At 42.9% G+C, this 52,215-nt stretch overlaps 1 protein-coding gene across 1 annotated transcript; it reads left to right on the top strand.

The window, feature by feature from the left end:
* The first annotated feature begins 4,201 nt into the window (after nt 1–4,201).
* On the top strand, nt 4,202–47,669 carry NCKAP1L (NCK associated protein 1 like). Its single transcript, XM_036915349.2, has 31 exons — nt 4,202–4,369; nt 5,378–5,488; nt 6,160–6,252; nt 15,194–15,250; nt 15,721–15,863; nt 16,779–16,869; nt 16,960–17,097; nt 17,902–17,950; nt 18,049–18,205; nt 22,472–22,528; nt 23,258–23,354; nt 23,834–23,943; nt 24,106–24,238; nt 24,639–24,720; nt 24,898–24,956; nt 25,177–25,322; nt 26,303–26,435; nt 26,708–26,827; nt 28,981–29,126; nt 29,433–29,564; nt 32,401–32,619; nt 34,164–34,294; nt 36,910–37,007; nt 37,133–37,226; nt 37,368–37,450; nt 37,751–37,831; nt 40,292–40,385; nt 41,274–41,390; nt 41,730–41,839; nt 43,655–43,744; nt 47,142–47,669. The coding sequence occupies exons 1-31, from the start codon at nt 4,268–4,270 to the stop codon at nt 47,271–47,273; spliced, it is 3,405 nt and encodes a 1,134-aa protein (XP_036771244.1). The 5' UTR covers nt 4,202–4,267; the 3' UTR covers nt 47,274–47,669.
* Nucleotides 47,670–52,215: the final 4,546 nt, after the last annotated feature.

The raw sequence follows: 52,215 nt of genomic DNA on the forward strand, positions 1-52,215 counted from the left end.
ACAACAACTTAGAGATAATAAAAATTAAGATACAGCAATATTTTGATACAGGTAACAAAAATTATAATAATCCTCAAGCCAGAGGAGGTTCCCAATCCACAAAGACCTTAGGGGTGATAAGACACATGTTTTAATGACACCAACATGGGCATATCTTGTACATCAGGTAGGATGCATGCAAGACAGTGGTCCTGTGATAGGACTGTAGCAGGAAGGGGGTCCCTTCCAGGTCTAGTATACTATACTTTACTCCTTTCTCCGTGGAGGTTACTGAAGGGTCTATATGTAGTGCTACTGGAGGTGCATGCACTGGACATAATGATAAAATAAAACTCTCCAGTAAGATACTCCTACCTTCCGGCCGTTTAGGATATACTACTGTGACCTTTGGTGGCCACTCTGCTGTTATTACAGGAATACACAGGAGGTCAGCTTCCAGGCCTTGTCCCCAAGGTGTCAGGAGAGCCAGCCATCGTTGGTCCATGTGTCGAAAGGTCCAAGGCCATGTCCACTCAGTGGAGTCTCCGGGGTTCAGTGCAGTTGGTGCTGGCAGCAAGATGTTATTCTGGTGGTCGAACCTTGGCTTCAGTGATTCTTCCTTGGTTTGTACTTGCAGTTGTATAGGGGAGGCAGCAGTATGTGTTGACATGTCTACGGGGCTCAGGGCTCCCTTTCGGGGTCTCTCATTCAAACTCCATAGCACGGTCCATAAGCAGACTGACCATCCCCACAGACTATTGGTATCTGACTTCAGTCCGGATTTTAATAAGCCATTGTGCCTCTCTATCATACCTGCTGTGGTAGGATTGTATGGCACTTGAAACTTCCACTTGATTCCCAGCTGTTGCACCCATTCTTGCAGTGTATGTCCAGTAAAATGGGTGCCCTGATCACTCTCAATTACCTGTGGTTGGCCATAGGCAGCAAAGAGATGCTCCAGGCCTCTTTTAGTCGTCTGCTGGTCTGCACAATGGGTAGGAAAAGCAACCAGAAGTCCAGTAGCTGTGTCCACACAAGTCATCGCATACCGATATCCTTCTGACACAGGTAGAGGCCCAATATAGTCTATCTGCCACCTGATGAGGGGTATAGGCCCCTCAGCTATTGTCCCATGCTGCTGTGGAACTTGGTGTAAGTCCCTTTTGGAGCACACGACACACTCCTGCCAGGCTCTACTAACTTCTTTGAAGGTCAAAGGCAAGTCCCACCGATGGGCTACAGCTCACATTGTCTTTTGCCCTGCATGCAACAAACACTGATGTAGCCATTGGGCTACATGGGAGGCAGGCTTTCCTTCTAACCAACGTATCTGGGCCAATTTATCTGCTTCATCATTTCCTGGGGATGCCAGTGACAAATGATCTGTCACATGGTATACTGCAATTATTTTAGTCTGACCACAGGCCCATAAGTCTTGCCACAATTCTTGCCCCCAAAGGGTCAGTGACCAACCAGCCAGTTGGCATGGCACCAGGTTGGTAGCCATAGGGTCAAGCCCCAATTGACAGCCCAGCTGTCAGAGCAGACAACTATAGGGGAGGGCTCCTGTCTGATCGCACGCCACACAGCCCGCAACTCTGCCCATTGGCTGCTCTTCCCCTCACCATCTTCCATCCATTTTGTCTCAGTCTTAGGATGGAAAGCTATGGCCCCCCATTTTGGGGGCTGCCCATGGCTGGAGCCATCTATGTAACATGCATCTTTGGATATAAGGGCTCTTCCCTCCTGATAGGGACTCTCTGCTACTAATGGTTCAAAAGCAAGTTCTTCCTGCTTTTCACTAATATATGTCACCGGGCCCAACAAGCATTGAAGTTCAACATATGTCTGCCATCTAACAGGAGAGGATGGTAGATCACCCAGATTGAGCCACACAGTACGAAGTGCAGCCATAAGCCAATCAAGGAGGGAGTGACTCCCTGGGGTCTGATGTGCATTTTGTAATTGTTGCCTCAAGGCAGGCTGCACTGTCAGGGAAGACAGCTTTCCCATCTCTGATCCCGACAGAACAATTCCAACCACCCCTAAGTCCCACCAGACACAGGAGCCAAGCTGATATTGACTCCGAGGGCTTCTGTTCTGCCTAAATGGGGAGCCCAAATCTACCAGCTCAGCCTGAGTATAGGGGAGGACCATAGAGTGCTCCACGACCTGGGGAGGGGGCTGCTCCTCTCCTTGGGGAACTTTCAGCTTCTGGGTCTTTATTTTCTTTACAACCACTTGGCATGCTTTCAATACAGGAGGCACCAGTGGCTCTGGCATCACCCCTTCATCCTTCCCCAGCTCCTCCATTTCTGGGGCTGATGGCACCTTTCTCTCCCCTTCCCGGAGTGCGTCCTCTGCTCCAACCTTTACCTTTTCTTCTGTGCCTTGCAGAAATGCTACCTCAGTCTCTTACCTTCACCTCAATGCTTTGCAGCTGACGTTCTCGTGCCACCTCTGCCTGTGCTTCCCTCAGGAGTTCGTCCTTTTCCTTGATGGCCTTTTCCTCCTTCAGAGCACCTGGCAGCGCTGCTGTCTCATCTCCAATGGCACCTTGCTGCTGGCGATCTCGTGCTGCCTCCTCTCGTATCAAAGCCATCTCTTTCCTCAGGGCATCCACAGAGTTTTGCAGCTCACATTCTTGTGCCACCTCCTCTTGCATCAATGCCATTTCCCTCCTCAGGGAATCCACAGAAGTTTGCAGCTAGCATTCTCGTGCCCCCATTTCTTGGGTCTCTTCTGTAGACCTTTTTAAGACTGTGAGAAGCAGCCAACCCACAGTTCCCCCTGCCTCACGGGCACTCTGCTTCTCAAAGGATCTGCTTACTATACCAAGGGGCACCCCTACTGACTGAGGTGTCACCTCCATTTGCCTCCAGTCCTGGGGTGGGGCCCAGTCCTCTAGGAGGCAAGCCACCTTAGACCACATACCCATTGGGGGATGATCCACTGTTTCCCCATTCACAGGGGCAGCCCGCTGAAGCACCCCTCCCATAAGGGCAGCCTGTTGTTTTCCTTGGTCAACAGTGAACCCTACTGACTTGCACCAATTGTCTTGCCAATGGGTTTCAGCCCTGGACAAGTTCGCTATGGATTCAGTGTGACCAAAGAAATAGACAGCAAAACGTTCTTTGGGGTGAAAGGGTTTATTACCCGGCTTATTCTCCCAGCGGAAGGTCGAGAACTAGCATCTCTGCCTCCACCCAGGGCACTGGGACGAGCTCTCTATATAGCACAATAGCTTATTGTCTGAAGGTGTGGCAGTGGTAGCCTAGCAACAGGCCAGTTCCATCATCAGGTGGTTTAATTCAGTGAGGATCCTGGCCATAGGAACCCCAACTTCCTCACACCCTCTCAGGGTACTTATAAATGCAGACTTCTAGGCCCCACTGCAGACCTACCAATCCTGAATCTCAGGGGATAAGGTTGGTCTGTTTCATAAGCACCTTTGAGAACCATTGTCCTGGAGCAGTTAAACTTGAGAGTTCATTGGAATCACCTGGAAGGTTTGTTCAACCAGTGCTGAACCTACCCCAGAGTTCTGGATTCAGTAGGTCTGGGTGGGACCTGAGAGTCTTCATTCTGACAGTTTCCAGGTGATGCTGATGTGACCACACTTTGAGAATCACTATACTAGAGCATTGTGAGGGATATAAAGAAATATTAAATACAATCTCTACAATTAAGGAGCTTAGGTTGGGGGAGATAAGACATACTTAAAAATATTACAAGGAATACAATGCTATATACAATATTTGACATTGGATGAGGTAATTAGGAGGAGTTACGATTTAATCTGGGCCCTAAAAGATGGGTGGGCCTAAGGTTCAGGAGAAGATAGCCTAGGCATTGTTGATGGGGATATAAAAGAGGGAAAGCATAGAGGTGTATGGGACTGGGGTGATCGATCTTTGTCTGATGTGGAGTTTTATATAGGATACTAGTGGAGGGGTAAGGCCAAAAAGATTGGTGCCAGACTGAACAGCTTTGAAAGCCTATCCGTCTCCCCCGCCTCCACCCACTTCACAGTCTTACCAAAAATGCTGCACAGCTAGAATGAGGAAGTCTCCACTGCTGAGTGTGCAAGAGGAAGCACAAGAAGACACTGAGGGCCTGTGAGCTGTAATGACTGCTTTCACCCATGAGCCAATTGTAGAGGCAACAGGAAGATCAGCGCACCAACCAGGCTGGGTCCCTCCGCCTAGAGGGTGTCACCACCCAAGCTGAAAGTGTTTGTGGAGATCAGGCACTGCTGTCCGGATGCTCTGCTCTCTTGGTGGCCGTCATGTCTTTGACCTCTGCTTACCAGCACAAATTAGCAGAGAAGCTCACTATCCTGAATGATCGAGGGCAGGGGGTTCTCATCCGAATGTATAACATCAAGAAGGTAAGCATAAATACCTGGACTAGTATGAATTATTCCAGCAATAGTAGGGCAGGTCCACTAGTTAGGCTCCCTTCTCTTTCTACTGGTTTAATTGGCCTTCAGTCACTTGGACTGTATAGGCCAGCCAGTGCTGGCAGGCAGAGGGAGGCTTGTTTTCAGGGCTTCCCCTTTCTCAAAATGATTCTTGTTTCTGAGAGTGTCTGCTTTCTGCTGGTATGGGGGTAGGGGTGGGGTGGTAAATAATTGTCTAGGGTCTAGAATTCTGGGTTTTACTGTTTTTTGCTGATCTGAAGATATCCAAAGTTGGAAAAAGACTTTTCCATGGAAGTACTTACCTAGAAGGAAGAAAGATGATATTTAGATTAAAACAAAGGGTAGGTGCCTTATGAGGTACTTAGAGCAGGAGACAGTTCATGCTGTGGTTTTGTATGCAGCTGTTTAGGAGAGGTACTGTGGAGCTGGGGGAGGCTGGTGGCAGGAGCTGGGCTAGGCCCTGGGCCTAGGGAAATAGAGATAATGATTGGTAGGAGTGGGGAGTTTCTGGGAGAAAATAGGGGACTTGGGAGAGGGCACATATTTGCATTTTGTTGCAAAACAAATCACCAGGAACAAGGTTTTTCTATTCCTGTGTCTCCTATAAATGCCCTTTGGGATGAGATACTTATATAATAGACGTAATTGTGACACTGAGTCTTCTACAGAGTCTAACTCCTGAGCAGCTCTTTCTCTCGCTACTTCCGGCTTCAGATGAGAGGTGTGGAGTTTCCTCTTTGTTATGGGGCCAAGCAGACATTAAACTTTTCTTGGCAAGCCAAGATGCAGGTTGTTTAGCTCTACTGATAGTTTTCTTAATGTCCTGGAACTTGTTCTGGACCTACTCTTAGGCTCTTATAATTAATTCCCAGATACTCTTCCCCTAAGAGATTGTGTGAGAATGAATCCTGCAGGAAGAGATATGTTTGAGGGGCAGGGAAAAGGGTTGAAATATTGTGTGCTTTATTTGTGCAGACTTGTTCAGACCCCAAGTCCAAGCCACCTTTCTTACTGGAAAAGTCCATGGAATCATCTCTCAAGTATATCAACAAGAAATTTCCCAGTATAGATGTCCGAAACAGCACGGTGAGAATGCAGTCCATCTTCTCTCCTTTCTCTAAAAATAGCTCTGTACTTGGACTGCTCAGACTCTTTTCTTTTGACTGCTTCTCTTTGAACTTGGTGGGGGCTGGAGTAGTCTTCTAGTTTTCCTGGTTTCAACCCACAGGGCTTCAGGTTGTTGTAGTCTTGAGAATTCTGAGATAAGTTGGGATTCTCCCAGGATAAGCTTGAGCAAAGCATTGTGCCTTTCTCCACTGCAAGATTCAGGAGAACACTTTGTTCTCATACAGGACGACTGCTCTATTAACCCAGCAGGGTATATATATTTTATTGTTGTTCCTGTTTCCCACTTTGTGTTTCCTTGCATCCAGTGCATAATTCTCCCTTATTAAATGTTAGCTCTAGATTTCTTACTATCTTACTTGTAGCATCTTCTCATTCTGCTTCCTTTGACTTTGATAAAAAAGCAGACCTCTTTGGCTAAGAGGGGCCTTGGAATTTCCTCTCATTTAGTACTCTATATCTAGTCAGGATCACATGCAACCATCCTACCTAGAGAATCTCTTCTGTTTAAAGACCTTTAGAATGTGGGAGATTTTCCAGCTTTCTTTGAAAGTATATTTCAATCTTCTTTAAGAATGTTTTGGGTATAAATTGTCTTATTTCATGTTTTAAAATTTTTGTTTTTCTCTCAGCAACATTTAGGACCAGTACATAGGGAAAAAACTGAGATAATTAGATTCCTCACCAACTACTACCAGTCATTTGTGGATGTCATGGAATTTCGGGTGAGCTATCCCTAGCGCAGGTCCCTAACGCAGGCATTGTCCTTCAGAGGCTATTCCTTCTTTAGTAGATGTCCATTTATGTTGCTTACTACTCTTTCTTGAAAAAAATAAGAGAGATGTACTGATATGGAATGATATCTAAGTTATATTGTTAAGTGAAAGCAAGTTGCAGAATACTGTATGTTACAAGTATATTTTTATTTTAAAAGATAAGCTTATATATACATAGTGTGTGTGTGTGTGTGTGTGTGTGTGTGTGTATGTGTGTGTGTGTGTATAAAGGATAAAGGATTTGGAACACTATGCATTAAATTGTTAAAAATAACTGTCTTTGAAGGTGGACTGTGATTGTCTTTATTAAATTATACATTTTTGTATTTTTTGAGTTAAGAATTTTTAAGTATTATTCCCCAATATTTTATTACAAACCTACTGGAAAATCCCAAAAGTAGTACAATAAATATCATTCTGTTCTTCTCTTGGATTTCTTTGTTGCTTGTACTTTGCCATGGTTGTGTATCTTTATTTTTTCAAACCATTTTAGTTGCAGACATTACAACATTTCCCATCCTAAGTACTTTAGCATACTTCTGCTAAGAACAAGAACATTTTCTACATAACCTTAATTAAATTATCATGTTCAGGAAAAGTAACACTGCTACAATGTTATTAGTTAATTTATAGCCCATATTTACATTCCTTTAGTTTGTCTCAAGGATCATACCCTGAATGTAGTTGTCATGTCTCAGTAGCCTTCAATCTAGAATAGTTTCCAGAATTTTTTTTTTGTGTGTGTCTTTTATGGCATGGACTTTTCAAAAAGTCCAGACTAGTTATTTTTCAGAATATCCATCAATTTGGATTTATCTGATTGTTAACAGTGTTTGGTAGCAATACTACATGGATGATATTTTATTTGAGTTCTAATAATGATGAGCATGTACTATTTTTGTAAATGTAAACAAACTAAAAAATTTGGTACAATGTTTCTGAAAAGCAAATTGATAACATGTTTCAGAAGTCTTAAAAATACAGACTTTTAAATGAGCAATTCTACTTCTAGAAAGTTATCTTAAGGAAACAGAAACTCAGAGATACAGGTATAAGAATATATTTTGTTGTATTACTTAATGATAGTGACAACTTGATAATTGATATATCCAAAAAATAGAGGTTTGGTTAAAAGCTCAGAGTATATGTCTATAAATGAATATTCAGCTGTTAAAGACGATAATATGTATTTACATTAATTGGTATGGGAAAATGTTCACGTTTTTTAGTGTAAAAGCAAATTACAAAACACCTTAAGACATAAGATGTCCCTAAAATATATATTTACATAGATAAATATGCATATAAAGAAGACTTGAACTCCTGATTGGTGGGATTATGAGTAGTTTTAAAAACTAATTAAAATTATCTTTGTGTTTTCTGATTTTCCTGCAATGTGCATGTATGACGTGTTAAAGAAATAACACAAATTTTAGCCATATAAGCAATCCAGGTTTGTGATGGTATTATAGTATTTCTTTTTTTTTTTAGATAATTATTTTTTATTGAAGGGTGGTTGACACACAATATTACATTAGTTTCAGGTGTACAACACAGTGATTCAACATTTATATACATGATTATTCTAGCTACCAGCTATCACCATACAAAGTTGTTACAATATTTTGACTATATTCCTTATGCTATATATTACATCCCAGTTACTTATTTACTTTACAATTGGAAGTGTGTACTTTTTTTTTTTTTGAGAGGGCATCTCTCATATTTATTGATCAAATGGTTGTTAACAACAATAAAATTCTGTATAGGGGAGTCAATGCTCGATGCACAATCATTAATCCACCCCAAGCCTAATTTTCATCAGTCTCCAATCTTCTGAGGCATAATGAACAAGTTCTTACATGGAGAACAAATTCTTACACAGTGAATAAGTTACATGGTGAACATTACAAGGGCAGTCATCACAGAAACTTTCGGTCTTGCTCATGCATTATGAACTATAAACAGTCAGTTCAAATATGAATATTCGTTTGATTTTTATACTTGATTTATATGTGGATACCACATTTCTCTCTTTATTATTATTATTTTTAATAAAATGCTGAAGTGGTAGGTAGATACAAGATAAAGGTAGAAAACATAGTTTAGTGTTGTAAGAGAACAAATGTAGATGATCAGGTGTGTGCCTGTAGACTATGTGTTAATCCAAGCTAGACAAGGGCAATAAAACATCCACGGATGCAAAATATTTCTCTCAGAACAGGAGGGGGTGAGGTTCTAAGCCTCACCTCTGTTGATCCCCAATTTCTCACCTGATGGCCCCCCTGCGACTGTGCCTGTCTTAGGTTGTTCCTCCCTTGAGGAATCTTACCCGTCTCTGGCTAACCAGTCATCTTCCAGGGCCATACAGGGAAATGTAAAGTTGGTAAGTGAGAGAGAAGCCTTATTGTTTGAAGAGGTTAACTTTTTTACTTCTTTGCATATTTATGCCCTGTGGCTTCTATGCCCAGCATTTGTCTTGAGGTGTCTTTACCACTTGGAAGAATTATGATACTCGGTAAATTCGATATGAGGCAAGAATTCTATTTAAGGGTTGTAATTAGGAAGGAAGAAGAAAACCTATAGAAGTAGCAGGTGGAAGAAAACATGGGAAGATTGATTATTTCTTTGACATATCTTCTTGTAGAGTAACTTCAGCATGTATAGGTTTTAAACTACTAATTAAATTGCGTGCACACATTAACATAATAGGAGTACAGTTACATAACCAAAGCATACCTGTAATTACCAGCCATCTCCAGTGAAACCAAGAAAACCAGTTAGGCACCTTAGGCATTTGTGAAAACTTATCTATGATATGGTGGATATTGTCCAACTGAACTTGAACAGTCTGAGAGAAATCAGACAAATTAAAACAACCCATACCTGGGGACTGTTCACATCCCATATGTTCTTTTAACAGTAAATAGTCTGTAGTTGTAAGATTTTGGAGTGCTACAATTTGCACTTCTCCTAATTCATGGTTGAGTTCCAACAGTATAGATCCAGTCAAATTTGTTGTTTTACTGTATGCACAGGCCAGCTTAGATATCTCCTTCTTCATTCCCATGGCAAGTCCAGGAACTGGTGGGATGAGTGCATCTACACCTGTAGCAGTGCGTGGATCTTTGTTGGGGTTTTTTGATGATCATCTTCTGGCATGAGTCTTCCAAAGAGTGCTGATGTTGGAAGTTCTTTTTCATATCATGTCTTAGTTCATTTTTGGGGTAGCCAAATTGGGCTTTGATCCTCTGTATAAACACAAACAGACCCTTTGCCTACACTTTGATATGCCCTTTATACCATTGTGTTGAACTCACTGGAGGTCACCACACAGGAACTGCTTTTTTTTTTTTGTTATCATTAATCTACACTTACATGACGACGAATATTATGTTTACTAGGCTCTCCCCTATACTAGGTCCCTCCTATAAACCCCTTTACAGTCACTGTCCATCAGCATAGCAAAATGTTGTAGAATCACTACTTGTCTTCTCTGTGTTGTACAGCCCTCCCCTTTCTTCCACCCCCCCATGCATGCTAATCTTAATACCCCCTTCTTCTTCCCCACCCCTTATCCCTCCCTACCCACCCATCCTCCCCAGTCCTGTTCCCTTTGGTACCTGTTAGTCCATTCTTGAGTTCTGTGATTCTGCTGCTGTTTTGTTCCTTCAGTTTTTCCTTTGTTCTTATACTCCACAGATGAGTGAAATCATTTGGTATTTTTCTTTCTCTGCTTGGCTTGTTTCACTGAGCATAATACCCTCCAGCTCTATCCATGTTGCTGCAAATGGTAGGATTTGCCCTTTTCTTATGGCTGAGTAGTATTCCATTGTGTATATGTACCACATCTTCTTTATCCATTCATCTATCAATGGACATTTAGGTCACTTCCAATTCTTGGCTATTGTAAATAGTGCTGCAATAAACATAGGGGTGCATTGGTCTTTCTCAAACTTGATTGCTGCATTCTTAGGGTAAATTCCTAGGAGCGCAATTCCTGGGTCAAATGGTAAGTCTGTTTTGAGCATTTTGATGAACCTCCATACTGCTTTCCACAATGGTTGAACTAATTTACATTCCCACCAGCAGTGTAGGAGGGTTCCCCTTTCTCCACAGCCTCGCCAACATTTGTTGTTGTTTGTCTTTTGGATGGCAGCCATCCTTACTGGTGTGAGGTGATATCTCATTGTAGTTTTAATTTGCATTTCTCTTATAATTAGCGATGTGGAGCATCTTTTCATGTGTCTGTTGGCCATCTGTATTTCTTTTTTGGAGAACTGTCTGTTCAGTTCCTCTGCCCATTTTTTAATTGGGTTATTTGTTTTTTGTTTGTTGAGGCGTGTGAGCTCCTTATATATTCTGGACGTCAAGCCTTTATCGGATGTGTCATTTTCAAATATATTCTCCCATACTGTAGGGTTCCTTTTTGTTCTATTGATGGTGTCTTTTGCTGTACAGAAGCTTTTCAGCTTAATATAGTCCCACTTATTCATTTTTGCTGTTGTTTTCCTTGCCTGGGGAGATATGTTCAAGAAGAGGTCACTCATGTTTATGTCTAAGAGGTTTTTGCCTATGTTTTTTTCCAGGAGTTTAATGGTTTCATGACTTACATTCAGGTCTTTGATCCATTTTGAGTTTACTTTTGTATATGGGGTTAGACAATGGTCCAGTTTCATTCTCCTACATGTAGCTGTCCAGTTTTCCCAGCACCATCTGTTGAAGAGACTGTCATTTTGCCATTGTATGTCCATGACTCCTTTATCAAATATTAATTGACCATATATGTCTGGGTTAATGTCTGGATTCTCTAGTCTGTTCCATTGGTCTGTGGCTCTGTTCTTGTGCCAGTACCAAATTGTCTTGATTACTATGGCTTTATAGTAGAGCTTGAAGTTGGGGAGTGAGATCCCCCCTACTTTATTCTTCTTTCTCAGGATTGCTTTGGCTATTCAGGGTCTTTGGTGTTTCCATAAGAATTTTTGAATTATTTGTTCCAGTTCACTGAAGAATGTTGCTGGTAGTTTCATAGGGATTGCATCAAATCTGTATATTGCTTTGGGCAGGATGGCCATTTTGACGATATTAATTCTTCCTAGCCACGAGCATGGGATGAGTTTCCATCTGTTAGTGTCCCCTTTAATTTCTCTTAAGAGTGACTTGTAGTTTTCAGAGTATAAGTCTTTCACTTCTTTGGTTAGGTTTATTCCTAGGTATTTTATTTTTTTTGATGCAATTGTGAATGGAGTTGTTTTCCTGATTTCTCTTTCTGTTGGTTCATTGTTAGAGTATAGGAAAGCCACAGATTTCTGTGTGTTGATTTTGTATCCTGAAACTTTGCTGTATTCCGATATCAGTTCTAGTAGTTTTGGGGTGTAGTCTTTAGGGTTTGTTATATACAGTATCATGTCATCTGCAAATAGTGACAGTTTAACTTCTTCTTTACCAATCTGGATTCCTTATATTTTTTTGTTTTGTCTGATTGCTGTGGCTAGGACCTCCAGTACTATGTTAAATAACAGTGGAGAGAGTGGGCATCCCTGTCTAGTTCCCAATCTCAAAGGAAAAGCTTTCAGCTTCTCACTGTTCAATATAATGTTGGCTGTGGGCTTATCATAAATGGCCTTTATTATGTTGAGGTACTTGCCCTCTATTCCCATTTTGCTGAGAGTTTTTATCATGAATGGATGTTGAACTTTGTCAAATGCCTTTTCAGCATCTATGGAGATGATCATGTGGTTTTTGTCTTCTTTCTTTTTGTTGATGTGGTGGATGATGTTAATGGACTTTCGAATGTTGTACCATCCTTGCATCCCTGGGATGAATCCCACTTGGTCATGGTGTATGATCCTTTTGATGTATTTTTGAATTCGGTTTGCTAATATTTTGTTGAGTATTTTTGCATCTACGTTCATCAGGGATATTGGTCTGTAGTTTTCTTTTTTGGTGGGGTCTTTGCCTGGTTTTGGTATTAGGGTGATGTTAGCTTCATAGAATGAGTTTGGGAGTATCCCCTCCTCTTCTATTTTTTGGAAAACTCTAAGGAGAATGGGTATTATGTCTTCCCTGTATGTCTGATAAAATTCTGAGGTGAATCCATCTGGCCCGGGGGTTTTGTTCTTTATTATAGTATTTCTTCAGATGACACGAGTATGGACCCTCCTTTGGGTGCAGTGTCTACCCTAGGGAGTTAATCCAGATCATTCATGAGATCACACAATGAAGAGAGAAGTGGGAATATTAGAGTCTGTAAAGTCTGAAGGAGGGTCAGGTCAGAGGTTACTAATCTTGGAACCGAAAGTGGTGGTTAGGAAGAAGGTAGGCTCTGGTGGAGGTAATGGAAAGAATGCTGGAAACATAAAAGAGCCTTGACTCCAATAGAATTGGAATCCAAAGATTTTAGGACACCTTCTGGTTGCTACAGTGGTAAAGTTCTGAGCCCAAAACATTTGGTAGGGCTCATTTAGGGCAGGAAGGGAAATAGAGATACTGAGGTATTATACATTGTAAAGTAGGTAGGCTATGAATCAGACAGACCTGCTTCAAATCTCAGCCTTACCACTTACAAGATATATGACTTTAAACCAGAAACTCTTTGAATTCCTGTTTCTTAATCTATAAAATGGGGAAATAAGATTTACTGCATATGGTATTTGTGAGAATTAAATGAGATAATGCATGGAAAACATTTAGCTCAGTGTTTAGCATATAGTAAAGTAATAGGACAACAAATGTTAATTCCATTCCCTTCTGATTCATGTCTTTAGAGTATAAGACCTGTGTAATGACAGGTGGCTAAGAGCTCACCCATATCCTTTGGGAATCGGGTTGCAGGAAGGAGTTCTAGAAAGGCTCTCCTAGCAAATGAGGCAGTGTAGGTCTAGACAGAGGTCTAGAGGTTATGCAGTATAGAGGGAAGATTATGGGCTCTGAATTCTAATTCTGATACTATCCCTTACTAGCTTTTTGATCTTGGGCAACTTAAGTACTCTCAGCCTCGGTTTCCCCATATATTAATTTAGATACAGCCTTTTTGAGAAGATAACTTGCAAGTATTTTTTTCCCACACATTTTAATAAATTTGACAAATGTATATACTGTGTGACAAGCACCACAAAGTACAGAAAATTTCCATCTCCAAACATTTCCAAATGTTTCCTGTATCTTTTTTCCCCCCAGTCAATCCTTACCTCCCTAACTCCTGGTGCCAGGCAACTACTGATCTGCTTTCCAGATTACATCTTTCTTTTATAAATGTTCATATAATTAGAATCTATACAGCATGCATTCTTTTGTGTCTCACTTCTTTCACTCAGCATAACTTCAAGATTCATCTATGTTGTTTCAAGTATCTGTGATTAATTCCCTATTTTTGCTGAGTATTATTCTATTGTATGGATACAATTTGTTTATCCATTTACCTGTTAATGAACATTTTGGTTGTGTCCAGGTTTTGGCCATTATGCATAAGTTGCTATAAACATTTGAGTTCAACTCACTGTGGTAACACATTTGTTTTTTCAGTTGAGTAAATAAACTAAAAGTTGAATTGTTGAATTATATGGTATGGGTATATTTAACTTAATAAGAAACTGGCAAATTTTTTTCTAAAATCACTGTTTCATATTCCCCTCCCATCAGTAATATATTAGTGTTGCAGTTGCTCCATGTTCTCATCAGCACTTGCTATTATCAGACTTCAGTTTTAGCCATTCTAGTGGGTATTCAGTGGTATCTTATGAGGTTTTAATTTGCATTTCCCTGATGACATATTGTTGAGCTTATTTTCCTGTGCTTATTTGCCATTTGTATATTTTTATTGTAAAGTATCTGTTCAAATCTTTTGACAGCATATTTTTAAAATAAAAAATATATATATTCTTTGATCTAGCACTTTCACTTTTGTAGAAATGAAAGTACCAGTATGCAGTGGATAGGTCAGGAGTTGGGAGCAAAAGCAAATGTCCACCAGTGGGAAAAAGGCTGAATGACTTGGCCATACCTTGGGCTATTATTTGGCCACTAAAAGAAAGTGCATTTAATGTTCTACCAGATGAATCTGAGGACTTTCAGTGGGTAAGGTTGAATGAGAAAAGCAAAATGACAAGAAAGGTCTAATGTTATCTTGATTTTATAATACAAATAATTAAAGAAAATCTGTCTCTTTATCTCTTTCTCTCTTCCTGAGTAGGAGTATATAAATAGGGAGAAAATTAAGAGGGGACAATCTAGGTTGTTAAACTGTTTTATCTGGGGATTAGCTCAGGATGGAGGGTCAGTGCTGATGTGGGGGGGAGGCAAGTATCCATAATAAAACTGCGTATTTATTTAGGTAACATTGTTTATGAAAAGAAAAAGAATCCCTATCTTACTGGAATGAGTGTTAAATGAAGTATATGTGAATTACCTACTAAGTACTTAGCATATGGTAGGTGGTCAGTAAATAGAAATACATAGAAAGTTGGGTAATATTCCCATTTGTTAATAATTAGCTTCTGACAACAGGACATGGAATCCAAGAATAGACTAACTTTGAGATTTGTCAATAGAAATGTTATGATTTTCGGCATTTTAGAAATAGCCTAGCAGATGATCTGCATTTTGTAACCTTTTCGTGGAGTAAGGGAGCACTGGGACGATAAGGTCAGGGAGTTAATATAGAAGTGGCCTGTGCCTGTGGAAATATAGGCATTTGGCAGGGTAAGCCTGATGGGGGCCTCCTGGCAGCTTCCCGGGGAGGAGCTCCCTGTGTTTAGCAATGCCTGCCTTATGTTACTCAGGACCTTTCTAGGACCCCGTAAGTGAGAGAACACCTCCCTTCAAATTCTGGTAGTACATGTCATCTTCTCTTTATTCTTTATTTATTCTCATCTCCAATTCTACCCCCCAGGATCATGTATATGAACTTCTCAACACCATTGATGCCTGCCAGTGCCATTTTGATATCGTAAGATTCTTTGCAATTTTCTTCTATGCTAGAGCCACAGTGTGAGGTGGGGTGGAACTGGAGGAATGGCTATTTCTCTAGGACTGTAATATAGCTTATATAATATATATGATGAATGAATGGCTATTCATTCCAGGACTATAATTCTTTTGTAGAGTGCTGAAGTGAAAATGTATTTTCATGTTAAGCAGATTAGCAGTGTGATTTATTTAATATAAAAATGACACAAGAATGTTCTTATGCCACTTCTTCCAATCCCCATATGCTACATTATTTCCTGGCTTCCTTGTATGTTAAACTCACTTTTGGCCCTTAACTTTTGTTCCAATTTTCTCCTTCTGAAGTTTGAATCCTGTCAGTTTCTCCTACATAGAGACTTTCAGAGTCTATTTAGTAGTGTTTGGAATGGTTGGGATAGTAGAGATTAATTGGCCTTGCTGTTCTTGAGTTCCTATGTATTTTCATTGTAGAATCTCAACTTTGACTTCACTCGGAATTATCTGGACTTAATTGTAACATACACCTCAGTTATTTTACTTCTGTCACGGATTGAGGACCGACGGGTACTCATTGGCATGTACAATTGTGCCCATGAGATGCTGCATGGCCATAGGTGAGTTAGGGGTATGGAGGAGATGAAGAATCTCATATGTGGTAGTATAGGGTGAGGGGTGGACAAAAGGAAATAGATGCCATGCCTTCTCCTATGAGAACCTATGATCTACATCATGACCAAGGCAAAATAAAACAATTTAGAGTATTTATAAGGGCATACACCAGCAAGGACACTTGTATATATAGTTAATTCTTAAATATCTGTTAGTGGCTTACCCAGTTTGCATTGTCTCTGATCAGTTTTTAATCCTGGGCTGGCTTCCATTTGGCTTTTTAGTTATTGAAAAAGGCAAGGAAACTTCTTTTTAGTATTGGTAGGAATAATATTAGCAAGGAAAAGCCATTAGGAATAAGTAATGTATGATAATACATTTGAAGCCAAATATAAATGGATTTTGGATTATCTGCATTTCTGTGTCCCCTCCATCAGTGCAAATGAAAGTATTTAAGGGCTGAAATAATGAAGACCAGTGGGATTAGAGTAGGCCATGGCACACTGTTCTAAGCATGATGTATATTCCCATATGTACTTATATCAATACCTAGGCACATGCTTTGACTGTGTATATATATCCTTTTGGGTTGTATACAGATTCGAGTCCAGGCATATTGCTTGATTTAGAACTAATCAACATGACTTTATAGAGTACCTAGCATGTGTCCAACCTTATTTTGGGTGCTTATAAGGAAGAAACTTTCATAGACCTGTCCCAAATTGTGTGGTTCAACTAACCATATTATACACCTGCTGCAGGGGTGGGTTATCTATATATGTAATTCACAATTTAGTATGTATATCTCTGGAGGTGGTGGAGAAGGCCAGCCTATGCACACATTATCCTATATGCAAACATGAGAGTTTGCGACATGGTTAAGGAGGCCTGTAACTCTTCTTTCCCATGCTATCTTTCAGTGACCCAAGTTTTGCCCGTCTGGGTCAGATGGTTTTGGAATATGACCACCCTCTGAAGAAGCTGACAGAGGAGTTTGGGCCTCACACAAAGGCAAGTTCCCTGGGAGAGTGGAGAATTCCTCAGGCAGAAATAAGTTGCCCTCATCATTGACCTTAAGGTTTCATTTGTTTTTCCCCACAGGCTGTGAGTGGAGCCCTCCTCTCTTTGCACTTCCTCTTTGTCCGAAGGAACCAGGGGGCTGAACAGTGGCGCAGTGCCCAGCTTCTGAGTCTCACCAGCACCCCGCCAACCATGATTAACCCTGCTAGTTCAGACACAGTGCGTTCCCTTCCCCTCTTGTTAGTGGAGGCATTCTTTTGCCAAGGCCATCTCTGTAGAGGGTGCTTATCTCAGGAAATATCAGCCCTAAGAGGGCTTTAGTCAGTCCTCTTCTAGGATATGCCTCTAAGTTGATAACCTCTTGTAGTTAAAAAAAAAAAATCATGGTTGGGTTGGAGCTTTCAGGATTAGTGTATGCCTCCCCACAGATGGAATTTAATAAATATTCATAAAATGAATGAATGGATGTAACTGAGTCATTAGATACCTTTTCAGGCAAGCAGGAAGTTAAGTACAGGTGTCAATTAACAGATGCTTTTCTTCAGCTTTTCTGGGCCCAACCTCCTAGCTTCAAAGAACTTACAGTCTAGTAGTGAAGACGTGCCACACAGTCATAAAAATACAAGTGATGGTACAAGATGAATGAGAAGTACCAAATGAGAGATTTATACTTTAAGTGGTAAAAGAATTCAAAGAATCGTGAGAGCATTCGAGTCTTGCTTTCCTGTTATTGCAAGTATCTCAACTGTTGAAGAGAAGTTACATTAAGCTTTTTGTTTGTCCTCTCAGATCAAGCTCCTTTTCCTTTTCTCAACTGTATTCTTCTTTCCTCACTCTACTTACAGTGCCTCATCTCAGGTACTGGCAGGTTTCCCAGCTATTTGTTTATCAGAGTGCCCCAATCCAGTCAGGCAAAACAAAAGCTGGTATGATTCTCAAATTCTAGCTTGACTGCCCTTGTCTTGGACTTGGGGGAAACCAACTTAAACAACTGCTCATTCATCTCTGCCTCTCTTCTCACAGATGGCCTGTGAGTACCTGTCTGTGGAAGTGATGGAGCGTTGGATTATCAGTAAGCTTTGTGGGATTAGGTGGGGATAGCTAAAGCAGCATGTTACATGGGCAGCAAATTCTAAAAGTCCTTTTATGCTCTGTTTTGCCCACCTACAGTTGGGTTTCTTCTTTGTCATGGGTGCCTCAACTCCAACAGCCAGTGCCAGAAGCTGTGGAAGCTGTGTCTGCAGGGCTCCCTGTACATCACTCTCATCCGGGAGGATGTGCTCCAGGTGCACAAGGTCACTGAGGACCTGTTTAGCAGTCTGAAAGGGTAAGACTGAGAGCCAAACCAATCTTTTTTTGGGATTTTTTAGCCACTCTTGACATCGTTTTTCAGTCTCCGTGAGTGTCCCAAATATGTGTGGTAAGGATTAATTCTATTTATTAAAGAAATATTTACCAAACACCTATTATTTACTAGGTCCTTCACTGGGTTTTAGGGCTACATTAATTAATAAGATAGCACAGAAGTTAAGAGCATGGAATCTGAAACTAGATTACTTGGGCTCTACCACTTATGGGCTATGTGATCTTGGACAAGTTACTTAACACAAGGATATGTGGCAATTTCTTCATCTATAAAATGTGGATAATAATAGTACTTCCTTCCCTATGACCTACTTCATAGGGTTGTTATGAAAAATGAAAGAATTACTATTTATAAAGCCAAAGAGAAGTGCCTAGTACATTGTAAGTGCTATATGGGTATGTTTTTTAAATAAAAAAGATAAGAGTCTTTATTCTCAAGAATCTTAGAAATTGGTGAAAAATAGACACACAACTGTTGTGGTGCAGTAAAGGATTCTGATGTATAAGCTCAAAGTGCTATGGAAGCATTTAGGAGGAAGGACTCTTAAACTAACTGGTGTTGGAAGATCCAGAAGAACGAGACAGATCTGAAGAGTTAAAGGTGGCTCTAGAGGAAGAGGGAGGGTGTGTGTGCAGGGGTGCCAAGGCAGGGGAATTGTGTAAGGCAGAGAAAGATATTCTAGGCAGAGAAACTATCAAGATTTCTAGGCAAGAGGAAGCATGGCAAGTTCTAGGAAATTCATGTAGGTCAGTGCATGGGCAGCTGGGTTACAAAGGTGGGGATGTTAAGAGACAGATTTGGAAAGGCTGGGACCTTGTATATTCTGCCATGGAGTTTGAACCTGTCTGGAAAAGGATAGGAAGCCATTGAGTGATTTCAGACAGGGGGTGACATGATCATATTTGCATTTTAGAAAAAAATTATCCTGGCTACAGGGAAGAAGAGATTAGATGGACAAAATTTGAGGCAGAGATTAAGTAAATTAGGAAGAATTGAGGAAGAAGTCAAGGTTTCTGGTGTGGGTGCTTGATCTTCCTTAAAATAGAGAACATGTGAATAAAAGCAATCTTGTGGGGTAAAGACTGAATTCAGTTTTGAGCAGGTTGAATTTGAAGTGTCTGTAGGACACTGAAGAAAGATGTGTATTAGACCATTTCCTTTGTGGTTCTGGAACTTAGGAGCAAGATCTGGATTCAGATAAAGATTGGTGAAATGGTAATCGAAGCCATGGGAGTAGGGCAATGACTTAGGGAGAATGTGTAGAGTGAGATCGGACTGGGACAGAACTCTGGGAACATGAATATTTCAGGGTCAACAGAGTCAGAGAAATCGGCGAGGGGTGCTGAGAAGAACATTCTAAGAGGGAAAGGCTGGTTATCTATGTTAGATGATGATGATAAGTGAAATAAAATGAGGGCTGAAAATATTCATTGATTTGTCTATAAAGAAGGTCTTAGTGCCCTGTGGACAGCTTCATTGAGTGGTGAGATTGAAAGCTGGGTTGTTGTGGGATTAGGAGCAAATGGAAGATAAGGAATTTAATAAGTGACATAAGCAGTTTGACTGTGAAGGGAAGAATAGAGAGAGAGATAAAATGAAAAAGAGATGTGGAATTAAGGGAGGGGTCAAATACCTTTATTTTTTATAGTTGTAAAACTAACATCCAGAAATATACAAAATACAAACTGGAAGTTAACTACAGTTTCACTTCCCCAAATGGTTTGGTGTATTGTATATCCTGCAGATGCTCAAGTGTGTGTATAGACGTGTAAAGGTGTGCATGTATTTTCAACTTCATATATAAGCAATTTTTAAAAAGCAGTGGATCCAAACTCTACATTAGGTTCTGTAGTTTGCTTTTTTCCCCAGTTACTGCATTTTGGACATCTTTGCATATCAGTTTATAGAGACTTACCTTATTCTTTTAATTAATTAATTAATTTTAAAATCAAAGTATCATTGATATACAATCTTGTGAAGGTTTCACATGAACAACCTTGTGGTTTCAACATTCACCCATATTATCAAGTCTCCCCACCACACTATTGTAATCACTGTCCGTCAGCATAGTAAGATGCTATAGAGTCATTACTTGTCTTCTCCGTGCTGTACTGTCTTCCCTGTGACCTACCTATATTGTTGTTGTGGATTATAGCGCCCCTTAATCCCCTTCTCCCTCCCTCCCTACCCCTTCCCTTTGGTAACAGACAGTCCCTTCTTGGAGTCTGTGAGTCTGTTGCTGTTTTGTTCCTTCAGCTTTGCTTTGTTGTTATATTCCATAAATGAGTGAAATCATTTGGTACTTGTCTTTTTCTACCTGGCTTATTTCACTAGCATAATAGCCTCTAGCTCCGTCCATGTTGTTGCAAATGGTAGGATTTGTTTTCTTTTTATGGCTGAATGATGTTCCATTGTGTATATGTACCATATCTTCTTTATCTTCATTCATCAATGGACACTTAGGTTGCTTCCATATCTAGGCTATTGTAAATAGTGCTGCAATAAACATAGTGGATTTACCTTATTCTTTTTAATAGTCAAATAGTATTCCATTATGTGGATGTAACATAATTTATTTACCCAATCCCCTGTGGTAGATATTTGAACTATTTCCACTTTAAAAAATCATTGCAAACAATGCTGTAATGAATATCCTTAAACTTATATCTTTGTGGATTTCTTCTATAGATTTTCAGATGTGTTTGCTGGGGTAAAGGGTATGCATATTTCAAATTTTAATAGCTTTTACCAAATTGCCCTTCAAACAAATGCACTATCTGCAATCTATGACAATACTTATTCTCATACTCTCAACAACCATGTATTAGTATAAAAAGTCATTCTAGAGTTAAGAGAGAGTAAATCTAAGATTAATAAGTAGAAGTTACAGGAGGTGGATTTGGATCTCTCTATAAAATATAGAAACACTTTCTAATTATTACTGTTTCTTAGGACTGGAAGTGATGTTTGAAGGGTGTTCAGTTCCCCATCACTAGGCACAGCTAATATGTAAGATTGGTAGTTTAGGGATTTCTTTGATATAAATGATTGAATTTGATCTTAATGTTACTTATACTCAGGTATAAGTATTAATATATTTTTTTTATAAATGAGAAAATGGAGGTTCAGTCTCAATGTCACTTAGTTAATAAGAGGTGGAATTCGGAAATGACTCCAGATTTTTTGACTCTTAATCTTACTGTTTTTCATCATACCATGTAGAGGTTGAAATAGTTATCTTTGGGAAGGCTGTGGAGTTGAATCCTGATTTAATTAAGATATTTTCCAGGTCAAATTTCTTTGATTCTGTGCTAAGTTCAATAAGGGAGTGGTTTATAGAAGGGAAAAGAAAGGTTATGAAGTCCCACTAATGTGGTGGCAACAGTGATGTAGGCTAAAAGAAGACATAAGGAATGTAGAGATCACAGGACTAAGGTAGTGGGCAATTTTTGAGCACAGGTCATTAGTTAATAGAAAAAAAGAGGTATGGTCAGGAGAGTCACATATTACAGACAAAGAACAATGAAAAGGCCATTTAATTGGGTGATTCAAAAGTGCACAATGACCTTAGAGCAATTTGTTTAGTGTCAAAGGCCTTGAGGGAGTCAACGGTCAGTGAAAGGTGAGGGAGTAAAAGGAGTATAGGTGTTTCTTTGGAGGAGTTTGGTGGTGCAGGAGAAGGGGCAAAGTTCAGTAGATTGCCAGGGTCAAGCAAGGGTCTTTTTTGAATAAGGGGGGCATTGAGCTTATGTGTTGGGAGAAGGGAATAAACCAGTGGAGAGGGAGATGAAAGTGACAAAAGGGTAACTGATAAAGTTAAATTCTAAGAGGAGGTGGTGAGAATGGGACTACCTTTGAGAGCAGGGCTGTTCCTTTCATCTCCCTCAAATGGGAAGAGTACTTTGACCTGAAGGTGCAAAACAGGAGCACAGGATGAGAAGTCCAGCACCAGCTTTGCCATTAAAACCCTATGTGACCTGGGCAAATCATTTTTCCCCCCTAGGTATTTTCTTCATCTGTAAAATAATGAACAAAACTGGATAATCTCTGAGTGCTGTGAGTCTTTATTAATAGGCCAGGGTGAAAAGTAGGGTTTGGAAAGATCCTGACAGGGCTGCCCATGCTCCCTCCCAGAGGCTGTACTTTGGAATCTCTGAGGACTGGGAAGGTGGGACAAGACCTCTGACTGAGTATGGCCAACCCTGGTGTGCTTGTGTCAATTCTCAGGTATGGCAAGCGAGTGGCAGACATAAAGGAAAGCAAGGAACATATGATTGCAAACAGGTAAATGTGGGGAATGGGCTCTCCAAGAGGGGATGGAATAGGAATCTTTCCTGATCTTTGGTCTCACTCCAAGTTTCTTTTCTTTCTTTCTTTCTTTAAAATTGATATACAATCTTAGATTGGTTTCAAGAATACAACACAATGGTTCAACAGTTACCCATATTATTAAATCCTCACCCCCACTAGTACAGCTACTATCTGTCAACATAGGAAGATGTTACAGAATCGTTGGCTGTATTCTCTATGCTGAACTACTATCCCTGTGACCTACCTACATTATGATTGTGCCCCTCTAACCCCCTTGCCCCCCCAACCCCTCCCCCATGATAACCACCAGTCCCTTCTCAGTGTCTGAGTCTACTGCTGCTTTGTTCCTTCTGTTTTGCTTTGTTTTTACATTCCACAAATAAGTGAAATCATATGGTATTTGCCTTCCTCCACCTGGCTTATTTCACTGAGCATAATACCCTCTAGTTCCATCCATGTTGCTGCAAACGGCAGGATTTCTTTCTATAGCCACCCCCGGTCTCTGTACTGCCTTACTGCCTCAACCCAGGAAGCCGCTGCTGCCCTGCAGATTCTTGTGTTTTCCTACCAAGTCTAACAGTACCACTGAACCTTCTTCTGCCTGATACCCCTTCCTAAATGGAGCTCTCTTCTGTGCTGCCTTTGGAGGATTTTTAGGGGTGAGAGAAACAATATTCTCTAGTTTTCACTTTCTTTCCTCAGTGGTCAGTTTCACTGTCAACGGCGCCAGTTTCTGCGGATGGCAGTGAAGGAGTTGGAGACCGTGTTAACTGATGAGCCAGGACTACTAGGTCCCAAGGCAAGCAGAAGAAAAGTTTGCAGCTCTGAGCCTTTTGTGTTCTATTTGCATTTGTATGTGATGATTCCTTTGAACCTTCTTGGAATACCCCAAAACTTTTTGTATCTTTTTTTGGGGCACTATCATAGCATGTCATGCGTTATAGCTATTTGTGTACTCATCTTATCCTCTATATGAGTGTAAACTCATTGCAGATAGAGCTTATTCTTTTTCTCTTAAACCACATAAATGCCAAGTAAATATTTCTAAAATTTAATTTGTTAGAGAAAAAAGGGTATTGACTGTGAGCTAATGTCAACATATTTACAATGTCTGATTATGTGTCACACTTTCTTTTGTGGGTCTCTGTGTTTATTGTACACTATTGTTGGTGTGGCTATACAATTGTATCCAAATGCATATTATTATGATAGTTTTCTCTGTGCTTTGAAATCCATTTTTAAAGTTGAAAATTCTCATAGTCCCTGTCCTTTCCTTAGGCCCTTTTTGCTTTCATGGCCCTGTCCTTCATTCGTGATGAGGTCACCTGGCTGGTTCGCCACACAGAAAACGTCACCAAGACAAAGACACCTGAGGATTATGCTGACTCGTTAGTACCTGACATGGTTCAGAAAACCATATGGACTGGGGAAGGTGGCAGGGAGGCAACAAGGGACCTCAGGGAGTCTCAGTTTCTGCCCTGGCCCTGTCTTGGTCTCAGTTCATACTGCTGGTCCCATACATCTCTCTGCTCTCATCCCTGACTTTGTAGGAGCATTGCAGAACTGCTTTTCTTGTTGGAGGAGGTTAGGGCTCTGGTGCGAAGACACATCAAAGTGATACAACAATACCACCTCCAATACCTGGCCAGATTTGATGCTCTTGTGCTCAGTGACATCATTCAAGTATGTTTAATTTTTTATGTTTTGGAAATTTCAGGGTAATCCCTGACCATTTTCTCCTGGGATTTAGCCTGGCTGAATCTTACATTCTGTAGATTGTGAGTTACAACACCTGATTTTCCCCTCTACATTTGTCAAAAGATTAAAAAGATTAATAATCTCAGCAGTCTTTTTTTTCCCCCCCAAGTGGAGCTAAGGTACATAGAGAGGGAGAGGAAAAATAAAGAGAAATTGGTGGTAACATGGCGGGAAACCCAGGGAGTTCCTCCATCTCTTGCTTGGCTCTTTCTCTCTGTTGGTGTCACTTAGCAGTTCTACCTCCATATGCTGACTGAGCCTGGTCCTCGTTTCTGCCCTGGTGGATCCTGTGCCCACTTGATAGTAACTCTGACTTCTCTTTTAGAACCTGTCTGTGTGTCCTGAAGAGGAGTCCATCATAATGTCCTCATTTGTCAGTACTCTCTCCTCTCTGAATCTCAAGCAAGGTAACTGGAGGGAAGTGGAGAGAAAGGGTATATGTGAGAGTGAACATGTTTTTTCTAGAAATATCTCTTGAGCCAAGGAATGGACAAGATGACTTTGAAGAGGACCTACCGTTATATGCATTTGTATATAGGGTGCTATTTTATTATTTCCTTCTAAAATTCTGTTTTTTTTTGCAGTTGATAATGGAGAGAAATTTGAATTCTCTGGATTGAGGCTGGACTGGTTCCGTCTACAGGTAGGTCCATTCCTGTTGATGGTCCCCCTAATTCTCCAGGCTCTTCTTCCCTCACAGTCCCTTCTCTTTTTACCTTCTAAGCTCTGCCTTTATGGAGTGATTCAACACTGAAAGTTGATGATGGGGCAGGACAAACCCTAACCAAACTGTAGCCTGTCAGGGCTGGGGGTCCTTCTCATTTATCTTGTTTTTCTTCACCCTTTTCCCATCTCAACCATAGGCATATACCAGTGTGGCTAAGGCTCCCCTGCACCTGCACGAGAACCCTGACTTAGCGAAGGTGATGAACCTCATTGTCTTTCACTCCCGAATGCTGGACTCAGTAGAGAATATGCTGGTGGAAACTTCTGACTTGTCTACTTTCTGGTATGTCCTGATTCAGAGCTCTCTGTCAATTGACTTGATCTCTTGTCTAGACTCTATGGAGGACTGTAATTCCCCAGATAGATAGGAAAGTCTTGTTTTCTCTGAGATTTCCTTTGAGCAGATATTCAAGGTACACAGTTCACTCATTCCAGCTTCTACCAAGTGAAAGGAATTTGAAGTTGATTCCCTTTTGTTCTGGCTTTCTTTAGGAAAAGACTTTAACAGACTTCTCTTCTCTGGGATAATTCATCGACACATCTTTTTCCTTACTTATCTTTGGAAAGTCCTTTAGCTTTTTATTCTTTGGACATTGCGATTTAAAAGGGACATGGAACATTTGGAGGTTTAGTGGAGAGACTGAAAATAATTGAGAGGGATGGAAAAAAGGGCTTTTGAAGAATGAATATTAATTTGTCTTCACTTGGTATTATTCAGCACCACATTGTGCCTAACTCTATCCCTGAGGCATCAGACAAACAGCACTATGTGTTGGCTCTGCTCTCTGACTTGTATAGGTGGAGAGATAGAACACCCACGTGTGAAAAGGACATCAACATAATGATTACAAGTATAGAAATTGTCAAAAGAGTGTATGGTGTTCAGAGGATATAGGGTTGAGGGAAGATCAGTCTCATAGAATTAATCTAAGAAAGTTTTCTGGAGCCTGCCTGTCAAATTTTGAGAGGGATGTGAGTCAGTAGAACTGAAGGACTTCCACACTAGGGGGAATGGCCAAATCATGCAGAAATTCTGAGGAACGAATAGAAAATTTTGTAAAAGGAAAGGAAGATTATCACCAAACTGCCTTGAGTCAGAAAGGGTCAAGTTTTTTGGGTTCCCATCTGCCTAAAGGGTAGGGACATTAAGGAAATAGTGGTAAATATCAATAAATATTTGTTGAAAGAATGAATATTCTCTCTTCCTCAGAGGGAGCAGCTCCTAAACCCTGGTTTTAAGTCTCTCTCTCTTTTTTCCTGCAGCTTTCATCTCCGTGCCTTTGAGAAGATGTTCGCCATGACCCTGGAGGAACCTACCATGTTGCGTCATGCCATTGCCTTCCCCCTGATTTGTGCTCATTTTGTCCACTGCACTCATGAGATGTGCCCAGAGGAGGTGAGTCCTCTGAACTCCAATCTTTCTAATCACATTTCATCCTTATTTCCCAAACACAATTTTGAAGGTTGATTTTGGTCCCAAGAAAGGCACAATAATAGGCATATGACATGAATCCCTAAAAGTCTCAGTGTGACATAGGTGTGTCCTCTCTTTGGGTCTCAGTTTCTTCTTCTGTAGAAGGATTGGATAGCTCAGGGGATGAGAGCAGATCTATAAGAAGTGGCTGTCTTGGTGATAACAATTTCTTTCTTGGTTCCTCTTTCCCAAAGTACCCCCACCTGAAGAACCATGGCCTTCATCACTGCAATTCCTTCCTGGAAGAGCTGGCCAAGCAGACCAGCAACTGTGTCCTGGAGATCTGTGCTGAACAGCGAAACCTGAGTGAGCAGGTGGACTCAGTGCTTGCTCTGTTTCATTGTCCCCTCTGCCCCTCCTTGGTACCTTCCTCTCTATTTACCTTTGTCTTCCTCTCAAACACCAAGTTCTCTAACTCTTTCAAGTAGGGCTAGGGCTTTTGTGTGCTTGAGTTTATGGCAGGCTTCTTTCTTTAAGAGTAGTCCCTGCAGTTTTTACTTCCTTAGGACTAGATAGAGGTGTCTAAAAATACTCTTATTTGAACAGCTGCACTCCAACAATATCTGTGCTCTCATTTGAAGAGTTCCAAGAGATGAGTTCATTTTCTAATTTTCTTCCCCTCCTCCTTCTGCCATGTGTACACACAGTTAGGACAGTGGCCCTCCGATCATCTGGCTTGTTTCACCCTTCTGTCCATCTTCACCATAGTCTTTGGCCTCTGAACATTTTCAGGCGGCACCTCTGTGTGTGTCCACAGGGCTGCTTTCTTGTCCCTGTCTGCTTGTTTTTTCCCTCCTCTCCCTTGACTGACTCACAGCACCTGGTCATGATTAGCTCAGCTAAATTTCAAAAAATTTGAAAATGAGGAACATTGTGCTGTTGCCCTGGAGTCGTTTAGGTTTCCTAGACTACCCATCCTTTCTGGCTTTGAGTCAGGCTTGTAGCAACTTTGGTAGAAGGGGGGGCCAGGTTGTGTGTGTGTGTGTGTGTGTGTGTGTGTGTACATGTACATATGCACAGTTACATTATTAACACTTCCATTTTCTCATATGTAAAGTGGGGATAAAAATAGCTTCTTTACAGAGGTATCATAAAGATAAAATGAAATAGAGTATGTTAAATATTTGTATAAAACTCTCAATAGATGTTAGCTGCCATATTATTTGGTACTTACTGGGCATTAAGCCCTGTGCTGGGTTTTTGGGATGGGGTGCCAGAAGGAAGGTACATAATCCGTGTCCTAGGGAAATAATCCAGATTAAGGGAAAAAGGAGTACAAATACATGTTTGAAAAAAATTTAAGTAACATGAGGGAGATATGCAAGCAAGTAAAGTTATGTGTATATTCATCACTCCATTTGAATACTGACTACCTGCAAGGGGCACAGAGATTTGCTCAGTGCTGTATCAGTGATGATGAAAACATGATGCAAGTGATTGTTTTCACACACACCAGAACTTTTGCAATCAGATGAGTATTGGCCCCTCTAAAGTTATCATTTTGAATAAATTAGTGATGTTGCCATTACTAATGGAGTTACATTTTTTTGGAACTAGTTTCAGAATCTACAACAGACACTTTTGCACAATTTCAGGGTTGATGCATCTTTGTCCATCAAGGTGGTCTTGATTATTTCGAAACAGAGTTTGGACTTCAAAAAACAAAGTATAACTTGAAAGTAGCAAAAACAGGTTTTTTTTGGCTCATACCCTTCTCTAAGAGTATTTCCAAATGTGGAGTTTCCAGACATGCTCTGCACATGCTCATCAGCATTGGACTACATGGAAAGAACTCCAAGGTTATTGCCTTGAAAGAGATACCTGAATATATAATTCCATCTTATATTTTCTTTATGGCTTACTGGGTTATTGTGGTGAAGAGAAAGGCTGCAGGATTGATGTTTAAACTAGCAAAAAATGATATCTCATTTACAAAACAAAACAAAAAAAAAGAAGTGGAAGGAGAGTTCTGGCTACAGTGTGAGCTGAGTCTTTGAAGGGCTGTGGTAGTGTGAGTAACTGTCTCCATGGGGACGCAATATGAAGGAAGGTAGCAAGTGAGATGGCTGTCCCATACTGGCAAAAAACAACCAACTATCTTCCCAGGTTGGAAGACCCTAGAAAGTACAATTGAGGGGGCTCTTAGATCTCAGTCTTTTTACTTGAATTTTTCCATTAGGAAAGACTCTCAGGGTGTGGGTCGGGGATTGATGATCTGAACCCTAAAAGACACAGCCATCTTCAGACTTTGAGTCTAAACGTGGGGAGATATTTGATGAAAAGTAAGAGGTAAGCATATTCCAAACAGGCACCCATTAGAAAAAGAGATGCTGCAAGAAAGGAGAGAGAGGCAGAAAGATAAAAGGACAGACATCAATGGAGAGGATTTTTCATATTGTTAGAGGGGCTAGTGGGCAGTCTAAGGAATGTATCTCATTTCTCCATTCTCTTATGTTTGTTTCTAAAGCTTCTACCTAAGCACTGTGCCACTACCATCAGCAAAGCCAAGAATAAGAAAACCATGAAGCAGAGGCAGACTCCCCGAAAAGGAGAGCCTGAGAGGGACAAGCCAGGAGCTGAGAGTCACCGGAAGAACCGCAGCATTGTCACCAAGTGAGGACCTGGACCCTGGAGGGCCAGCTGGGCACGGCATCAAAGAAGGGAAAAGAGGGAAGAGGGAAGGTGCTCAGCAAAGGAATGAGGCAGTGGTGGTGGGGATGACAGATACGGAAGTATGCATAAATGTGAATTTTCTGCTTTGCCTTTGAAGTCAGTATCTGTGTGTACTGCTCTAGGCTGAGTATTCCTAGAATATGAAAAGGGTCTGAAGGTCATGGGCCTCACAAATCCCTCCCAGATGCTAGCAGGCAGTGCCAGACCTGTAATCAACGCTCATTTCACTGTCTCAATTTTTCCCAGCATGGACAAGCTACACCTAATCTTGACAGAATTGGGCCTGACAATGAATCATGTATATAGCTTCTCTGTGTTTGAACACATTATCTTCCCTTCTGAGTATCTCAGCAGCCATCTGGAGACCAGACTCAACAGGTACCACTCTTCCTTGCCCTTCCGTGTATGTGTACTGTGGTAGTTCTCAAGCTGGTTCTGTCAGATTCCTCTTGGTGGTCATTCCAATGCACTCAGTCTGGCATATGCCCGGTCTCTATTAAAAGCAACCAAACAAAAAGAACCCCAGACCTCTACAGGGGGTTTTGATGAGCAACCAGAATTGGTCACCACTGGTTTCGCAGAGGGAGTGAGGTGTTTGCAGTCAGCAGACCTGTGTTGACATCATGGCCATTAGTGAAGATATTGGAGCAGTTTAACTGTTTGAGCCTTAGTTTCCCACCCTGAAAAGTAAGGATAATGGTATTTACCCTATAATGAGAATTACCTGTAATGGGGAATTGGTAGAGAATTGAAGATAATAATGACAGCAAAGCTCCTGACATATATAGGCCTCAAGAAGATAGATCCCCTTCCCTCCACTTTGTTCTTCATTCCATTGCCCCCTAAAGGAGGAGGAGCATTCCTTCTATTGGAATTGGGCACTGAAGTCAGCAATTAGGGGAATGAAGAGAATAATTATAATAAATAACCCCTTAGTCCTCTGTTTTGTTTTGGAATATGTAGTATATTCACAAATATTTATTGAACATCTACCATGTGTCAGCAGTGCTCTAGAAGCAGTTGATACAGCAGAATACGAAACAGATACAAATCCGTGTCCTCATAAAGCTTACCTTCTAGTGGGGGAGATCGACAACAAAATAAGAAAGTAGCATATGTAGTAAATTAGATAGTGACAAGTGTTAAGCAGAAAAATAAAGCAGGAAAAGGATATAGTAAGGTGTGTGTGCTGTAGGTGGTGGATGGCCAGGGAAGGCCTGCTTGAGAAAATGACATTTGAGTAAACTGAACGAATTAGGGAAGCCGAGTGTGTGACTGTCTGGGGCAAGAACATTGCAGGCAGGGGAAACAGCACACACACAACCTGGCCAAGGCTCTGTGGTGAGAACATGCCTGTTATGTTCAGGAGACATGGAGGAGGTCACGAAGGCTGGGGCAGAATGAGCCAGAGGGAGACTGGTACTATGTGAGATTAGAGAGGTGGGAGGAGTGGCAGACCAGAGAGGTGCTTCTGTGTTCTGGTATGGCTTTTATTCTGAGTGAGCAGGGAGCTTTGGCAGGGCTTGAATAGAGCAATAACACAATTTCACTCAGTATTTCAATAGGATCACTCTGGCTACACTACGGGGACAAGGACAGAGCAGAGAGAACAGGAGTCTAATTTGATTGTAGGAGAGATGCAGATTTAGTTTTCAGTTAGATTTTTGCTTGGTTGACAGTAAAATTAGTTTGTTTTCATTCTGTACACATTAGCTATATGGAAGAAAATATCTCAAGTGCATATACAATGTCAGTTTGATAATTGCCCATGTGTAAACCTTCAGAAGCTGACAGTGGTTTCTAGGTCCTGGAACAGTATGGGTGTCACTAGTCTTCCCTGAATACTTCTGATACTTTCTCTACTGACATCATTGTTCCTAAAGCCCCATGGTTGGCCTAGAGGTTGGCCTCAATGGAAACTTTAGAATAGATTAGGCTTGCCCAGCCAGGCCCTCCCACCTCCCCTCCACCAATCTGTTCCTCCTGTATTATTTTTCCCTTAAGTGCTCTTTCCTCTCTTTTCCTTTTCATCTGAGGAGCAGGCCCTCCTGCCATAAATACTTGCTAAAAACACAAAATAAATAAAGCATCTCCCAAACATCTATGGCTTTAGGAAGGATCTGATAAACTCATTCATACTGAGGTGCAAATGACTGATAAAGGCTTGTCATTGACAAAGTGTGATGTTCCTCTTTCCCCTACCTACTGTTTAAAATTTTTTTTTAGGCTCAAAATTAAAAGTGTTTATTTCTTTTATCTATTTTTTTCTAGTGGTATTCATTATCTTTGTTTTTTTTTTAAACTAAGGTATCATTGATATATAATCTTATTAAGGTTTCACATGAACAACATTGTGGTTTCAGCATCCACCCGTATTATCAAGTCCCCCCTCCATTGCAGTCATTGTCCATCAGGGTAGTAAGATGCTATAGAGTCATTACGTGTCTTCTCCTTACTGTACTGCCTTCCCCGTGACCTACCTATCTGTTTACATATTAACAAAGAAAAAAAACCTAAGTCAAAGGACTGACTGTAGTTGTGATTTCTCATATTCCTGGGGAAGGTATTTAGAAGGAGTTGGGGGTACAGTGGGGAGGGGTGTTCTTGGTGTGCACCTAAAATAATAAAGTGTGGAGTTATTCCACCTTCTCTAGGGTTGGCTATATATACTTTAATGCCAGCCAGGTGTACTTGCTATCCAGCCCTGGCATCCCACGCCACTCAGGATTGCACTGCACTTCCAAGGTTTTCTGGATGTGGTTTTCCATTTGAGAGTGCAGTGGGTGGAACTAATTCTTTCTAAGGAGATAAGTCAAATACTGTCCCTGAGAATGCAAGTGGTATGAGCCCACAGCTAGACTTACATGGTATTCTGGAGCCTGGATACTCCCAGATACACCTGACCTAATTTCTTCAGAGGTGGCCGAAAAGCATAGTGTTTAGGAATCAACTGTTACTGGATTCAAATCCCAGCTCTGCCACTTGCCAGTTGTGGTCTTCACAGATAGCAAGTGACTTATTATTTCTGTGTGTGTTAGTTTCTTCATTGGTAGAATAGGGATGATAATTGCACCTATCTTGTTGGGTTTTCTCTGAGGTTCAGATGTGATAATCTATGCAGTTAAATCTTGGTACAGCACCTGGAACACAGTAGAATGCCATAACCATTACTATGTTTATCATTGTTTTCACAATTATGACTTTTGTCACCCAGAGCCATTGTTTGGCTGGCGGGCTACAATGCCACAACCCAGGAGATCGCAAGGCCTTCTGAGCTGTTGGCAGGAGTCAAAGCGTACATCAGCTTCATCCAGTCGCTGGGCCAGTGTTTGGGTGTGGATGTTTCCCGAGTCATTCGTAATGCCCTCCTGCAGCAGACACAGCCCCTGGACTCGTGTGGGGAACAGACTATCACCACTCTCTACACAAATTGGTCAGTGCTGCTTATCTTCTTCCCCAGTCTTGCCTGTTGGTTAGCATTTTTTCTTTTACACAGTGGGACTTTTGGTGGCATTTTAGTTCCCAGAGTCATAGAGCCCCAAACTGAGGCTTGTCTCTGCTTGAGGACTGGAGCAGTAAGCTGAGGCAGACCCAGAACCCCTTCTGTTCATCATGAGGTTTCTTTCTAACCTTCCATGTAATGTCCATCAGCCTGCTCTTTACCAATTTTATCTTTTTCCTCTTAATCTTCAGTTCCTAACCTTCCTTTTATGGATTCTTACTGTGTTAATTTCAAGTGATCTCTCTTCCTCTTTCTCAAGTTCCCCTGTTTCTCTGTTCATCCAGCTTCTCCCTCTGAAGACCATTCCATCTGACACTATCTCTCTAGAACATTATCTCCTCACTACCCCTTGACACAACCACATTGAGTCTAGTGGATTATTCTTAGTAGGGAAGGGGGCTATCTCCCCAAAACCGGAGGAGGTAGGAATCAGCAGTATTTCTTTTGAGATTTGAAGGATGGAAAGGAGCTGGATTCCTACCTCCCCAAGACACTGGGTGGTGCTCTTAATCCAATATCAGTTTAGCAGGAGATAGGCTGCAAAGAACCCCTTCCCGTTCAGCGAAGGGGGAAAGGCTGAGAAGAGGTTTGCAAATGCCAGCAGGGGCCCAGCAGGTAAGGTAATGGGTGTTGTGGGCTGGGTAGGAATTTTGAGTAGCTGGAGAGGGTATGCCCCTCCGAAGGAGGCAGCCACCACTTATTTCCACCTGATTACCGACCCACTAAATTCTTATTTTTAGTGAGAAATCTCTGTTTCAAAATTCTGACAAGTAATCCAAATTAAAAAGGAAAAAAATACCCATGTCTGATGGCTGAGTTTGGCCACCCGTTTTAGCTTTTTGATTTCTGTAAGATCTAGGCCCCAAGCTCAGGCCTGGGTGAGCGGAGTGAGCTGGCCAAACCCTTCTCTGCTGACACTGGCTGAAAGCTGAGAAGTCAGCTTGCTCAGAGGTCATGAGGGAATATTTGGAGACTGGATGACCAGTGTTTACAGGGCTCCTCTCTGCCCAGTGGGTTTGACTTGAGACCCACTTCCAGGATCCTAGGTCCTCAGTCCAGTATTCTCCTTAGAGAAGCTGAGGCTAAGTTTATTTCAGAGGACCCCAACTAGTAGGCATTTTTTTTCTCGCCAGCTTGGGGGCTTGTCTTACCTGACAAAGAAAGGCCCAGGGTGAGGGCAGAGCAGTAGCTGGGAAGGAGCAGGGGCTGAGGGAGGGAAGTGCATGCTTTTGCACTGGACAGCCCAGTGAAATACCCTGCAGATTTGAGGCCAAGTAGAATTACACTACTGCCAGTTTTTTTTTTTTGAGCCAACAGTTTGGGGTGTTAGAGTGCTGTCCTGTCTTTGAGTCTCTTCTGCCCACCCCAGCCTTTGGCAGAGTTTCTCTTCCTGAGCCCATTGGTAGTAGCAGGAGCAATGGTAGGGAGGAGAGATTGAGCACTAATATTCTATGCTTTCTTGGCCAACCCTGTAGGTACCTAGAAAGTCTGCTTAGACAGGCAAGCAGTGGGACCATCATCCTTTCCCCAGCCATGCAGGCCTTCATCAGCCTCCCCAGAGACGGGGAGCAGAACTTCAGCGCAGAGGAGTTCTCTGACATCTCTGGTGAGCCCCGGGGCCTGGTCTCCTTGTTAAGGAGCTAAGCTTTTTCCCTCAGCCTGAGGACTCCAAGTAAATCCTCCTACCTTCCCAGAGGCTCATTCTGTATTCTTCTCAGCATCTCTGCTAGATTCCATTGTAGGGACAATAAAAAGAGTCCAAGTGAGACCCAAAATTGACAAGTGGCCTGGAGTTGAAGGTAGAGTAGGAAAATGAGGAAGTTAAGAGTTAGGCAAGGCTGTTAGTCACTGAAGGGATATATTCTTTGAAGGGTAGTAAACAATTATTATCTATTTCCACAAAGAATAAAGAGTAAGCTATGTAACGAAGAGTAAAGGATAAATGTAAGGAGGACATTCTGATATTTGGGATTATTAAACAGTGACCTGATATTTAATAACGATGATCAAACAGTAGATGACAATTACTGTGGGCTAAGTTCTAAGCTTTCATGTGTATTAACTCACAACAACTATCCTCCCAAAGAGCCTTGTGGTAGATACTCTTATTACCCCCATTGTGCAGATGAGGGCACTGAGCTGCAGACAGGTTAAGGAACTTGCCCACGGCCACACATTCATAAATGGTAGAACTGGGATTTCAGCTCAAGGCACTCAGATTCTAGAACCTAGGTGCTTAAGCACCCTGTAATGCTGCTTTCCAGTATAGAAGTGCTTTTGTGTCTCAAAGCAGTAAGGAGTGTGTTGTGAATGAATTGAGAAGTGTTCTCTTTTTAAAGAGAGCTGAAGCCACAGAGATCCTTTTTAATAGATTTGTGTTACTGACTGACTGACTGATGAACTATTGTACTGCTGCCTTCTTCCTCTCACCTCCATGTAAATCATGGATCCTGCATGGTATCTGGGACAGGTAGGAGATGTTTCATTGACTCTGTCCTCTCTGTTCTTCCCCTTCCTTTGGGCGTGGTGGGAGTGGGGTGATAGGAAAGTCAGAGTACACAGTTCTGTTTTCCAGCTCTGCCTCCTTCTTAGTCTCTTTGAGACTCCATCAGTAAGCTGGCCCTTCTCTTACCTGCTGGAGGCTTCAGAGGTCTCCTTCTCATCAGCTCCACCCACAAACTGTAGGCAGCATCTAAATTCAGCTTTAAGTCTTGCTGACAACTGATGAACAGCAGGAGGTAATGCTGATTCCCCTTTCTTCCACCCCCACCCCAATTTTCCTGGGTTACCATGGTAATGGGACAATGCTACTGCAAAAATAGGTAGATGGAAAAAGAAGGATGCCCGTGGGTTACTAGCCCGGAGTAGAGAAGCCTAGAGTAAGGAGATCTGGCAGATCCAAACCAGTAGATCAGTGTGGCTTCTCTCCAGAGAAAGCAATTCAGCCCCTCTTCTCCTCTGTCAGACATTTTAGCATTATCTAAGTTGACCAGATAGGAAATCCTCTTCTACTTCTCAGCTCAATTCTTCCTATTGTAAATAGGTGACTCTAAAAATGCCTAGTATTTACTCTGGACAAGTCTCTGTGTCGGTAGCTGTGACCATTTCTACTTCCCCTGTCATTGATGGAGGTGGAGATCAACTGGTTCTGTCTTCAAAAGACTTGAGTGTGAAGCTTTGATTTCCTTTTCCTTCTGAACGCTTGTTAAACTTGCCTTTCTGCTGTTGGTCTCTTGTTGTTTCTTCTTGTCCTTTATGGTTTTGTCTGCTGGGATGGCCCATAGCCAAAGATCATTGCTAGAGCTCCTTCCTGTCTGAATTTGTCACTTGTGCTTCTAACATGGGATATCCCCCAGGCAGGTTTTATTTAATTCACCAAGTGCCAGAAGCAGGGTGGGTAGAGAGGTATGAGGCATTGGGGCAGACTAGAGGGAAGAGGGACTTAGAGGAAAAAATGACTGGGACTCTGGGGATGTGTGTTCATTATGAAAAAAGAAAAGGTAGCTCTGGGAGAGGAAAATCTGGGCAGTGAGGCATAAAGTAAGGGAAACAGAGGGAGGAACGTAGAAACAGCCAGACCTTAGATGAGGAATGAGTTGTGGTTTCTGCTGGGACCCAGTAAGGGCAGTAAGGCATTGAGCTGGGTTTCTGGAACTAGCCCTTGGCTTGACTAAGGGATCTTGGACAAGCACTTAACCCCCATGTCTGTTAAACCAGGATGATGTTGATAATTATTGTAATAATCCCTTATTCATATATATCTTTACAGTTTCCTATAGTTTTTATAATGTAGTATTTTACTTCTTTCATATCAGCTCTATGAGGTATTCAGGGCAAATTTCTTCGTTTTACAGAGAAGTAAACTCAGGCTCAGAGAGGATCAGTGACTTGTTTAAGGTCTTATATCTAATAAAGCTAATCCAGAAAGAGTAAAACCCATGTACCACATAAAGGGACTTGGGAAAATATAGATTCTTATAAGAATGTAAAGTAAATAGTTATCATTTGTGGTAGGTCTGGGCATAAATACCAGAGGGAAGAGGGTAAGTTGTCCCATGGGCAGGCCAGACCTGTCACCTAAATGTAGGCCACTTTCGCTCCCTGACTTTCCACTTCCTTTCCTTGCTAAAGAAACATCTCAAATGTGCAGATTACCCTCTGCTGTGCCGATGCTCCAGTGCCCCCTGAGTCCCACCTGGTACCTCTGTAACTCTATTTCAGAGATGCGGGCCTTGGCTGAACTCTTGGGCCCCTATGGCATGAAGTTCCTGAGTGAAAATCTGATGTGGCATGTGACCTCTCAGATCATGGAGCTGAAGGTACTGGAAGCCAGCCCTGGGAAAAGGGCCCAGCCCTGGGCGAAGTAGGGTAGGAGTAGAAGACTAGGGAGGGTGTACCTGGGTCGTATCTTTTCCTGCTGAATGTCTCTGTGTCCCGGCTGTAGAAACTGGTGGTGGAAAACATGGATGTACTTGTTCAGATCAGATCCAACTTCAGCAAGGTGGACTTGATGGCTTCTCTGCTGCCCCAGCTGATGGGTGAGCACCTCCCCTAAAAGGAGAAGGAATTGTGGGAAAAGCATTGTGGGTGACAAGGGCTTTGGGGGGCTGGTGGCTAGGCCGCCATTGCTGTTCTCCTAAGTGCTCTTCACTAACACTCCGTTTTCTTTTTTTTCTTAGGGGCTGACAATGTCCTGAAGCGCATGACCATCATTGGAGTTATCCTCAGTTTTAGGGCCATGGCCCAAGAAGGACTTCGGGAGGTGATTTGGGGGGTGGGGGTCTGCCACAGAATCACAGACACCTGTGGGTTGGGTTTGTATGAGAAATTGGGGAAATGTTTGGTGAGCATCGAGGAGAAAGGAGTTTAATTTTGTAGAGGTCCTGGAAGATCTCTGGGGCTAGATGAGCTGAGGAAACATAGAGGTGTGAGTAGAGGGATAGCATGGGAAGCTGGCTGGTTCTTGTCTAAGCTGAGGCCCTTTTTATTTTTGAGGCCACTTATCTTTGAAAGCACTGGCCACTGCCCTCATGTGGACTCATTTATCTTCTCTTCCCTCCAGGTTTTCTCCTCCCACTGCCCATTTCTCATGGGTCCCATTGAGTGCCTCAAGGAGTTTGTCACACCAGACACAGACATCAAGGTATGAGGGACTGCAAAGTGGAAACGAAAAGGAGATTTCTGTTGTTGAAAAGATGTAGCTAAGATCTTATAAGGGAGAGAGGCCTTGAAGAATACTGTGGGGAGAAGAGCCAGGATTTAAATAGGAAAACATTGGGGAAGATTTTGTGGAGAGAGGAGCTTTGCTCAGACAGATATTCTTGGAGACCGAGGACAGAGCTGGGGAGGCCCTGTGGGGGTTGGGGAGAGATGGGTAAGATCTAGGAGAACATCTGCTGGTTTCCACCTAAAATGTGCAAATTAGATACTGAACTATGTGCAAACAAGTCCTCTCTTTAGTTAGGAGCTTAGGTACTTTTTGTAAAAAGATTTGTTCCTTCCATATCCACTCACCTGGGGGCCCTCAGAGTTTCCTTCCTTTTTCTGGTCTTTTCTTCCTCCTCGTTCTGAAACCTTCTGGTTCCTCTATATCTGTGTCACCTGGCTCAAGCCCCCATTTACTCCAGAGATGGAGAAAGGAAGCAGGGCCTTCTGCAGGCACCCCAAGTTAAACATCCATTTCTCTGCACCTCCTCCACCTCTGTAGCCTCTTCCTGTCTTTGAATCACCTGGAACAAACAAGTATGTTATGCAGGAAATACAGCCAAAGGCTGGGAACAAGGGGCCTTCAAACACATAGGGTAGGCTCTTCTCTTATTCATTCCTTTAACCAAGAGAGACCCGTGATAAGAGGCAACAGGTTAGCAGGAAGAATTAAAGTTAAATGTTAAGAAAAACTTCTTTACCTTGAGATCAAAAGACCTGTGATATTTCCCCCTCTGTGCCTGAAATTGCATGAGGCTCAGATGGGGTCATGGGGGCTGTGAGGGGGTGATGTTTCACTGGGACGCTGCCCCTCTTGAGTAGCCTCTGACTTTACAGTGAGCCTGGGTTTCTGGCAGCTGCTGATGCTGGGGCCGAATGCCCTAGCCTGGCAGGAGCTTGTTTAGCTGATATTGCTTGGGCAGCTCTGAGCTTTAGGCTCTGCCTGTCTGTGAAAATTAGCTGGTGGGGGCAGAGAAACAGGGATGGCCTGTCCATCAGAGATTCTGTTACTACCTCAGAGGGGTGAGAAGATTAGGAGAAGAGAAAGTAAGACCCTTTCAGTCATCCCTTTCTTCCCTCAGAAAACCACAGTTCACAGGAGACCAGTTCCCTGATCTCCTGGGCCATGCTTGCCATGAGCAGGGTCATTTAGTTAGTGGCAAATTTAAATAAAGGGCAGAGGAGAACACGCAGCTAAGGTTTACCTTCTGTGTGAAGTACCATAGGCAAAGTGTGTGTCTATTGGGATATCTCTGGGGTTCTTTGCATAAATACTCCACATAGCTGTCTACTCTTGAAACAACTATCCTTTTTCTTCCAAAACATTTTCAAGTCTTTTTTTTTTTTCTTTTAACTTCGAGAGGGGTCTAAGTACTTGGTGTAGCAGTAGAAGTTTGGGACTACATCCTGCTAACCTGCTTTTAAGTACAATGAGGGATTTGGGTATCAGTCATATTTTAATTGAATGCCATCCATGGGTTTAGGAATGTGTTAAAAGCTGGAAAGGATAAAAAGAAATGCAGTGTTTCTGGATTTGAGATAAAGGAAGGGGAGAAAAGTTATGTTTATTAGTCTATTAGTGACTCTTTAGTCCCTAGGGTAGATGCTTTACACATGTGGTCCAATTTAATCATCACAACTCTGTGAGGTAAGGATTATTATCCCAGTTTTACATATAAGAACATTGAGGCTCTAAAAGGTTAAGTAACTTTTAGCCAGGGTCACACATTTAGTGAGTGGTGCTACTAGATCTTGAGCCCAAATCTCACTCCAAAGCCTTTTTCTCCTCTGACTATGGTGTGGGGTTTTAAAAAATTATAATCTCGTTGGTGGGATAAGCCATATGTCTCAACTCCTATCTGAAAAGGTAACTCATAATACTAGGTGCTGTGTGTGATCAGTGCCAAGTTGGTAGTACCAGTTTAAGGAGGGGGAGATGGGTTTGGGCTGAAGTAATCAGGGAGAGCTCCACAGAAAATATGGGATTTGAGTCAAGCCTCAAGGGGCAGATGTCAATTAGATATAAGTGGAGCACAAGAATGGACACTCTAGAAAGAAGGAAGCACATGAACCAAAGTATGCAAGTCAGGAAGTAAGTTGTATTTTCGACACCGTGACTAAATTAAGCTGGCTGCATTGACTGTAGGAAGCATTTGGGAAAAAAAGGTTGAAAAAGCAAATTTGTACTGTGGAGTATCTGAATGCCATGCTAATGCATTTTGGGCTTTTCCCCTGTAGGTTAGGGACAGCTGTGAAAGGAATACCTAGAAAAGAGGATAGTCCACCTATCCTCTTAAAAAGTTTAAAAATCTGTGATCCAGGAATCCTGACTACCTGTAGTTTCGGCCAAGTACTTGTCCCCTGGGAATCCTTTCCAGCATGTTTTCTTCTCTATCAGGTGACCCTGAGTGTCTTTGAGCTGGCATCTGCTGCAGGAGTGGGCTGTGACATTGACCCAGCCCTGGTGGCTGCCATTGCCAATCTGAAAGCTGGTAAAACTGGGGAAATGGAAAAAGGGGGCTTGAGCTATAATTTTGGGTGGAAAAATGTCAATGTCAAAGAAGGCTTTATTTGAGATTGTGAATTCAGAGGTTATAACCTGGGAGCTAAGGAGAGACTAAAAGTCCCTAACCCCCACAAAATATATATGTAGATAATTTAGATTCTTGGACAGGTTCCAACCAGTTGACCTGTCAATCAGCTAGAAAGTAGTAAGTGAGAATCTGTTTGATGTTCAGCAAGTGCTCAAAGGAGCTTGCAGTTTGGTTGGGGAAATAAGGTTAATGCAAATGAAACAACGAGAGAACAATACACAGTAGTATATGATGTCATGCCAGGTCGTGTGGTATAGCATCTAGGTTCCCCAGGGTGATCGTGTGCTCTTCCCCCATGTAATCATCTTGACACTATTCACTTCTTCCCCCAGTCTCACACATGTCTCTCATATGGAAACACTGCACATTTCCTCTGATTAGCATATTCATACTTGTACACGCTCAGAACAGGAGGGGGGCTGGCATTAAGCCCTTTCAAAATTGCCAGACTAGCTCTCCCTCTGCTCTCTTGGTTTTGGTGAGGCTCTTTCCTCTCCTTCCCGCCTCTTCACCCCATCAGACAGAGTGCCGTCAGACTGCCTGTCAGCAGAGCCCTTCGCACAGAGCTCTGCTTCATTTATCAGTGGCCTCCAGGACTTGGCCGTCACTGTAAGTGGAGGCTAGTCCTGTCCCCTTCAGCAATAAGGACTTGCCTATAGTATTTTAGAGAGTGTTTTCATAGATATGTCTTATCCTCACAGTGATTTGGTGATGTAGGCCCCCTGTAAAAGATAATTTGTGTTTGCTGACCTTACTTTTCCTCTTTTCCTTTTTCCTTCTTACCAGATACTTCATCTCCTGAGGAAGAATATAAGGTCGCCTGCCTGCTCTTGATCTTTCTTGCTGTTTCCCTCCCACTCCTTGCCACTGACCCTTCTTCATTCTATAGCATTGAGAAGGATGGTAAGTAAGGAGCAGGTTTGAGGCACCAGTGCTATTTAGGTTGGTGTCCTGGGGTAGGGAGATGAGATGGAGACCTTTTTCTGGAAAGTAGACTTCTGATTCATGTGTAAAGTTCTGTTTCTAAAGCACTTGAGAATGACCTATCCATAACACTCAGTGCCAGTCAGATTTCATGGGAATATCTTTCTCCTAATCCCCAAATGCCTCTTAGTCCTTTTAGTATCATATAGGGGTGACCCAGCCTGGAAAAATGAGAAATTACCAGAGGGGGTCAGCCTGGGCATGGCTCACTTCATTGTGTCCTTTTGTTTTTCTCCTTCTCTGTCATTACTAATCTAGGTTACAACAATAACATTCACTGCTTGACCAAGGCCATCATCCAGGTGTCTGCTGCCCTCTTTACACTCTACAACAAGAACATTGAAACTCATCTCAAGGAATTTTTGGTGGTGAGTGGGTCCAGTCTATAAGGAACGGAAGATTGCAAAGTCTAGCAGAATTGGTTTGACTTAAACCCACAGACGGGTATTATTAAGCAGGCTTTGGTGTCTAACCTCCTTTATTCAATAAGCAGTGAGAGGCCACTTTGTGAAGCGCAAGAATTTCTTCTAAATTCCCTAACAGCTGGTGTTTTAGCCTCTGCCCAAATACTTGGAAAGAGCATTGGACTAAGAGTCAGCAGATCTGAGTTCTAGTTCTGGATCTGCACTAAGAAGTTGTGTGGGCTCTGAAGAGCCAAACTTCTAGGGCCTCAATCTTCCCATTTATTAAATAGGGTGATTAAGCTGAATCCATAGCTCAGTACCTTGGTGTGGAGTAGAATATTCCAAGGAGCTTGTGAAAATACAGATTCCTGATCCTTACACCAAACCTACTGAACTAGAATATCCTAGGGTGGGTCTAGGTCTCTGTTTTTAATAAGGTCTCCAGGAGAGCTGATGCACAATAAAGTGGGAGAGACACTGAGTTTTGTAATATATAAAGTCATTTCCAACTCTAATACTGACAAAAAGTCAAACTTTTTTCAAATTCTCAAACTTCAGTGTAAATCAGAATCACCTAGAGAATTTCTGATTCAGTAGATTTGAGGGCTAAAGAATTTGCATATCCAGTATGTTCCCAGGTGATGATGATGATGTTCATTCTGGGGTCTCATTCTGAGAACCACTGGTCTAGATATCTAGGGACTAGTGCTTCCAACCAGGCAGCTGATTCTACTGTAGGTTATTTTCAATTTGTTTGAAAAAAATTGTTTAAAAAATTTCAGCCAAAGTTTGACTCCCTGTAACTATCACCATTGATCTTAGTTTTGCCTCTGGAAAAACACAGAATAAGAAATCTCTTTCCAGTGTTGAAAGAGGCCCCAGAGTTTTCCATTCTAAATTCTCCTTGGAGGAATCCTGTCCATACACTTCTGATACATGGTCCATTAGCCACTGCCTGCTTGAGCATTGTCAGCAACAGGGAGCTTATTCCTTTGCAAAGCATGGTTCTAATTTAAGAACTAGGGCCTCATCTGTCTCCTTTTAGGAGAAAACATAGTAGATCATATTATCTTGGGAATCATACCATTGTCCTGAGAAGTACAAATTGGGGACTTGTAAGCTTAGTTAGAGGGTCCCTATTTAAAAGTGGGACAGCCAGCTAGACAGAATGGGCTTTGAGCATCTTAGATATGAAGAGGTTTCACACCAGATCTCTAAAACCTGGTGGTAAGGGGATTTTTCCCATCCTTTTCCCTTTTCCCTTCTTTGTTTGCTAAACCTGAGCCTGGGATACAGTTAATCACATTTCTTCCTCCCTGTTTGATCTTCTGGGGGCCTTGAGGTGAATGGGGAGGACAGCCATTTGAGAGTTGACAGGTAGAGAATATCAAGAGCACTGTGTCTGAATCACAGGCCCAGCTCTGTCTCTGGTCTGGTGGGAAGTCAGCTGTAAACTGCCTGGGGACAGTGGTGTCGAGAGGCTGCCTAGGAAAAGAGGTTAATCTCCTGGCATACAGTATTACCTGCCCTTTTTCTAGGTCCTTTCCTCTCCCCCAGCACCCCTGGCAACCTGCAGTTGCTGCACTGTCTCGTTTATAGGCACTATGCATCTCGGAAACCTAGGGGATTTGCCACTTTTCCACCCTGAGTCTCCAGGAGCATCTCAGCACTTCTTAACTCTTCTCCTTGATCTTGTCCTAACTTCCTGTAGCCTGGGGCTGTCCTGTTCTGACCTCCATAAAAATCTGCTTCCTTACAGATCAAATTCTTCCCTTACAGGTGGCCTCTGTCAGCCTTTTGCAGCTGGGCCAGGAGACTGACAAGCTTAAAACCAGAAATCGGGAATCCATTTCTCTGCTCATGCGCTTGGTATGTATCTAGTTTAAGATGGTCTGGGGAAAGGGGGGAGGGGCCAGAGGGGGAGTTCTCTTTAGGGTCTTTGGGTCCCTGCCATTGTCATCACCCAATAGCATGAACTAATAACTGAATTCTGCCTGACCCTCTGGGTCTAGTCCTCACATTCTGGTTATTTGTCCTGTATTCCCAAGGTAGGGTCTTTAAGGACTTCTCTGCAGGACACAGCCTTCCTTGCCCCTGGCTGACTGGGCTCAGTGTTCCTGTCTGACCTGGTGGGGCAGTCTGTCCCTTATCTATAACTACCTGCCCAGTACACGTTTGGTGTTACCGGACCACTTTCTACCACTAGATTTCTTGTCCCTAAGGACGTTACGAAGAGGGTGCTGAAAAGCACAGAGCAGAACTGCAGGAGGGAGGCGAGGGCTCAGAGGAGGAAAGGGATTTCAGCTGAAAAGCTGTAAGGCAGGGAGCCACGTGGGCCATGAATCAGGCAGCTCCTGCTCTCTCTTCTTTCTTTCCAAGCTCTGGGCTTTCCCTCCTTTGGCAGAAAGTTCTGGGAACTCTGACTCAGTTAACTTAAAAAAAATTCTTTCCTCATGACCCTGTTTCCCTCTTCACCACGTTTACTCTTTTTCTCTAAAAGTCTGACTCTCCAGGTTAGTCCTGCACTTCGATGTAGTCAGGAGGGGGTCCTGCCCTGGGCCCCGTGTCTAAGAGGCCTTCTTACCTAAGGGGAGAAGATGTGCCCACCTGGAGCCTGTGCTGCCCCTCAGAGTCCACACTAAAGATGTCTGAGACCTCAGAACCCTCTGCTAAGCAGGTCTGGCCTATTCGTAGGCTGCTGTGGAGCATCATCCCCAAGTCCATCCTCCTGAGGCAGCTTGCTGCTGGCAGATATACCTCTAGTGCCCAAGGAATGTATGGCTGGAGTTCAGATAGGAAGTTTATGTGTATATCCAAGATCCTTCAAACTGGGATGGTTCTCTCCAATATGTTCTGGTACAGAACTCTACGGAGCTTAAGAATTCTTAATTCAAACCTGGCCTTGCATGAAATTCTACAGGTATAGTATGAAGGTTGAAAGATGAACACAGTAGTTTGATTTATTTAGTCATATGGTATGTAGGCTTCCATTTGTACCCTTGGCCAGCCCCACAAATGTTCAGGGTAGGCTCCCTCTGGGTCTGAACGGTGTCTGTCTCAGCTAGACACAGCTAGAAAAGGGCCTAGGTTAGGCTGATTAAGGATTAGGATGGAGAGGTGGAGAGACTGGACATGAGGTTGGGGATGGTGAGGGATGAGAAGGCAGAGGAGGCAGATGAGGGCAAATGCCAGTCACATGCTAGATGTAGGGGCACAGTCTTTGGTGCAGCATGACCCTGGGCAAATTAACTAACCTTCTGTGCCTCTGATTCCATATCCTTGAAAGTGGGCAATAATCCTTAGGATTCATAAGGTAATATATGTGAAAGTACCTAATAAATGCTCAATAAATGTTAGTTCCCTCTGTCTGCTGGTCATTTTAATTTTTGGATGGTTTAGGCATACCTCTTCATTTCCTTGGGCATTTTTTACTTCCCTAAGGTTGGAGGTGATTCTTTATTGCCATTTAGCCCTGCCTCCCACTTCTGCTTTCATCCCCCCAGCCCCACCTCCATAGGTGAGAAGGTGTCTGCTCCTTGTGGCATTGCAGAGAAGCCTGAAGAGTGGCTGGAACAGAGCTAGGGGACCAGGAGCTTTTTGTTGGATGGAGAGACTGAGGGACTAGCTGCTGCAAAGCAATTCGAATGCAAATGTTTCCACAGAGAAATTGGAATGGCTGAAGGGGAGGGAGCTGTATTCTGAGGTCAGAGGCTACTCTTGTAGCCCCAAATCCTGGCCAGGTACTTCTCTCCCCAGGGTCTTTCTGTCTTGGCTGTCAAGCCTGGGCACTGCCCACTGCCAGTGTTGCCAGCCTGCTTGGGTTTGACAGGTGAAGCTATGACTCTCATAGAATCATGGAATCCTGATGGCAGAACCAGACTAGATCCCGGTAGTTAGTCCTGTCCTTACAATTCCTAGGTGTGGGAACTGAGGAGAGGGAGGGAACAGTGACGTTCAAGGGCTCCTCCAAATTGTAAGGGTGGATTTGACTTGTCTAGAACCCAACTTTTTTGGCTTTCACTGTAGCACTGTTTCCACTACCATGATTTCCTCCAGGTTGGGGCCTTGTTATTTTCTGGTGCTTAATGGAGCAAAGACTAGGAAGTGTTAGGTCAGCGGATCCTTCTTAAAACCATCACTCATTTCTCTGTACCTGAGGGTCATATCCTGGAAAAGAGGTCTTATCTGTCTCCTGGCTTAAAGTTTGAAAGTCTTACCTAGCAAGGAATTCTTTCTGTTAGTCCTAAGTCAGAGCTGTTAAACCTAAGTCAGAGCTACAGTTTTACAGGCAGATTTCCTTTCCTTCAGCCTGCAGTATCTGCTCTTCTGAGGCTGTTGTGTGCATTTGTTTGACAACAGCAGAATCTTACAAATTTTGCAACTTGAAAGGACTTCAGAGAGAGAACATGTTAGAGTGGATATGGTAGGTTCTCTTTGAGTGAATTTTCAGAACTTGAAACAACAGACATATTGGGGAGGGTCCCTCTGTGTGAATTGCCAGAGGATATGGGACACTTCCCTCCAGTGTTTTTAGACCCACAACCTCTGGGCAGAGGAAAGTACTGAAGGAAATACATGCTGTTCCTTCCTCAGGGATGGGACCCTCCAGCCTAATGCTAGGTTGTGCTGCTCTCTAATATGCCCTCCTGGGCCCCCTTATCCCAGCAATTTGATCTATCTTTCTGCTGGGCTGTGGGGGCTGCTGGGATTGCCACAGCACACAGGCTCCTAATTAAACTAATTAATCATGCCTGCTCCTCCATGCAGCATCCTGACTGTTCCCTAAGCACTGTACTGAGGGAGGGAGGAGGGTGAGGCCCAGCACACAGGACCCGTGTGGGTTCCAGGCCCCTCTTTGTTGGCCTGCGGTGGCCATGGTTTCCTTCTGTGCAGAGCTCTGTTATTAGCACTTTTATCCATCCTTGCCTGCATCTGCGCTGCCCACTCACATATGATTTAGCATCCAGACTGGAAGAGAATGGGACCTGCTCTGCTACTAGGGCAGTGATTCTTCCCTGCTTTCTGCTTCTGAGCCCCTCATGTAACCCTGAGGAGGGAGATGGGCATTTTTAATGGAGCTGAAGAGGCCGCATTGCTTTCCTAGAGCTAAACAGACTGAGGGAGGAAGGGGGCCGGGTGATTTGGAACCCTGCTCACTTGTAACACTAAGGGCCTCAAAGGGCCGCGGGCATGGCCTGAAGAAGAAATGGTGTCACAGAGGTACGCCCTCCCCGAGGTTCTCATCTCTTGGCTGCTTCTCTTCCAGGTGGTGGAGGAGTCCTCCTTCCTGACTCTGGACATGCTGGAGTCCTGTTTCCCTTATGTCCTGCTTCGAAATGCCTATCGGGAGGTGTCCCGGGCCTTCCACCTGAACCGAGTGTCAAGCAGTACCCACTGAAGGGCCCTTTGGACTTCGCTAAACCCCATGCTATACTGGACCTGTGGCCATTGTCTCAGTGCGTGGGGATGGGGCGGGGTCAGGAGCCAGAGCCGGCATTTAGAGCCAGTCGGGCATATGGAGGAACAGTCCAGGGCTGGGAAATCATAGAGAAGTGGGGCAGGCTGGGGGGTTGGAGGACAGTTTTTGGGAAAAGTTTATGGGGTTGGGGTTACATGTGTGAATTTTTACAATGAAGAAAACGAGTGCCATACAAATGTGCTTCCTATCTTCTGGTAACTAGAGCTAGAGCTCTGACTGGCATGGGTCTCTTGACCTTCATCACTATTCTAGGATAATGCTGGAGGGCAGAGATGATCAATCATCATATTAAACCATAATGAGTTTATAATCCTCCCACTGGAGCTGCTATTGTCTCCTGCACATTCATTAGGACGATTATCTCCTCTCTTCCTTTTCCAAATGTGTTCAGCAAACATTCAGCCTGCTCTTATTGCAAAGTGGTGGCAAAGGAACCCCATGTTTCCTTTGTGGGGGCTCTTTTAGGGGGTTTGGGTTTCTTACTCTGCCTCTAGCTCTACTGCCTACCGGGGCATGAGGAAATGCTCTTAGAGATTTTCACTGCCCCAGACACCCCCCCTTCACCTGCTCTACCATGCCTTGTGGGTAATGAGTAAGTTCTCCCATCTGTTTAACTTTAACCCCTTCTGCTGTTGCTTTCACATCACTACAGCCCAGAGCACAGAGGGTCAGTCTAGGTAACTGTAGGTCACACAACCACTAACTGGAACGAAGTCATGTGGGTTTCCTCCCAAGACCATTTGGGGTATTCTCCCTCTTATCTGGAGGGACTAATTGAACCCCAATCCCCTGTCTTCCTGGGTACAGATGTTGCTCCAGGCAGGGATTTCTCTCCTACATCTTACATTTCATTGACCTCATTAGGTTATAGGGCCCTGAGAGTGGGTATCCTTGAGGGAGTACAAGCTGTTTCAACTAAGCTCTTTTCTGCACTAATTAGAATTTCAAGTTATCATAAAGCCTGGGGCATTCAAGGTGCACTAAACTAGGTTTAGGTAACTCCATGGCGGGAAACGGTGGTTCCCATCCATCACTTCTGTGTATCCATTGCCAGGAAGGACTGGAGCACAGGTCTGGAATGGTTTGAGTGGTCAAATACAAGTAACTAACTGATTGATTAGGGTCATGTTCCTATGTCCACAATAAGTGGTAAGTAATTTTTGGCTTTCAGCAAAACCATCTTGCCTTCATGAAAGCTGTTTGATAGCTGTTTTTGGATTTTGTATGTGTGTTTGATCTTTATTTCTTGAGACCCAGGCTTAGTTGATACTTTTTTTTTTAACTTGGCACCGATAATCAATCCACAAGTTTTTCTTAGCAACAATTGTCTGCTCTTTAGGGTAGAAGCAACAGAGAATTCCTTCTTCATGCAGCCTCTAGTTGTCCTTCCTTGCTAAGGAAAAGACATTACCTTCTAAGGAGTGATTCAGGGTTGGGCCCGCTGAGACTATGGGCAAAGCTGATGAGGAAGAGAAGGCTCAGAAGTACCTGAAAAACTCTTATATATCTTTTGCTGCTGGGGCCTTCTTCTTGAGGAGATGGAGACACCTTTTCTATGTACATATAGAACTGCCTGAGAGGACCCTCCCAGAGGACAGCAAAACAAGTTACTGCAGGGGAATAGAGGGTAGACATAATACCTTTTTAACTGAAAAATTTGAGACAGTTAATCCACATACACTTGTAAGAAATAATATACAGAGATCCTGTGTATCTACCCGTTTCCCTCAGTGCTAACATCCTGCAAAACTAGTACACTATCAGAACCAGGATAGTGACATTGATACATTCCATGGGGGCTATTCAGATTTTCCCAGGTTTACTTATACTTGTTTCCCTGTGTGTATGTGTTTAGTTCTGTACCATGTGTAGGTGCGTGCATCTGCCGCCACGGTCAAGAACAGATCCCTTACCACCAGGATCCTTCATGTTGCCCTGTATAACCACACCCACTTTCCTTCTGCAACTCCCTTCCTTTTCCCTAATCATTGGCAACATAAATCTTTTCTTTTCTAAAATTTTGTCATTTGACACAATACCTTTTTATAAACACATAATGGCACACACATTTCTCTATCCTTTTTTAAAATACTTTTGTATTGTTATGACAAGTCTGCAAGGTAGTCAGGGAAGGCTTCCCTATTTCAGGCCAGTAAACAGATTTAGAGATGTTAAATGGCTTACTGAAGGTCACATGTTTAACAGTTAATAGAACCAAGTCTGATACCCAGTCCTATACCTTTTCTACCTGAGCAGACTGCCTCTTCATCTAGGAAGACTTAGTTTTTAGAATCTGGAGAGTTAAGAATGAGCAAATAGGAGATGAGGACATGATGGCCTTTTACTGCCTGAACGGTGAACATCTAGAGGTGAAGGGGCAGATAAGGTAACAGGACCCATCAGCACTTAGGCAGTTTGCTTGCTTGACCCCAAGTGTCCCTGACTCCTCAGAGCTTGGGACACAATTAACTATGAACTGCTTTCGCAATCAGATCCTGGGCTCACTTTATTCACGCCTGAGAGGAACTGATGAGAGAGTATCAGGGAGAAACTCTGACCCTGGTTGTTTTGTCTTGTGGGTAGAGTAGCTTGTAGCCTCAGCATTCTCATTAGTGCAGTGTTTTCATTAACATCTCCATTAACTTGTTTGCTGTGAAGAGATGGAATCATCCCTCCCACCAAGCCTGGGTGGAGATGCTTGCAGAGGAGCTCCCTTTCCTCTGAGTGGTATAAGCAGTGCCTTCCCCACTGGTGCCCAGGCCAGGTGGCAGGGGAGGGCAGCCTTCAAGTGCTGTGGGGCTGGGCCGGGCTGAGGGCATCGCCCCTTTGAGCACTGGAACCTAGGAGGGAAAGGGGTCCCAGCTAGGGATAAGGCTTCCTTAACCTTAGGTCCTCATGCCCTATATGAGTTCTTCTCCAACAAAGTTTGACTTTGGGAAGAAGCAGACATGTGATTGAAATGCACTCAGGAGGTTGGGGGAAGAGTGTTCTTCCAGTCCTCCTCCCTACAGGGCCTCCGGCTCCTCCTAAGTACCTGTCATCAAAAGAGATGAAGATGAATCTCCCCTCAGCCCCCACACCTCAGGGAGTTGTCAGGTACTCTCCCTCCCACCTGAATAGGAAGCAGGAGCAGCAGGCCAGGCTGCAGGTTGAGGAAATCAGAAGTTAACTTGAGCGGAGTTTGCAGCTCCGGAGAGATTGAGGAGCGGCTTTTTCCTTGTCACTTTGGAAGGAGAGGATTGTGAGGCCGCCCCTTTAAATAGCATTCCCGTAGGAGGCAGATCACATCCATCCGTCACTGCTGCCAAAGCATCATTTTTGGTCTCTATCAAACTCAAAGCTTGTCGGAAGAGATTGTAGATTCAGGGAGTGAGGAGGCAGGGTCTCCAGGGGCCAGGGGTAGTTTGGAAGCTGAAAAGGAGAGGAGTGAGGTTGGGCAGAAGGAGCCTGGGGAAGATGGGGGGCGGGGGACCAGAGGACAGGACAGGGAGAGAAGAATAGCTATTTTTTGAGGCTATGAATGGAGGAGATATATCGGGATTCTTATCTCTCTAGAGATGGGATAAGGCAGAGATGGGATTGGATTCCTGCAAGAAGAATGAGGTTGAGGTTACACACCAGGGCTGGTGACTAAAGAGAAAGAGAAGCACAGAATGGACAAGCACTGGAAAAAGGTTAAGGGGCTTGGCCCTGGCTTTGTAACTTACCCTCTGGGAGACCACATCATTTTTCTGGGCCGAGTCTTGCCATTTGTTAAATGAAGGGCATTAAACTAATTGGACTCTATTTTACACGAATAACTCTTTTTGGTGAATTTTCCTTTTTAAAAAATGGGTTAGGAGATGGGGGCCTGGGAGAGCAGGGGTGGGATATGCCACTGTGTTGATGAGAAATGTTGCAGGTACAATCTTGGGCCTCTTTTCCCTCTCTTCTAGCTGAAATACCTGTGAAATTTGGGGAGCTCCTTAGCTGTAATCCTAATTTCCTAATTAGAGCTCTTTAGCTCTAATCCTAATTTGCAATCCTTTTGTTGTTTCTAGCCCATTCTTTTCCGGTTTCTAAGGAAGATGATTGATTGCTCTCAAGTTTTGAGAACTGGATTGTGTAGGAGTCTGATGAAGGTCTCAGATGCAGCTATGTCTTTGCTGGGATGTTCCTCTGTCAAGGAGGGGAAAGAGTCCATAAACTGAAGCTGAGTGGATGGAGAAGGGGAAGTCCCTGTATTCTTTCTGCTTTTTTTTCCATCTCCGATTGCCATCTCCTGCCCCTGTACTTTCTGGGAGCTGGTTCTGCTCATACTTCTCTGTCCTGCCAGATCTGAAGGCCTGACCTAACCTAATTGCCTGAAGGCAAATCTTTTATGTTGGAAGGCTTCAGCCTGCCACTTCACTTCTGTTTTTTTTTCTCCCTCCATTGCCTGAGAAGCAGCGAGCCTCCACCTGATACTTAGAATGTAGTAAATACTTTCTCTGGATCAGTCCTCCTTCTAACGTCCAGAGTTCCTGAAATAAAAACTCACAATCTGGGGTTCTGGATTAGTGACCTGCTCTGGATCCTGCAGTTAGTGAATACTCTCCATTTTCTGTTTACATAGGATTTTTCCCACTGCCAAAGTAGGTGGTTATTAAGGAGGAGAACAATTTTAAGGAGTCCTAAGGTGGTTCCTGCCAGAGTCCCCGGTAGAACTCAGTTAGATGGAAGAGGCATTGCCCTGTTATAAGGTCTTGAGTTCCAGTTCCAGTTCATTCATTCTATAAGTGTTTTAAGCAGCTAGGCTGCTTTTTTGTGCTGCCCCCATTAGCCAGTAGCCATTTGATTGCTTTCACTGAAGACAGTGGAGATAAATAGGAACAGCTACAGG

Source organism: Manis pentadactyla, chromosome 10, assembly GCF_030020395.1.
Source record: "Manis pentadactyla isolate mManPen7 chromosome 10, mManPen7.hap1, whole genome shotgun sequence".
Classification (NCBI taxonomy): domain Eukaryota; kingdom Metazoa; phylum Chordata; class Mammalia; order Pholidota; family Manidae; genus Manis; species Manis pentadactyla.

Bases quoted from the DNA above. Each gene is read 5' to 3' on its own strand.
- NCKAP1L (XM_036915349.2), top strand. From the start codon at position 4,268: ATGTCTTTGACCTCTGCTTACCAGCACAAATTAGCAGAGAAGCTCACT. The intron at 15,251-15,720 runs GTAAGATTCTTT...TTTTCATTGTAG, and splicing joins GCCAGTGCCATTTTGATATC to AATCTCAACTTTGACTTCAC. The intron at 26,436-26,707 runs GTGAGTCCTCTG...TCTTTCCCAAAG, and splicing joins ATGAGATGTGCCCAGAGGAG to TACCCCCACCTGAAGAACCA.